This window comes from Brachyistius frenatus, unplaced genomic scaffold (genome assembly GCF_029030835.1).
Source record: "Brachyistius frenatus isolate BFR_SWC_R1_liver_20210118 unplaced genomic scaffold, ASM2903083v1 Contig_193, whole genome shotgun sequence".
NCBI lineage: Eukaryota > Metazoa > Chordata > Actinopteri > Embiotocidae > Brachyistius > Brachyistius frenatus.
The window spans coordinates 296459-368547 of NW_027210792.1; the positions used below are offsets into that span (position 1 = coordinate 296459).

At 43.3% G+C, this 72089-nt stretch overlaps 1 protein-coding gene across 8 annotated transcripts; it reads left to right on the plus strand.

The window, feature by feature from the left end:
* Positions 1-11167: 11167 nt before the first annotated feature.
* On the plus strand, positions 11168-58577 carry esrrb (estrogen-related receptor beta). Of its 8 annotated transcripts, none has more exons than XM_069718596.1 (8): positions 11168-13170; positions 20728-20796; positions 30497-30906; positions 36629-36754; positions 42627-42737; positions 43195-43356; positions 52085-52354; positions 55322-58577. In XM_069718596.1, exons 3-8 carry the CDS (start codon positions 30510-30512, stop codon positions 55564-55566), a joined length of 1311 nt encoding a protein of 436 aa, XP_069574697.1. In that variant the 5' UTR covers positions 11168-13170; positions 20728-20796; positions 30497-30509; the 3' UTR covers positions 55567-58577. The 8 variants fall into 8 exon arrangements, with proteins under 8 accessions (XP_069574697.1, XP_069574698.1, XP_069574695.1 ...); XM_069718591.1 differs by lacking the exon at positions 11168-13170 and adding an exon at positions 15138-15186; XM_069718589.1 differs by lacking the exon at positions 11168-13170 and adding an exon at positions 16601-16911.
* Positions 58578-72089: the final 13512 nt, after the last annotated feature.

The following is a 72089-nucleotide window of genomic DNA, read 5'->3' on the forward strand; positions in this document are numbered from 1 at the left end:
GCTGCCGCGGTTTGAAAATACTTAAGTTTGCAGTTTCTGCTACGAAGGCATAATGGCGGCTTGTTGAGGGTGGAAAATATCTGGCGTTTCAGATTCAATATCGGGACCTTTTTGAGTACACCACTCGGGTACTTACGGTGCACTGCATCTTTCCAAACTTGACAGTGTGAACACACTAATGCACTCAAAGTAGTGAGTGTCAGTACGTAAGTGCGCCATTTGGAACACAAAATCAAGTTGCATTCGTCACAAAGATCGAAATGCAATAAGGAACGATGGACAAATATATAACTGTAATGTTGTCTTGACATCTACAATTTGAAGTATCAAAGTGGTCAAATGTGCCCATTTAGATTCATAATTACTGCAAGGCTTCATTGTCTTTTACAGTTGTTCTGTTATTCTGTGTTTTAAGTCAGCTAACTTTTTTTTTTTCATACCAAAGCAGAAGAACCTTCTTTATCTCTGCAGCTGCTGCTAAATGACAAGACTTGAGTGTCATTTAACAAGTGTTAGTGCCAAGCGTTAAGAGAATTTATCACGGGGTCTAATTTATTATAATGTCCCCTTGGTTGATGCAAATGGTTTTCCACTATTATCTTAGTATATATAGCCTGGTATGAAGGTCCTCCAAAGGCATCCCCCCTATTGTGGCGGTGTGATCTCATTTTCTCAGCAGAGAGGAGAACTGCTAGCCTCCCTCTGATCCACCTGGCAGGAGGGGAGTTTGGACTGAGACAAGCTGGCCAGCCCACTGACCTCTGGGTAGAATCTCTAGCTGTGCTGGGCCGGCAGCCGGTGTGGGCCAACGGCGGGGCACGAATGACTGAAGCAATAGGGCTGTGATTAGCTGACATGGCGGCACGGTTTTGCAAGCTGTCCTATTCTCAGGCGTGGGTGGGCAAAGGGGCAGAGCAGCTAAAATGGGAATGAATGTATTGATCCTTCTGCTGTTATGAGAATGACACACACAAGCTATTTTTACAGGAGGGGGAACACACTGCTGGCGAAGGCAATCTGTCTGTGACGTAGATAAGCTCATAAAGGGTAGTTAGACCCATTGGGTGGGGAAAAAGATGCAGTTGTGATTAGTTTGAATTTTGGGGAAATAGAAACTCCACGAAGTTATCAGGGAGATTTAGAGTTGTTGATAGACACATAGGCTAGCTGTTGTGTTGTGCTAAGCTATACGGGTGCAGGCGGTAGTCTTAGTTTCTGCTTACAGGTATGAGAGTGTGGAGCAAACAGGCATGCTTTCTAAAATGTCCACCATTAGTCTTCAATGTTTGCAATGTGCTCACAATGTTTAATAGAGCAAAACCTGATTTTTTTTTCTTCCTTTTTTCCATGATTCACCATCCAGCACGAGCACAATAGAGACGAATCAATGTAATTACGTAATAATTTTATTTTAGAAGTATACTGGACGTATGACCTATCTGGATGGGCAATGTTACAAGATTGCTGTCACATTGCTGCAAAGCTGTCCTCTGCCATGTCCCCTCCCTCCTCACTGTCCATCAGGGTCCAGGGGAAGTGAGACGGTCCTATTGGAATGCTGCAGCCGGCCAGAGATCAGAGGAGGCTTATTCTCACTCACGCCATTCACTGAACTCCTCCACTCTTTTTGCATAAAGTAATTGCTGTCAGGGAATGTGCACTGCAGAGAGTTGTTCGGGCTCCACAAGCACAGAGGGTGAGATTAAGGAATAAAACAGCTAAGTCAGTGCTACTTAGCACTCCTCTGTCATTGTGCTGCCATGGATGAGGGCTGACAGTGATGAATATTGGCCAAAAGTTGGTATTCCACATGATGATTTTCCCTAATGAGAATTGATGAATACGGGAGGGAGAGACTCAGGATTGGGTGATGAGAGGAGGACCGCTCATTAGAAACCAGTCATGCTAAGTTGAGCGGCTTTAAGGTGGGCAGGGCTGCTGGGCTGAGCTATGCCACTCCAGCAGTTTTTCAATAAACATCAGCTGATATCATTGATCAATACTGCCTCACACAGAAGACTGTCAAATGAGATATATCCATGAGAAGAACAAAATCAATAGGGAACCTCCTCCTTGTGCACAAACAGCATTTATGTTGCGATACTTTCCATATAGCAGTGCATTTATTTTTTGTGTGTCAGCTCCCACATATGTTAACAGAGATCTATAGCAATCTCTGTATCCATATGCATGAAGCTGTGGTAACACCTGGGTGTGGGGCAGTCACGGGCCTTTGCTGTCCCAGCTGTAGCCACATCAGCCACAAGGAGAGCGGGGATGCTGGTGGAGCAGATGGCAGTGTGGGCTTTGAAAAGCCATGGCCCTGAACTAGCCTCAGGCAGCCCCAGAGGCCAGTGCTCAGCCAAAGCTCCACATGTGGCAAGCCAGGAAGGACATTAAGTGGATAATAGTTAATAGTGAACCAGGCCATTTACTATCATGTGCGTACTTTATGGAGCACAACCGCCACTCCTGTGTACAGAAGGGGCCATGGCTAAGACCAAATTTGACTTTTAGATGAAGATAAAAGTGCTAAATGATCAGGCAGAGCTATTTGCACACTGTCACACTCTTGGATAAACATTGCGCAATACATCAGGCTTGTTGTTGGGGTTGATGGGAAAGCGTATTCGTGAAAATGTTATTCTTTCCGTCATATGACTGACCACAGATTATGGCTTTGCTCATTTTAATATTTTCCATCTTAGATGTCATTGTCCCTCTCCTTCACGAGGCCCAGGGCCATTGGATGTGTCACTCCACTATGCTTAAGTATAGATGAAGAGATAGACTATTTAATATCCAGGAGTTCATTTCACTGTGGCTGGCAGGTCACAGCTTGATGACAGCTAAACAAGCCTATACAGGATAAGCCACACAGCACGTGGACTGAGGCCTGCACTGTCCTGTAGTGCACAGAGGATACCAAACACAATGGATTGTTACCACGATACAGCCAGTGGAGAAAACAAACACACATTTGTGATCTTGCTCTGGGATACCTGTCAAAATAAAGATGCATTAAATTGCTAAATGCAATGACATGTAACTTCTTTGGTAAGATGGGTCCATGCATTGTGTTTTGTCTTCTTCAGCTGCAGAGACAGAATTTGTCATTGGCAGATGCAAAGCAGGGATATCTTGGGATGCGTAATAGGATTGTCTACATTCTCAAAAGTGAATTAGGATATCTCTTTTCATCACAAAGTGAAATAATGTATCCAATAGGGGCATTTAAACCCCTTTGACCACTTTGTTCGGTACTCACAATTGGATTTTAACTGGATGTTCCTTCGAACATCGAGCCGTCACCATCTCCAATATTGGATTTTTTTGAATACTTCAATTCATGAAGCCCTCTCTTTATTTCATTCTGGTTGAAATGAGTGGTTTTTAATCAGCAAAATGTCTGAATACTCCGGAGCCATTAAACCTCGCCTGTCTCTACCCAAACACATCCTCCTGACTGGATAGCCTATTAGGGAGATGGAAGATTATGGTCTAAATGAAGCCATTAGTTACACAAACCTAATGATCATCTTATTTGTATGTATAAATCTGATCCATTTCCCTTGCTCAAGCAAATATGTCTTCCCTCAAATGATTTTGGGGAAATTGAGTAAAAACAACAGCAGCATCAACAACAAAAACAACATCAGGACCTGTAATGAAAGGAGCGCAGGCAAAGGCACTCAGGCGATTGCATCCATTACCCCTCTCCACTATATGGACCCCTTCATAGGGATTACCCCTGGTTCCAGAGAGGTTGATTATTAGACGCTTGCAAAGGTTTCGTTTGAATCGCCCCAGTTAAACGAGAAATTGCAGGCTGAGGAGAGAGGCTAATAACAGTTATTAACCCCGTGCGGGCGGCGGTGTAAAAGAGCGCCACAATAACGAGGTGCACCACCAAGGTTTGAGGCGCAGCGCAGCTAGCACACCCCCGAGGAGAAGCTAACTTATTAAAATAATGAATTAGCCGACCAGATTACTGCAGCCTGCGGCAAAGGCAATTATCCCCCTCCAAATCCCTGGACAGGGCTCCCTAGCGCCACCATAAAACAAGTGCTCAGGAAAGCAGGAGCCCTCCGCTCCACACAAATGAATAGCCTGTTAATTAGGATCTCTCCCGCTGCGGGTAGCCTTCCCACTGCCATAACTTCCACGACAGGGAGAGGAGGAGGGGAGAAACTTATGGGGAGATACTAAACGCACACGATTGCAAAAGAAATATGCAAAGAGTAAGTGAGAAAGAGTGAGACAGCAAATAGTTCTCGTGTGAAAAAAAATCCTTAAAATGACATCGCAAGAACTGGATAGACTTACAAGTACAAAGAGGCAGCAGGAATCATTGGTGGCCCAAGTTTAAAGCTCTGTGTGGGCTCTCAAAGAGGGAACATTCAGTCCCAGCTCGGTGTATGCTAAACGTTGGACAGGTCAGGTCCAGTGAGCCGGTGTGGACCGAGGATCAGTGCCTTCCTTCAGTAATCAAACCGCTGTGTTAGGACACACTTTAAATATTAGTAGTAGCGCTAAATTTTATACGCATAAACTATCTTTAAATCCCAAATATTTTGTGTTCGTGTTAATTCTGATATGAACATCCTTCAACTGCTAGGTGTTTCCATAAAGTTAAAGAGTTTAACCCTTCCTCATGAAGTAGGGGTTATCACTCCTGGCGTGAGGAAACAGTCAGACGGGGATGGAAGTGAAGTAGGCCAATGGCCACCCTGAAAAAGAACCCACTGTACTTTATGACATATATACCGCCCCTAATGGTTATAAATACTGAAGTCTCACATGGTTGACATCGTGAACCAAATCTGGCCACCTTCTGCTATCACCTTCCAACTCCACATCAGTGGAAATCACAAAGTTTTGAAGGCTGGACTCACCTTGTCCCGCATAGCGATACTTTCACAGAGCAGAGACAACCGTTCGAGAGGAAACTGTGCCAAAGAGACAACTACTCCACGCTGTCGTTCAGCTTCCCATTTAGATTTAGAGTTTTCAGTTGCAAAGTGTGACAAAGTCATTTTTATATATTTAGCCTCGATCAAACATCTTTTTTCCACTCCTCGTAATGTACAGATGCATTTGGTCCACGATTGAATGCTTTAACCAACACGTTTTCTTCCAGTTCATTAAGTCCTTGTTTGCGATAAATATTCTTCTGACTCCATGTGGATGTGAGTGAATTTATGAGGAATATTAGATCCTTATATAATAATAGCTGCCATCATTTATTAGTTGTTAGATCCTATATGAAACAAAACTGATTTATTAGGAAATTTGATCATCGTCAATGATATTATTGGGTATAATTGCCACTAGTTTTAATTGGAAAAAAAAATATGCTAGTTTTACATCAAAGTCTATTGAGTTGTATTTCCTCGACACCACACTGCTGTACAGCGCTGTATTTGCTGTATTAGACATTTGAAAAATGAAACATGATGTATTTATAGTAAGTAAAGCATACTCTTTATTGTGCGATTTGCTCCCCGGAGAACGTTTATATAGCCACACAGATATGCAGAGCACGGAACAAGACATTAAGCCAGTGTACTGTATGAATATGCCTGCAAGGCTTGACATGAATGCAATTTCATGTAATTTGAATGCCTTTCATGAGGCAAGGACTCTTTTGAACTGTCTTAAAAAGCTCATCCACCATAGTAGCTGCCAGTGGCCCTGGGTACAGAGGAGTCATGTCGACAGGCCCAATTAATGATGGGGCGTCTGAGAGTGAATGAATGAGGAGCTTTGAGAGGATTCCTCCACCTTAAATCCCCCTGTGCTGCTGCTCCCAGACTGCCTGTGAAGAACAATCAAACGGCAGCAACCCCCTCCTATTTATCACTTTAAGACATTAGCCAGACATGGGCCTGAATATTAACAAGCTCCTTTTCCAGGAGAGTTCCACACCAAAGGCTGCGTGTGGCAACATACATTTTTAATCACAGGGGAAAACGAGGCCTCTCAATCGCTCTCATCTATTACTATGTGCTTAACTCTCCGTGCTTTTTCTCCAGGCCTCTCAAAACTGGAAACCAGCTATGATCGTTGTTGCTCTTTCTTTGTGGGTTTTGGTCAAATTTTTCATATCGCTTAACAACATGGTACAAGAACTGCAACGATCATGATTTTATACTCCGTTTCATTCCTGCATTTTGTGAATGAATCTTAGCGACTCTTTATCCCCTATAAATTATTTGAAAAGCAGAATCTAACTCTCTCAGTGACTACCTTGGCTATGCTGACAGAGTTCATTTCCTTGGGTTGACTGTGTGTCTCCATGCCCAGGACAACTGGGCTGCAGAGGCAGTGGAGCGTGAGCCAGGCTTCCACAGCTTAATTGGAGTCATGTTCTCCAGAGCCTGGAGCTGCTCCTCTCCCTGCACTGGCCTCTCCGGTACTGGGCCCGTGGTGGGAGCAGGAAGGGTCGGGCGTCGGTAGCAGGCATGCAGGGAGATGATCTGTTCACCCCATCCTCTCCCTCTAGGTCCTCCTGCTGTGACACATGGCACCCTGGTGACAAGGTCACTCTACTGTTGTGGCACCACAGGGGCAGTTGGCCTTATTATCAGGAGAAAAGACAATCTTAAGAAGAATCAAAAGGAGAATCTGCTCTCCAATCACATATTATTCACACAAGGCGACAAGGTTTTCTGTATCCAGGAGCTTTCCTTCTAAGTTTGTCAAGGGTAAAATTTTTGTTAATAAGCTTTTTAAGACATCTTGATATAAATATCATCATGGATCTTTTTTTTTTTTAAATTATTATTATTTATATATTTGCATACATATAACAGCATGCAATCCAGTACAACAGCCCACAGTGCCCTGTGTAAGACTCCGCTCAAGCATGACTGAAACTTTTATTTTGAAATGCCTCCGTATCTTCTCATGCATTATGCATTTTGTAAGGTGGTCTCAATATTTGGCAGCAATCTACAGAAATATGGAATAAAATGAGGACATTTTGTTACATCCTCCAAATGTCTAACAAATCACAGGATCTCAAAATGTAAACCTTATTTCTACAATGCATTTTAACATTTTAAATCTCCTTCGTGGCCATTATGCAACATAATACAACAACCTCATTTTGATTATGTATATATTATGTTGTTTTATGAGCATAGCATCTCGAATATCTTCAATTTTAAGGTACTAGTGATGCCGGACGCAGCATATACTAGATGACAGTTCTTGATAAGTGACGTAATTTGTCTGAGTCGTTAAGAACTTATGATGAAAATATTTATTCTATGGTCTATTTTTCTTTTGTTTAGGTAACCAATTATCAATCACTGTTTAGTCAGGAAATTACAGAAATCAGTTAAATGAGGTACACCATGCATGGGCTGGCACCGCACTGCCAGCATATATCAATCTCAATCTCTCTCAGTGGAAGTAAGTGAAAACTCAGGAAGGTCATTTTGTACCAATGAAAGTTTTCCTTTGGAAATTTTATCTTCCATTAAGAATCAAATCAAGCACTGGACCAGTGCTTTCCAGAATATTCACCCACTCACACACACACACACACACACACACACACACACACACACACACACACACACACACACACACACACACACACACACACACACACACACACACACACACACACACACACTTCTGATTTATATGTTCTTGATGTGGAAGGAGCAGTGGTGTGCTGTTGAGTGAGAGGAGGTGGTTTATCCGCTCCACGGTGGATATAATATGTTTGTGTGTGTGCGTGCATGCATGTGCATTTTCCAGCGCGTTACGGTATCGCAGAGGGGGGTGAAGCAGAGTGTGCAGCTTCACTGCCGTGGGTCAGCCCTCACACGCATCAGCAGGTGACCAGTGTCAGACAGGAAAGGTCACAGGTCGACAGTCTGCGTTCTCGCCCAGTTCACAGAGCTTAAAAAAATCCTGCAGACAACCAGGTAAAATCTGACTCTGTAAAACAGATTATCCTCCACTCACGCTGTCATGCTACCACTTCTAAGCTTTGGGTTGTGATGAGATATTTACTGGCTGGAGCAGCTAAATGTGCAAGCTCTTATAGCTGGGTGCCTCTTCGGCAGATGTGTTTTTTTTTTTTTTTCGTGTCCTGCTCTCCTCTCTCCCTGTTTACTCTCTTCGCTGTCCTCTTTTCTCTTGAATTTACACTGAAGCCTTTCTTCCTAGCTCGTCTGTCTGTGTGGACCCTGATGACAGTGAAGTCTGGAGGCACTGTTTTTGAACATCTTTCAGCCTGTCTCTGTGGGAGTCCTCTGATTTGAAGGAACTATACCTTATTTGTCTAATGCGTGGTGCACATTTGACATTCACCTGTGTGTGTGTGTGTGTGTGTGTGTGTGTGTGTGTGTGTGTGTGTGTGTGTGTGTGTGTGTGTGTGTGTGTGTGTGTGTGTGTGTGTGTGTGTGTGTGTGTGTGTGTGTGTGTGTGTGTGTGTGTGTGTTTGTCTGGACCTTATTCTTGTGTTCACAGACCCATTACTTAAATAGATAAAATGCATTGTTACTTTTTCATCTCTTCACTGCCTAAGGGTTGTTTTTCCTTGATTGCATTACAGTCACAGTAAGCTTTCCCTCATTAGTGGTAGGCATATTCTAATCTCTTATTATTTTTGCATACACATGCAAATGTTTTTTTTGTTTGTTTGGTGTGATCCCAAGTAACCACATTTTAATTTCTTGGGTAAAATGTCAATTGTTTTTGTTTTTATTTTTTAGGCAGGATAACATCTGCTGGATGAAGATTAGCTGTGCAGTTTTACGTGGGAAACCTTTGTACCAGCACCACCATTGTGGGAAAAGGGCATTGATAGGAAGGCAGATAGAGCTGATCAATATGAAGTGCAGTTTTCTCCGCAGGCCCTCTTTCATATCTCTCTCTTGTTTGTGTTTTGAAGGGGTCGGGGATAGGGTCTGGTAAAGTGGTGGCGTGGGCGGGCTTCTGCCCCTTTATCAATCAGGATTTTAATTACACACGTCTAGGGCGACAGCTAGATTAGAAACCAATCGACGCTATCGGCCACAAAATCTAATTACTGTTTATTGACAGATAAGGGCAGGCCCCCTTCACTTTTCCAAATAAGATAAACCTCCCCCCTCGTACACAATGAAGAGCAGCTCATACTGTCCATGAAAGACTCTATGATAAGTAAACCCCCACTAGAACATTCCTCTTAGACATTACCTGCATGGACCTCTCTGTTATAGATGACACAGGATCACTGCTCAGAAGCCAAATTACACCTCTCCCTTTAAAATGTATAATCTTTGTAATCGTAGAAGCTGTTTGCTAATACAGTACGGTTCTCATGTGGTGAGGATTTTTTTTGTTCTGCTATCACATTCAGGGAAATTTTAGAGCTCATCTCCGTAACCCTTAACCTCATGTTTCATAAACTCTCGTTACTCCCTGTTTTTGTAAGTTACTCATAAATCGATGGGGTCTTAATGATGAGTAATGGACGACCTTTAACCTCGCAGAGTGCACACAGGTGAACCATCCCGTCTCCTGTAGACATACATCTCCCCAGAGGACAGTCCATCCTCGCCTCCCTCAGTGTCCTCCTCTCTCAGAGCTAGAAACTGCCTCTCCACAACCTCACCCCATATCAGCCGCTTTACAGCCTCCGTCACCGCGCGGTGCACTTTGCCTTTAAAGCCGAGAATCTGCCTCAGGTAAATATGGAGTAAATGATTGGATTATTGTTCTTTCATTCGGCTGTGTAGTAATGGCTGGATTATAAACATTGCAGAGTATAGATTTCCTGTCAGATCCTATGAATCAGACATCCTTATCTCATTTCCAGACTGCCGCTCCACCCAGCGCTACCATCTCCCTGCCTGGGAGTCTGTCAGAGCGTCGGGAAGCCACATACATGCAAGCACACGCACACGCACACTCGCATACAGACATAAACATGAACAGACAGACAAGCAGACAAGCGCACACAGTCACTCACACACGCACATATGTGGGTTAGACAGAGAGACTGTTGTCACCCTGCACAGCACAGGCACTCCGAAGTCCATTCGAAGATTTCAAAAACCACTTAGGTCCGCTGTCCATATTTGTTAAGCAAGTAAATCTAAAGGCTACAGCACTGAATTCAAAGAGAGAGGAGAGACAGCAATGTAGAGAGCATGGGAGCGAGGGGGGAAAGGGAGAAAGATGTCTCCGAAATGAAATTTAGGTGAGGGTGGGATGGAGGGAGGCTCTGGACCTCTGATTTGGTTTGAATCGTGCAAAGAAAAATGTTTGGGTTCGAATTATGCAGCATTTCTGACCAGGACTGGAGATTGATGCCTGATTCCTCTGATGCTCGGACATCATATCAGGAGCTGCATCTGATACGTTTCATGTTTTTCTCTCTCGGCCTGCCTCTCTGCCTTTTTACTGAATGTCTTTTCACTGGATTACCAACACTGTAATTGAGTTAAGGAGCTGGCGGACCAGCAACCGCTGCACAAACATGCTTTTGTTAGAATCCATCAAAACTGCCCGGCACCACCGCAGTCAACAAAACAGCACATGCAAAACTGGTCTTACAAAAATGGTACATGTAGATCCCCATATGTACAACTAAATGGTGACATGGAGTCTAAAGATAAACAAAAAGCACAACTGTGGAACAGTGAGCTTTCATTCTTTTAGATTTCCAAGAGCTTAAACTTGAGATGTGCTGTGGATCCTTCCAGCGCTCCACAGCCCAGCAGAACTGTTTCGACAAAGGCTGCAACTAACAGTGATTCTCATTATTGATTAATCTGCCAATTATTTTCACGATTTGTTCGATATTTAAACGGTCAGAAAACAGTTTTGTTTACTTAATCAACAAAAGAAGAAAAACAGAAATCTAATTTACAATGACACAAAATGAGAAGGAAAGCAAATTTGAGACACATTTGTGAAGCTGCAACAACAACAATAACAATTGAAATCAAAATCGTTTTCACTGCCTAATCAAATATTTCAGTAATTGTTTCAACTCTTGAACGACATGAAGCACAATTGTAAGCATGAAAACAGAAATTAGGATCTTTCAATTCCATAAAGTCCCTCTTATTGTCCAGTCCCAATTTATTATCAATAACAGTTGATGGAAATACATCAGCGACGTGGCTCACTCATGGCTCCTACTTTCGAGAGATTAGTGTTTATGTTAGCCAATAATGATTTACATGTGAATTGTGAAATTGTGTGATATTCTCCTTTACTTACAAAGTGTGGATAATCTTTCTGTGGTTTGTTGAGTGGTGTTCACCTCTAGTTAATACACAGGGAACTGAACAGGGCCGCTGTTGTCATTCCTTAGTGGTGAAGCGCTGTGCTATTACATTTATAGATTTTTCTCTTTGATGGGATAATTTGGTCTTTATATCTCTCACAAATGAAGTGATCCTCAGTGCTTCTTGCACAGCTCAATGTGCAGGTGCCATTTTCAAATACAGTTAATTGCATTCGAAAAGAATCAATGATACTTTCACGGTGACAATATCATTCTTTTAATGTCACTTAATTTCCTCAGTGAAATGATTACATCAATAGCCTGGAACCCATTTCTATCTTTCAGCATGAATTAATCTATTAAGGACAATAATTACACGTTTGTAATGGATAGGTTTTTGTGCTGCGGAGTAAATGCTGTCGAGTCTCCATTGTGCGCCTGGTTGTTGGCACTGTCCTGACTGTCATTCATTCAGTTTATGAATTACACCATCAACCTAGGAAAAATAAATAAATAACGGTAGCTCTGATGCAGCTCCTTGGTGGCCTTGTTGTGAGATAGCCCTCCCTCTAGTGGAGATGATAGAGTTGGTTGCTGCTGTCAGCTGGCTACGGTCTGATCCACAGCTGAGGCAGTCAGTCAATGATGGTGAATGTACAATGTGTGTGTGTGTGTGTGTGTGTGTGTGTGTGTGTGTGTGTGTGTGTGTGTGTGTGTGTGTGTGTGTGTGTGTGTGTGTGTGTGTGTGTGTGTGTGTGTTGGGGGGGCTTTCCTGAACAGAGCAGAACAAAAATTATAGGAACAAATTGAAATCATGTTAGTACATGCAGGTGAAAGTTCATGTGTATTGCGAAAGAAAATGTGCCATTTTTGGTTGTTTTTTTATGTTTCCTGGATATGTGCTGTTTTAGCATAACACTGACAGTGAATACCAACATAAGGCCAGAGACCCAATAGCGGTCCTGCAGTGTGAAGTGCTTCACCACCAAGTCAAATTTCAATATTATCACACAAGCATTAGTTTAATTTCACAAGGTGGCCTCAGCAGGATCTCACCGACCGAAAACTGCATACCAAACTGCATTAAAAATATTTACATACATGAAATGTACAAGTGCGAAAAAAAAAAAAAAATAAATCAAGTGGACTTTGTGAAATTTGTGCACGCCTGGGTTACATGATACAGCAACTGTGATCTGTTCAGCAGACGCCATGCTGCTATTATCCTGTTATTTATTCATCACAAGTGGAAACCAAACCGGCTGCCATGATGTTCAACCTTTTCACGTCTGCTGTCACCTGCCGTTTTCTCAGGTGAAAATGTAGCCTGGCCACCACACCCCGGGGCTGATGAGCACAGGCAACATAAACCAAATGAAAGCCTCGCACACAACTTAATAGACGTGAAACAGTTGTACAGGAGCCACTCACTAAAGCCACCTTCCCAAAATGATCCTCAGTGACTTCTTTACCTTGTGGGGTCCCTTTAATAATTGAAGGAGCAGTAAAATAAACACTATCAATAAAATACACTCAAAATGCAGTAGCTATTTTAAAATCCATAAATCCATAAAATAAAAAGTTGGTCTTCAAGTCATGAGACAGACGGTAACATTTCTAATTTGTGGTTTAATTTATTTTTCCTCGTTGCATACTGTTGTATTTGTGTGTGTGTGGAATTGCTCCCCCTGAGTCACAGTTGACCCTGCGCACCGGGTCCTGCTGCCTGCCGGTGGAGGTGTTTGGTTTAGCCACAGGGCGCGCGCCGGAGGAGGAGTTGATAGTGTGTCTGCGGTGTGTGACAGTGAAACGGCGCGCTCAGACACACAGAGCTCCACCAGCAGCAGCACCACCACCACAACCTGGAGACGCCACTTCCACAGTGCGCTGTGCTCAGCCGGGGATGAGACATGACTTGTCCGAGTAAGGTACACTGCACATTCACCCACCGTTGTTTATCCTCCAGTTACACATTTGACACGTGGTTTTCCCAGTTCTTTAACCTCGTTTTTGTCCATTTGAAGAGTTTAAACATTTGTATGCTGTTTTGAATTTAACTTCCGATCACCTGCGTCTGGAGCTGCTGTAAATTACACCGGTGTGCACGCGGTTTAGCTCTAATTGAAGCATGTGCGGTGCACGCGGACGTGCAACTCTGTACCTTTTCCTCTGGGAACGGTGACAGTTATATTATTGATTTGACCATTTCTGTATGCATGAAAAGGTTAAATATAGTGACATTATTAGGCCTAGCTGTCTGTTTATTGCCGTAGAAATTCAGTGGTTAAAAAAAAAAAAAAAAAAAAAATGGACAACTGACAGTCGATTTAATTACAAAATCTTTACAAACGTGTGCTTTTAAGGAAGCTTTTGTTTGAGACTATTATGGTCTTTCTTCCAGACCAAACTTCAGCAGACTTAATGACATTTTGTATAAAATGAACGTGACAATAAGGCTCGAGAGTTAAATTAAAAATAAATAAATAAATAAATAAATATATACATATATACATATATATAATAAAACTGAGGCTTCAGGTTGCTCAGCTGCCTTAGTATTGGTTAAACTCTGGAGTAATAACAGGTGTAACACAGCCTGTCAATATTTGTGTAAACTGCTGTGAAAACAGGAAACACCAACACAAGTAATTTTAATTGTTTCAAAAGACTTTAAATCTAAACAGTCCCCAAGTCTCTCTGGATGACCACTGCTGAAAGCTACTTTACCAAAGTCACCTAAAATGAATCTATTTTCTTCTTTTTGATAAGTTCATTCCTGTTAAATGTCTTCCAGTTGCACCACAGTACGTGTAAACAAACACACAGACACACGTGAAGTGTACAGATTGAATAAATGCAGACACGTGTGATACCATAAAAACTGAAATCTCAATCAGTAAAACAATAGAAAAAAACATTTTCTGCTGCTGCTGCTTGTCAGACTGCTCTGACTTCGCCATGACACGCGTGATTGAGTGTTTTCCTCGTACAGGTCTATTATTTATTTGTATTAAACCCATTCCTGACAAATCAGCTGTCACACATCATGATTTTTTTTTTCATAACAGAGCTGATAAGACACAGCGATAGCAGCAGCAGGGCTTTCATCGCTCACGCTGCCCGACAAAAGTCTGCAAGTCTTGGGAGGAAATAGGAAAATATGCAGATATATGATTTGTTAAAGGATGAGTTTTATCAACACTTAAAGCGCTACACAAGTTAGATAGCAGTCTGTCACGAGAGGACTCAGCTCAGTAGTAATCAGGTGTGCTAACTTCAGTACTACTACTAGTGTGTTGTGTTTGTTGCATTTTACACATAATAATGTGAAGTTTTTGGTTGTAAGTATTTGGAAATATTTGACGTCCTAAACTAGTTAGATTAGACTACTACAACTTAAATAAATGGCATTATTGTCTTATTTTTCTTTTCTTTAAAAAAAATATTTTGCTCATATTGAAGTGTGAGAACTGTGTTAGATGGTGATTTTATTCCTCTTTAATGAATTAAACTGATACGTGTTTGATTTGGCATCAATCTTAATTGGATTTTCATTTATTTAGTCATTTGTTTAGTCACAAAAAGAGACCAGATGCTGTGTGATCTGTGCCACTGTGGAGGCACTATTGCTGCACATCAATAGGCCTGTGATGATCAATAGGGATTGCGTGATGTTTTTGCATTGATTATAGAAACGTGAGCCGATGAATGGAACTGGATTCCTCTCCAGGGGTTACGCTGTTCCTGTTCAGCAGAGAAAACTGAAGAGCAGCAGTGCGACACAACGCATGAATCTGTTGGTCGATCACGACTTCTCCTCACTCGCTCTTGTTTTTTTCCTGAAGAGGCTGCAGACCGTTGTCTGGAAACTTGTGAGTTTTTGTGAGAAGTGGGCAAGCTGCTGTTTCTTCTTGCTTGACTCAGCCAAGTGTCAAGATGCCATGGTAAGCTCTGTTCTTATAATGTGGGGATACAGTAACATGGAGACCCTCACTGACTGTGAAATGGTATCTGCATTCTCTGCATTCTTACTGAGCTTGATCAACAGTGAAACACAGGCGCTTATAAAGCTGGGGTTAGAGAAGACAGAGCTGGATTTTCTGCTGCTTTAGAAGCTGATGGGCTTCCAGAATATGAGTTATGGCTCGAGATCATCTCTCACAGGTGGTGAAAGGTTCACAATGGTCCCTCACATGTAACACCCGCAAATGGAGCTAACGACACAGCTCAATAAATACATTTACTGTCCTCAGTGGTTTGAAAGCTATTGCTTTTTGAAAGTGAAGTGCTGCAGATGCACTCGAGTGCCTGCTGGAACTTCTATAGTGTGGCTTTGGCTGGTGTCAGATTTGACTTTATTATGGGTTATATAACAGCACAGGCAACATTTTGATCTTAAAAATGCACAGAATATATGACAGTAGGTTTTTTTTTATGGTCATGGTGAAGTTCTGAGATGTTTACTGCTTAGTAAAGTTCTGTGTTGATGTGTAAATACATTGCTTTGACTTCCCTGTGTTTGCTCTAGTTACGTGTTAATGTCAGCTTGCAGACGATATCAGAAGCATGCAGATATTGCAAGTTTTCTAAAATCACAAAATACCCATGCTAAAATGTTCAATTTGCTTTTATTATTAAATACAATCAGTTTATTTAGTTTTATAATAGTCGGCACAGAAATAAATGAATCTATTATTTCACAAATGCCAGGTGTCTGTATTGATACCTACAACCTCACACTTCTATTTATTACCTTCATTTCTGTGTGAATTTGACTTTTTATCATCCTGAGTTGTGCATCACTCTCTTTTTTTTTGTGTATTTGTATTTATCCGGGTTGGAAACTTTGTGTGTTGCCTGCTCCCAGCTGTATCTCTGTTGTTCATGCGATAGGTTGTTTTGTCTATGTGTGTGTGTGTGTGTGTGAGCCATGCGTGTTGTGCATAGCGGAGTGTGGAGCGAGCGTTTGGATCCCTCCTCCCCGGTGCTCCGCCGGCCCCTCTGTCGCTTTAAGTCCTGCCCCTCAGAGCCAGCCAACAGCAGCTGTTCCATATTCATCAAGCCCTTGAGTCTTAAAGAGCCCTATCCCGACCACGGAAAGAGTCATTCCTCTCGCTCGCACTCTCATGCTCTCTCCATCTTAGCGCTCGTCCCGCTGCTGCCTGGGCTTCTCTCTCTCTCTCTCTCTCTCTCTCTCTCTCTCTCTCTCTCTCTCTCTCTCTTTCACCCCCCTTTACCTCTCTGACTATCTGTCCCTCCCCCCTTCACTCACTCGCTCCCTCTCTCTCACTCTCTCTCTATACACACACACACACACATTCACTCAGACACACACTCTCTCTCTCTCTCTCTCTCTCTCTCTCTCTCTCTCTCTCTCTCTCTCTCCCACTCATATATACATAAACACACACGTACACCGACACACATGCTCACGCACACACGCGCCCACTCAATCCATCCGAGTCCAACATACCTGTGCAGGCTGGGGGGAGCAGTGCTGGAGGGGGTTTTCCGCGGCGTTGTCTCTGAGGGTGCTGTGCTATCATTTGGGGAAGAAGCGGGTCTCAATTGTTTTCTCTTTCCTCTTCCTCTCATTCCTGGAATGCTAAAACTGGACTGATGGACATTTCAGAACTTTGTCTTCCAGACCCTCTCAGCTATCATAACCAGTAGGTGCACCTCGTTTCTCTTTCCTTCTTTCACTTTTCTTTTTAACCCCTCTGTTATAATGCAGTTTATTTCTTTGCTTCTTTTTTTTTTTCCACTTCACTCTTTTTTTTAATTTTTTTTTTTTTTTATCTCATCTGCTCTTGTAACAGTGACTGCACTTGTTTTTTTGTTTCTTAAAGTCTAGGCACTGAACTTTTTCCTGTTACTACTGTTTTATTTTAAATTTTTTTCCTGGGTTCTCTCTTCATATACGATCTACACCAACTCGCACTCCTAAACATGCACTTTCTCTCGTTCCTTGTTTGGAGGGATTTTAAATAACGCTGGTCTCGACCGTATGGAGCAACAGGGCAGGTGCAGTACGTGTATGAGTGTAGCTTTATTGTGTGAGCACATCATATGTGCTAGTCTTTATAAATATCATTCAGAGCGTGGCTGATTGATTTAACTTGCCCCTCTAAAAAGTGTGTATATTTTCCCTAAAGAATTTGGGGTACCTGTCCAGTTGGGTTAGGAGCTTGTTTGCTGATGGCTTTGTTCGGCCGCCCAGGAAGAATGAGAATAATATTTTAAGGAGATGAGATTAACGTGAATCCGTGGAATCGGGGAGGATAAATTACACGCTGTAATATATATATTTGTTGCCAGGGAAAGAGGAATGAAAGGACCCTGTAACCTCAGTGAGCTGGTCGGTCTGTCCCAGTCAGCGGCACGCCAGGCAAACTGCTGCCTCAACATCTCCTGGCTGCTGGGACAGTCTGAGCTCACTGCTCCTACACCAGGAAACTTTGTAAATCCAGCAAGAACTCACATTTAAAACTAAATAAATCCTCTTTAGTTTTCAGGGAAATATTTATTTGTTGTTGTTGTTTTTGTTTTTTTAAACTTTTATATTGATGATATTATTGTATTTAACAACAACACATCACAGAAACTGTATGAAAAACAGAATAAAATTGTTGGGCTTTTGTAATTTTTTTTTTTTTTACATGTAGATTGGTATAGAAACTATCTTTAAGATAACACTGTTGATTAAATCCAATATATACAGAAGTGGTTATTTGTATAAGACTTATCAGATGTTTAAAGACTTGACAATTTTAATTTTCTTCACTGAAATATGCAGAAAATTGTTCCAAATAATGTACTGCATTCTTATCACGTGTGCCAAATTGTGTTGTCTTGTACCTGATCTTTTCAAATTCTTGATATTATTTGGTTTTACCATAATTAAGCTCCCTAAATGTTTTTGTTAATTCGATTTCTATAGCAACACAGGCATCAAAATTCTGAACAGAAAACAACTCAGGTTAAAGTTAGAGCTGAATTCTGTTAGTGTATTTTGCTTTACTTTTCATGTTTGAGCACAGATATTTTTTTTATACTTTAAGTTTTAATCACTGCAAATTCAAAAAACATATTCATATCTTAGACATATATGCAGTTATGTCTGTTGTTTCCCCTAAAGATGGATTATATATATTTTTTCTATTCTCTCTAATACACCTTAACACAAAATGAGACAGGCAGCAGCAGCAAAGTGGATATTTCTCTGACGCATCAGGTTTATAAGTTCAAGTGTTTTTTTTTTGTTGTTGTTGATGTGCTCTCTTGCAATCCCTAATTTGAAAAGCAGAACTACTGATATTTATTTATATTTTCAAGCAGATCTTTACACCACACCAGCATATATGTCTATAATATCGAAGGTTTATTTTTTTTTCATATTTGGAATTATTTGCCCTGCAAAAGCAGTTTTCTGAAAATATTGAATGATATTTACTGCACAAGGGGAAACATTAAACATGCCATTTTTTGATATTTCCAATTATGATACAGTTTATCTGTTTAAAAATATTGTGGATTTAATCAATTTGAATCTGTCTCCTTTCAGGTAATCTGTCAAAATTCAGAAACAGGTTTTTAATATTATTTTTACACTTGAGGATATTTATAATCGAACGTTCACAAGCCCATCTATCAGATTTGAAAGAAGGACAGACATTTTTACAGGCAAAATGTTTTCATTAACATGTTGTGTTTTATAAAATTTATGTTTGTTGGTTTGCTAGTTTTAGTTACATATCTGCAAACTGCATTATTTTTTACAGATTTAGTGATGTGCACTGATTTTGAATTTGTATGTAATGACAGGAAATACTGCTTAATATTTAATGACTCTCTTTATAAAATGAAGTTACATTTTTGCAGCACATGTTCAAAATATTTCGATGATGTGAATTTGATTATACTTTAAAATAACGGTAAGGAGAGAATTTACCCTTTGAACGCTGATTTGTAAACAGGTGTTTTATGTTTAAATAACGTCAGTTATTTACCATACATGTGTTTAGAAATTGTCCTTACGTATATATTTCTTTTTAACTCTTAAACCAAAAATCTGCCTCACTTCTCATATTGAAATGATTAGCGTGATCCTGATTACATGTCTGTCGAGTAACAGTTTATTTGTGGGATCTCTGCAGCACTTACTTGAGTGTGCTAATTTTGAAGCAGTACTTTCTCTCTTCTGCTAATTGTACTGTGGTATTTGCTGCCCCTGACTGAGGGCTGCATGTGGCCGAGATGCTTGGGTGAGAGGATTAGTGGGACGTATGTGCTCCATGTAATTAACACAACGGTGTGGTAGAATCACTATAGTATACACTCACATTGACCCGAGGGCATCGCCACTGTCTGAGAATTAGATGGCAACAGAGGGTTTTTTTTTTTCTTCAATATAGAGACACACTCCTCTTGTTTTTTTTTTACAGACTTGGCAATAGAAATGCGAGCAGGAGTTTAGTTTAATGACGCAGCTCCACTGAAAGTGTTTTTTTTTTTCTTCAAAACTTCTCACAATGCCATCGCTATGATGCCTTTTACAGTCGCGTTATGTACTTTTGCTTGACTTACTTAAGTCTAACGCACCTCTTTGTTCATGCATTGAGGACTCATTTACTGTTTGAGTGTGACAAGCTTATGGTTGAGCTTGTACTGCAGTGACTGTTCACACCAGTCAGAAATCAGGTACGGCTGAGGACTGCCAGAGAGAGTTCCTCAGTGCTCGCTAGAAAACACACCAGATTTGAGCGGCAGTAAATTGAGATGTGACTTCTTTGTGCTTCTAAATGTTCCATCAACACCCATGATTTCCTTTACCTTGGCAGAGCCACTGCAATAAACTAACTAGGCTATCCAATTTCCCTTCATGAAATAAGAGCTTTTTAATGTATTTTTAGAGAAGCACAAAGAAGTTAGCACACAGTGATGAATTAGATTTAAATTTATTTGACTTCATTCCCAGCTCGCTGCATTAGAGCCTGCAAACACCCATCCCAAGCAGTCCGTCCACTTGATTCTTATTAGGTTTCAGAAAACAAGGCGAGGGAATTGCATTAGTGTATCTTAAGTTAAAAGCTCTTTGCTCTTTGACCAAGTGTTTCATTGTTATTGGGTTAATCAGATTTTTGCTGTCTTCATGGAGATGCTATCACAGGCTAGAGGCAGTGGTGGGTAACCAAAGCAGCCGTGCACAGACACTATCCAGATGGGATCAGCTTACGGTAATTTGGTTTCAGAATACATTACCAGAAGAGGCTCCTGGCCGAGAATGGCCACCCCGCTATGAGCCAGGAGCTGGTGGCCTCTGTAGCTGCAGCGTGCTGCCCAGCCAACCCACCTGTCCCGCTCTAACCCTCCTCATCTCCCAAAGCTTTTAGGGGGTGTTGGGATGTGTGCCTTTTGAAGAAAACCTAATGTGCTTAAAATCAGTTTGTTGCTCAATTCTAAATACTTCTTCCTTGTACCAACAGGGCTTTGTTGTCCAATTCATTAGAGAGATTCCTGAGTCCCCTGGCCACGCTGGAGCCCTCTCATTTCTGGTATCTAGTATCATTACTTTAACTGTAAATATGTCGCTCAGCTCTGGCTGAGCAGGGGGGGAGCATGTTGTCCCTCTCCAGGCCAAATGTTGATGCAGAGTATATTGGCAGTAGCTGGATGTTCACTTTTCTGCAGCTCCAGAGGTATTCAGGTTCATAGTTGTTAGTGCTTGAGCTGCCTTTTAAGGTGCTGCCACACCTTCCTCTGGAGCTATATTCTGCAGATCAATCAAATTATTGTAGAAAAGAATCAGAGAAGCATGCATCATCCAGGATGATTCTGTGTTAAAACTGAGCCTCTTCTGTTTCATATTTCTTCATCTGGACACAAGTGTGTTATATTTAAAAATCTGTGTACATCTTCTCATATTGCTTGCTACCCTTTTCCTTTTCATAGAAACCAATATCACCTTAAATCAGAACAAATTTGATGATAAAATGTATTTATTTTGGAAGATCTTAGTGTCGTAAAAACATGCCATCTCTTCAGAGCCCGTGTGAAGGTTTGGCCTTTAGACTTCTTGGTGATTACCTAACACGCCTTTTTGGTGATTTCACAACATCCACCTGCACAAATCGCAACCGTCACTGCATGCGTCCCTTTTGATTTCTCGTCCATGGTAACCTTGGACACCTCCACCGCAGTGTGAGAATCTGTTTAAAAATAACCAGGTCCATTAGTCTAGAAGGATAATGCTAGCCTATGTGGGCTCTCATGCCCTTGTGGCAGCAGAGTGCTATCACTGACACGGTGCGTCAGCACTTCTTCCTGTTGCTCCAACGTTGAAGGGCTCCTCTTCATTTACACACACATGCATGCAGGAACGTATCCACACACACACACACACACACACACACACACACACACACACACACACACACACACACACACACACACACACACACACACACACACACAGTAGAACACAGAAGTTGAGAAGAATACCTGCGTCAAGAAAAGAGCTGTTAACAGTGGTAGTGAAGTATTACGGAAAACACTAAAAGTAAAGATTGTTGTGTTTGTCAAGTTTGATATTTTTTACGCAGATGCGTCCCTTCGTATTTATTTGACAACTTCCCTAAAACGCAAAAATAATTCTGCGCCCCTTTAAAGCTAATTCCAGATCCAGTAATTCACACTTGGTTAGAAAATGTGATGTAAGGTGTGTAACTATATGGGTGTTTATCAGTGAGAGGTATTGGTATTGAGCGGTCAGTTGTTTGAAGGTTATGTTTCAGAGCAGTAATTGAAATGCAAAATAACATTAGGATCGATGGTTAGCTTTGTTTATTTATGAAATCAATATTGAAACCGTCCGTCACAGTAGCAGCTCTGATTCCCACTGACAGCTTCACCAAGTCTTCTTTGTGTGGCCCGAGTGAAGCTCGCAACCGTTACAGCTTTTAGAACAAGCACTTTTTTTTCTTTTTTTCTTTTTTGTCGTCACTCTTTGGAAAGCTGTGTTCAAGTGTTTCAGGCTAATATGTCAAAAAGGAAAACTGTAACGTAAGCTGTGGGGATATGGCATCGTCAACTGTTGAAAATGTTCAATTAAAAAGGCCAATGCAATGCACTTATTAGTGTTATTTTGAGAGAGGGAGTACTGCTGTCACTTATCCCAGATTTAACCAGGGAAAGTAAGTTTGACCAATAACCATTAACATGGCAGTGTGCAACGAGCCATTCAGCCCAGTTTCTCTGTGCTTATATATTTCAATCCAATATGAATTTTTCGTGTTACAGTAACAGCAAAAAACTTTTGCTACGTGATTTTAAAAGACTCAAACAGTACGATATGTTGGAAAATATAAGCTGTGAAATCCTGTTTTCAAAAATAACACCAGGGTAGTCTTAAAAATATTTAACAAATAATAACTGAATGAATATTTGGCAGTTTGAAAAAGTTGATTTAGTCTTGCAAGTATTTTAATTTCCTATTTATTTACTAGATAACAATGCTTTTCAGTTTAAGCATTGATAAATGTACTTCTTACTTTTTATACTTGTTTATACTCATTTTCCTTTTACAGGGGTGAGTCATCATTTTAATGAATTGTTTTATTCAGTTTAAATCAGAATCAGTGTTTTTCCTTCGCCTGCTTGCAGAGCCTCAAATCGCTTTCCAAACTTTTCACTGACTCAAATATAAAAGCGAAAATTAAACTGCGATGCTATTCATTAGAGCCGAACTTCTCCAGTCTGATAACCGGCTGATTTTTTTTTTTTGTGTGTGTGTGTAAAACAGTGTGTGTGTGTGTGTTTGTTCTCAGTTTGTGTTTACTTGTCGTCAGATTATACGACCGTGTGCTCGTGTGTGTACAGTATTTGGCTGTTGGTCACAAAACATGCCCACATTAAAGTGCCTCCTTATGAGACCACCCCACAGCACTAAGTGCAATCCAACGGTCACATTGAGTATCTGGTTGTTGAACTTGCCACTTTGAGCGTTCTTCCTCCCAGTACGTCGCGCCGAGCGCTGCGTTGCACGTTCAGATTGCCCCCTGAAGGAGATGCATTAATTCAGGAAATATCCCCAAACTTTAATTATTCCTAAATGGTGCGGTGGTGGACACTTGCGTATAAATCAGTTAGGCCCACCCGCCTTTTTATTACCAGCACTATTTATGGAGACTGTGTGGCAGCTGGTAGAGATGAACTTGTAAAAAGCTGGAGGCTATTGCTATGACTGTGTTGACTGCTGTGGCGTGTGACAGTCATAACAATAGTGGTTTGGAGGAACATCAGTTCATTTTGGAGTTGTTTGAAATGTGTGCATCAAACAGCATTTTAATGGTAAAAATCAAGTAACATTTTTAACTCAATGAAAATCCTACACATAATTACCTTACCTTACCTATATGCCATGATTACTCACCGACTTTGAGCCTGTGCAAACATTGACTCATCTGATTGTGTTGAAGTCATCCTGGACACCTGACAAAACTCCTAATTTTGGCCTGTTAATTTTGCCCCTTATATTTGTGTTTGTGTATGCATGTGCTTGCATGTGTATTTGTCTGTTTATATCTGGCTCTTCCTCTGATGAAGAGGGTAATTTATGGTGAAGGCAGGATTGGCTCTTTGTTTTAAGCAGGTAGAGTTTCCCCCTAAACAAGGACGGCCTATCAGAGGAAGATTAATGAAGTAATTTCATGCATGGCTCTATTTCTCCGTCCCCCTGTACGCACAGTGACTGTGTCTAAACCTGTGATTTACATTGGACTGTGTTAAATAGCCTTAGCCCTTTATAATAATATTTCTTTCTGTTTGTGACACACACACACACACACACACACACACACACACACACACACACACACACACACACACACACACACACACACACACACTAAAAAACATGCAAAACAATCAGGAATATCCTTCACCTTCCTCTTAAATCTTTTTTCTCTCTGAGTTTTTTCCAAATATATCTGTTGACTGTAAACAGACATGCATGATTTGTGCTCAAATTTAAATTGTTTTCCCATTATTCCTATTTTATAAGCCCGTTTAATACGAGAGATGATGTCTGCTGGCTTTTCACAGAATCCAAGGCAGTTAAACAAACCCATAACCTTAAAAGACATATTTTTATTCATATAAAATTACAATATTAGTCTGGACAGGTCAGTTATTTGAACTAAAATGTTGAAAGGATTTTACTGATTCACACTGTTGATGACTGGCCAAAACAAATCCCAAGGTAACTCATGAAGTACCGTCAAATACATGCATACGTTGATTTCATCATGATAAACAACATATTGCAAACAATCATTTATGATTCATCGTGTAACCTGAACAACTGAAGAGGAAACACAAGATCATTTCCCCAAAAAGTAAAAAACAAACAATTAATTTTTTTATTTAGTGGAGTTCTGCAGCCAAACAAAATAAAGCTGTGTAAAAAAAAACAGGTCTTTTTAATTACATGTTTCTTCTTTGTTCAAATTTGAAACAGTCATAGTATGATGAAAGATGAACGATGAAAGGCAGAGCACTTTAGTCTGAAAGTCGCTGTAGTAAAAGGAGAATCCACCTGTGTGTCAGTATTGCAGGAGAATGTATTGTGATATTGGCGGCGGTGTATCAGTAACGTATCACACAACACCAGCTTGTGTCTAATGTCATTACCCGCACCAGTTTTCTTGTGACAAGCTTTGGAGGAAACTCTCTTTAAGGGTCATTTTTGCCAGCGGACTATAATTACTTTCTGTACTTATCAAGAACCATTGTAAATTTATGTTGTTAAATTATACCATGACTGTGCCACATAATGGATGTAATGAAAACTAATCTTTTCTAATGAAAAGGCAGAATTAGAAATTTGATCCCAAATGTATGGCGCAGCAGGCTGGAATTATCCCAGAACTTCTTTTTTACATTCAGTATGATGAGCTGTCCGACTCTGCAGAGAGCTTCTCCACTGGGTGTGCATGGAAGATTGTTAACTCCTTGCTCTCCACATTTGGAAGTTTAGACATCGGACAGCTCTCTCACATTCCCCCACTGGCAGTAGCTCTATCATTAGCCAGTTGCTTCCCCTCAACATCCTGAACTCAGCCGCTTATAAGAACTAGATCTGCCCAGTGCGGCCCAGACAGTTTACGTCAGACAAACAGCAGCGCCTGTATCACAAGAGGCCCTCTCTTTCCTGCCAGCAGCATCTCTCGAACAGGAAGGAGTGGGAGGGGGGATCAATAGATGTGATCTGTTTCTTGGCCAGCTCTATCTTGTGGTACCGCTGGAGCGTGGGGCTCATGTTGTCGTAGTGGAGTGAGCTCATGGCTTTATAAAGACTACAGTAACATCGCTGTGAAACAGCTAAATATAATCCTCTGCTCGAGACTGAAAAAACTTAATTGGCCAGGCCGCAGAGCAGCATGGTCCCCCCAAGTGGTAACCCTGCACGCGCCCCGAGCCTACCGACTATTGATCCGGGGCCCTCACTCCCCATTGGAACGATAAACACCGCTCTCTCTGTCTCTTTGCTTTCTTGCCCTCGTGTATCTCTTTGCTTACGCTCGCTTTCTCCCTCTCCCTGTTTTTCGGTCTCTTCGACTCCCCTTTTGTTTGCCTCCATATATCTGCACATCATAAATCTCTGTCAGCTTCTCCTGAGTGTCTGGCATATCTGTTAATAAAGAGGCCCCTCCCCTCTCGTCAGGTCCACCCCCTCCTCTCAGTCCTCTCTCTGCCAGAGCAGGACTAATGAATGAGAAGCTCCAAAATTAGGGGCCTCTCCTTCATAGATTAGAATGGGTCCCCATGGAGGGCCGGGCTTGCCTCCAACCAAACCACAACCCCCAGCCCCATATTTCATATATCTTTCATATTCTGTCTGCAGGACAAACACACACTCAGACATATGAGCTCATAGGTTCATGCAACAGACACACACACTCGTGCACATTGCCCCGAGATTCTTTTGGGCCTTTATTCCCCTGATGGTCATTAACCTGGAGCCAGTTAGACAGAGCGCCATACTCCATATTTCAGCTGAGTGTGTTTTGGAATCTCCATCCCCTTCCTTTCTCCCGGGGGCCATGAAAACCCCTCCCAGAGCCCCAGCCCGTTTTCATTTACATTTTCCCCTGTGAGAACTCGTGCTGAGCTCCCTTGGTGGCGCACCAGCTTCAATATGTATTTCTGTGACTTGTTAGATTTTGACCAGAGTCTCCGCTCTCCCAAAAATGAGTCTCTGGCTGTGTGTCGGAGCGGTAAAAGGTGGCAGTGGCCCCTGGAGGAGAGGTCAGCGTGGCAGCTGCCAGTGGGTCCAGGCTGTGGTGGGGAGGCTGAGCCGGGCTGAGACGAGGTCTGTCAGGAGCTAATTGAGTTCGTCCTACCAGCGCTGACTCTGGGGCCAGTGGCTTATCAGGCCACATCGCCCGGGGCCCTCGAGACAGATCTGCCCCTACTGGGGCATCTGATATCACCATCACCCTGCCTTCAGATGTCAACCCCCACCACAAACCCTTTCCCCTTCACTTACTGAGTCTGATCAGGTAGCAGGGATGTGACACTCTGTGGATGAGGTGAGCAAATGTTATAAAATTGTGTTTTTGGCATCTGGTAGCCTTGAGAGTGAAAAGGACATCAGGAATTCACTCACTGTTAGAGCTGAGGCTGTAGCACAGGTTTGTTCCGTATGCTTGTGATTTATACTGGAGACGGGGGGAGCGCTGTAGTCACACAGAGAACAGTGGACGACGTCGGTGTCCTCTTGAAGTGCAGGTAGCTCTCAGCGGGAGGACTTACAAATTGGCTCAATTAGATCCTGCGTTCTTATAACGGTGTCGTCCAATGTTCAGAATTTTGCTCGCAGGCAAGGGAAGTGTTGAGACGTGAAGAACGAGAGCGCCGCGGTTCTCCTCTCGGAAGTGGAGGAACAGTGTGCGAGACGAGCTGCCAGATCATTAGGCCAGCTAATCCTGGTCACAGCAGCACCGGTGGAATGATATTAGGGATCTGAAATGCTGTTAGGAGGGCCAGGTGGAATCAGATTAAAACCGAACTGCGCAGTGTGCGTTTGTGGGCCCATAACCTACTACTCAGCATGAATTTTGATCGGTACAAAGGGAACAAAAGGAGGAGGAACAGAGAGAGAAAAAGAGAGCGGGGGAGATACTGTGTCTTAGACCAGCGCTGCTCCTTTGGGCAGCGAGGCAGCAGAATTTGAAAAGCTCTTACCTTGAGGAAGGAAGGAAGACAGAACTATAGATTTTACAGCATCAAGTCTCTGATAGTTCAGAAGACCCTTTCCTGTCTGCTCTGTCTGTGTAGCACACAAGATAATTAGCACCTGCCCCACATATTGAATTATTTATTAGGACTATTGCTGCTGTCAAACTATTTAATGTTCATAATTCATTTTACCATACAATTGTATTTATAGATTTAAATTGGACCTGTCCCACCAGAGATTACGAATATTTATAGAAATATTTTAGACCTTTTGATTAATACGCCAGGTTAAAGTGGTTAGTAGTCCCTCAGTATCATTAATCAATATATGCAGGCTTGTTAAAAACATAAGCATAGCAGCGGTATAATGTGTCATAGCAGAATGAGTTAAGGGGATTCTAGCCCGCACATTTATTATAAATGACCACATTGAGCTGGAGGGGAAACAGTTAAGACACTTATGCAATTATGCTAAGTGTCACCCTGAAGGTGGCCTTTGAACCGGGGTTAAGCTTACTCTGAATTTGTGAAATAAAAGCTAAATGGAGCCATCTTGGGCTCCTACGTTTTAATATATAGCCTTTAATAAGCCAAGTGCAGGTGCCCTATCGCACAGGTGCACATATCCATCTGAAACAGAGAACATAAAGCAGATGAACACAGAGCCGTGCATTAATTTATGGAGATGCAATCTGCATTCATTACCAAGAGCGGCAAGTTCTATTTTCGAAATGAAAAAGGATTTACTTTTTCAGTTTGTGCGGGGACATTAAAGTGTAGACATTGATACTTTTTAAAACAGGAAATCTCAACAACCACACGCAACGCGCTCACTGGTAACACAACTATTGTTTGCATTGTTGAAATTTCTAATAAAAGTAATAAAAAAACTGAAAATTGGACAGCATTTTCTCGAGCAGAGTTTTTATATCGTGAAGGCTGTAGATTACAAGAAGAATTCCAGGAGTGCTCAGGCAAAGGGTTTATTCCACAAGGTCAACGGTTTTAACAGGGGGCATTTTTTATTATTTATTTTAGCAGTTAACCTTTTTGTGAATTTCCAGAAGTGGTAGGCACCTGGAGCTCCGATGAATATACATGACAGCAGGGAGGGAAACCCGGGAATGAGATTTAATTTGACACGCTGACCCTCATCTCCACGGGCCCAGGAAGCCAGGGTGAGAAAATAAGGTTGACCCACTGACCCCTGAGCCTGAACCCCTCCGTCACCCATCCTCACAATTAAATCAACCTCAGAGAGCAAGAAGCAGTCCGGCCAACCAATAGGGCACACTGCAGTGGAGGCCTCTCGTTTCCTGTTTCCTCTGAAGTGCTCTGACACCGACAGCAATCTTCCAATCAGAGCCCAGTGGGAAACATCCCCCTCTCCCTGTGCTGATGGTAAACTGACATGTCAAATATGTAAACATTACCATTAGTTGGCAATATGCTAATGGCACTTAATGTGCTAAAGCACAACTTGGGCTGTCTGGCTGCCACTCACTAGGAACCCCTGTATCTGAATTTGCATAAACCATGCAAGGCTCAATTTTGTTAATGCAGGCAAGTGCAGTTGACCTTTCACCTCTTCCATGGTACCTAATGCAAAGGGGTGTGTGTGTGTATGTTAGTGTATGACCTCGGCTTGACCCAAAGAGGTTGCTATGTCTACATGGCATCCCCAATACACCGAGTTATTCTTCTCCAGTTCACCTCTCCAATTCACTCCATCTGTTCACGGAAAAATGAGTTGAGCATCCAGGCTAAGTTTTTTTCTCCCCCCCCCCCCCATTGTTCTCTTCTCTCAATTTCAAGTTAAAGGTTATAGAGCAGGACTGAAATAGATTTATATGGGCAGGGAAGGCTTCAGAGTGCATTTTGTGGCCACAGCCAAAAGGCTGCACTTTAGTCTGCACGCGTTACAGCATCGGATTGCATGTACTCCAAAATACAGTTATTAGTCAGACAGTGAAAAAGTCAATATCTTGCCATCATGTTTCCTTTTGGTTGACTGCTGACTCAAGGAGACAAGCCAAGGTCCACCGTGCTCTCTAAACTATGGAGATGCCCCCGTCTTGATGTGCTCTGTGTGTGTGTGTGTGTGTGTGTGTGTGTGTGTGTGTGTGTGTGTGTGTGTGTGTGTGTGTGTGTGTGTGTGTGTGTGTGTGTGTGTGTGTGTGTGTGTGTGTGTGTGTGTGTGTGTGTGGGCGCACTTGCGTGTTAAGTTATTTGACTGCTCTCTCTCCCTCTTTCTATCCCTTTGTCTCTCATTCTCTTTCCCTGTCTTTCTGTCTTTGTGCTTGTATTGTGTGAGGTTGTGCGCCATTCTGTATGGATGTGTGTGTGTGTGTTGTAGATGTGTGTATTTGTACCCTGAAGCACTTTTGCAGCTGCCGTAGTGTGTGGCTAATGAAGCACTTGTATCCTCCCCTCTGGTTTACTGGTTAATAGCGAATGGAAGGACACAGTGGTATAGAGAAGTGCAAAGACTGGAAAAAATAAATAAAAGACATGACTAGTGTAGATAAAAAGCACATTTAAATGAAACTATACAACCACATTAAACCTATCAGAGGTTCCACCTCACATCTTTCTTTTTTTTTTACCTCCTTTCTAATATTTAAAAATGACGTGTTTATATTCAGAAACGCACATTTTTAATTGTAATGCATGTGAAAGATGTCAGATGTTCTCTGCATTTGTATATAAGCAGCATGTCGAAGCTTGTCGTTCATCGATTAATTCACTCCAGATTGATTAACTCTTGAAAATTTAACATAATGTCTTTACGAGCATTTACATTGTAATTGTCCTGAATTGACACAACACTTCATTTTGTACTTAATGTCAATCAAATATTGTGCTGTTCAGGCACTTCCGTCACTCCACTGGTTGATGAGATTCATTACTACCCTCTGAAGACCTCTGCTAATCATCTTCGTCTTCTCCTCCTCCCCTTCCCATCCCCCCTCCACCCTCCCCCACCCCTCCGCCTCACCCCACACTTCCCCCCAGGCTGCTGAATAGAATGGCCGCTGATGACCGGCATCTACCCTCCAGCTGTGGGTCCTACATCAAGACGGAGCCGTCCAGTCCCTCCTCGGTCATCGACACGGTCAGCCACCACAGCCCCAGCGGCAACTCAGACGCCAGCGGTGGCTATGTCAGCACCATGAACAGCCACTCCAACGGCCTGGACTCTCCTCCCATGTTCACCCCCAGCGGGCTTGGGGCTGCCGCCTGCCGCAAGCGCTATGACGACTGCTCCAGCACCATCATGGAGGATTCGTCCATAAAGTGCGAATACATGTTGAACTCCCTCCCCAAGAGGCTGTGCCTGGTCTGTGGAGATATAGCCTCGGGGTATCACTATGGGGTAGCCTCTTGTGAGGCCTGCAAAGCCTTTTTTAAAAGGACAATACAAGGTATTTTTTCTCCTCTCATCCCCCCCTCCCCAGCTAACACTCAGTGCAAGTTATTTCATCCCATGTTGCCGCATCACCAGACACAAAGACACCCTTCATACAAGACACCTTTGACCTCACAACAACACTTAAACATACTCAGTCCAAGCAGTTCACTATGTAAAAAAAAATCATTGGAGTGTGGAAGATGTTTTCTCTACCTCCTGAGACCAGCAGCCTCCATAAAAAAAAAAAATCTTTGTTTTTAATTTACTGAAAATAAATAACTACTATTTGATCAAATAAAAGCAAGCAAACCTATTTAATAATAATCAAACAAATGTAATAAAATATATATATATATATATTTATATATATATGTATAGTTTATATTGACTCAAGTAAAACAGAAACCAGAAGAATTTTTGACAATGGACAGACACCTAGTGAGATGATGATGACATCATCTGTCACGGGTGGTGGAGTACGGTGGACATGACATCATCACTCAGAGGTCAGATTTGGTGGAGTGTAGGGGATGTTTGCCCAGATGCCTTGGGGGGCTCAAAGAACATGCTTTATTATTCTTGTCCTGTTGTGTGTGTGTGTGTGTGTGTGTGTGTGTGTGTGTGTGTGTGTGTGTGTGTGTGTGTGTGTGTGTGTGTGTGTGTGTGTGTACGTGCATGTGCACGTGCACGCTCGGGGACTAGGGTGCGATTGGCGATCTGCAAGGCACGATGTATCACAGCTTCTCATTAGGGAGGCAATGAAAGGCCCCCGACTGTGAAACCATGCGCTCTGCTCCAGATTAATCAGGAGGACGAAGATATTGTTGAGCCTGGAAAAAAATCTGCACAACAGGCACAGCTGCCCGGGACTAAGCTCTACCGGCTTAGTAGTGGAATACATGCAGTGGAAAAACTAGATAAAATAGGGTAACTGAGCCAAAGGGTTTGGGTATGGTTAAAGGAGATGATTGAGAATGGAAGAAAATAGGAATTTGCTCTTTGAGCGACATCTTTTATCCATTGCTTTCAGTAAGTTTTCATCATCAAATGATTGCCGGCGGTATATGTAGAGCTGGCTGTCTGTCTTGATGCTAGGTGTTGATTTTGGACCTTACAGCCCTATCAGCTTTAGACAGTCTATGTACCTTTTGCAGGCAAACAAAAGCATTAGGCCAAATCCTCCTGTTTACCCATGCTGCCATCAGCAATCCTGTCTATTGACAAAAGATGAACATTTTCTCTCAAGTAACATAACTGGGCTTTTGTCCCTTTACTAAAAGTACACTGAACGGCAACACAATGGAACAGAAAAGAGGCATCGGGAAAGAAAGAGACATCTTAAGCGGCGCAATGGCCCAAACAATTAAGAGCAAGGTACACGGAAAAAAAATTGAAAGCTCCTCTTTTTCCCCCCTCACTTTGCATTGTCGATTTGAAATCCCTCTCTTTCTCTTCTTGGAGGGCTGCCTGTAATGGAGCTAATCTGCCGTCGTTTGTCCGAGCCACAGGAGTTTTGTCAATAACAATCAGCGTTTGGAAAGTGTAATTAAGGCCGAGGCTTTTCATTAGGAAGAAGGGAGGGGGCCGTCTCCAGGGACGGGCATGCCAATTAGAAACTCAGGCACGCGTCGCCGGGTAATTTCAGGGAAAGGAGGGGAAAAAAAACCAGGACTTCTTTAGATTGGAGAGGGACCCTGCTGCTCTTTCAGAGGAGAGGAAGAGAGGCTTAATGGCATAATAATCAGACAGGGGTCCCAGGCAGAGAAGGCAGGAGGACAGAGGGACTTTTTTGGGGGGAGGTGAAAGCTTTCCAAAATGATAAAAGAAACACATGCAGGATTGCTGGAGGAAAATTGAAGCGGTAAATAGCGGGATGTAGAGCCCTTGAAAGAATGAGAGGGTGCCGTTGATGAGAACTGATTAATTAAAGGAATAACGAGGCAGTCAAGGGTGGAGTGTGAGACGGCCCTCTCTAATGAGAAGAAAACAAAGGAGCTGTCTTTCCCAGCCCTTTATCACATTGTTCTATAACACTTAGGGCAAACATGTGAAGTTAATGTTAACCATGTACATGACATTTTCTTTATCACCTTGTTCTCACCTTGTGTAACTATATTTTCTTGTGATACAGCAACTTATTCTCCATCGCAAATTTGTTGGTAAATATATGAAAATATAGTCTTTTGACAGTATATTTTTGAATGAGTGTAGAATTGGATGGAGTTATTCCTCGAGTAATCTCTGTTATCTTTGAATCCACTTCACTTCCCCTCTGGCCTGCACTTCCTCAGCTGATGCCCCTACCTTTTCAACAAAAGCGGATGGCAAATCCATCTTCTGTCACCTATTCATCCAGTGAAAAGCTCCCTTGAACTCAAACGCAGAGATAGTTGCATTAGTCCAGGCCAGACCCAAATTAATGTCAACCTGGATCTCCATCTATCCCAGAAATACCCCTGTTCTCATTGCTCCCTAATCATCCCCCTATCCCTGCACCTCACGTGCCCCACCAATCAAAAACATAAATGTCTTATTGAACCGTGTTTTCTTCCCATTTTGAACCCAAGTGTAAAATTGCTTGAAAACCAACTGAACTCAGTGGCCCTCTTTTATATGAAGTAATAGACCTTGACAGTAAGCCTGTAAAAGTCAGTTTAGATTTTGATGAGAAATACCTGCCATTTTACTGTAATTTACTTACAAGACCTGACTTTCCCCTCTGTGCCCTGGCATGGGTCCTGAAAAGCCATAAAATAGATTGAGACAGATACTTATCAAGAGAAGAAGGAGGGAAATCTTTTTCTTCTCCCGTCACTCTGTAATGTTATTGGTAACCATACCATAACCTCACTAGAGATGGATAAACCCGAGCATGGCCCTCGGGTTAAAGGGGTTCCCGTCAGTGTGCTTCATTTCTGAAAGTGAAACTTGCCATACTGTTACTCCTCCAGCCAGTATATCTGGACATCATTTCTAAATGGCAGAGTTATTGTATGATATTTAATACACCCACTACTTTAAACTAAAATGTTTGAATCTACTGTTTCCAGAAATACCTTTTTAAATTTGTACTTTTTTTTTCTGAAACTTTTGAACACTTTAAATCTCCATCAAACCAAAGAAATCCGTTCAACCCATTTATTAATCTGCTGTCTTTTGCTCACTTTAACCCTCCAGATTCTTAAGAACAGTCACATTTAGTTAATATCATCATAACTCAATTCAGTGCAGTCGGGTGATTTAAATTCAGTTGAAATACTTTATTTCTGAGAGGCTTAAGACAAATACAAATAAGAAAGAGACAATCTATAAAAACACACCAACTCTACAACACAAAAATAAAGGCTCTCTCAAACAGTACACTAATCATGTTTAAATAAATTCATTTAAATCACATATAAAGAGCTGAATAACAATAATGATCTTTATTTGTTAATGGGAAATTAACCATAAAATATCTGATATATTTTTTATATATAATTGAGTTTGACATAATGTTGACTAAATATAATTGAAGCAAATCTTTAACTGCATCAATCATTATAATAACTTCCATTTAGCTGCGATATAATAATAATGTATGTCTGGATTGTGCCTCAGCATGAACATTTCATGAGGATTTTTCTTTCATATCCATTTTAATAAAAGCAATAGGCCAAGAGAGGTCAGAGTGTTTTGTGGTTTTAGATCAGCCAAGAGGCATTAGACATGTTTTGAACTGGGACTTTAGCAGGACTGTATGTACAATGATACTGAAACACTCCCCGCTCTAAATATAAACCGAACATAGAGATGAAAAATTAGTTAATCCGCCCGTCACTCTGAATTGAGCTCCCTCTGACAGAACATCAGACGACTGGGGTTTGACAGGACAGGTGGACACGGTAGCCCAGCAGTGTGGGAGCGTATGTTTGTTTTTGTTTCTGGAGTGTGTGATAACGAAGGTCTAACTTAGTTAGCCACCAGGTGTGGCTTGTGCACGTGTACCAGGCAGCCCTGAGAAAGGGAAGGGAGATAAAAAAAAAAAAAAAAAACCTGAGAGCGAAGAGGCCCCACACTGTGGTCAGCTGTGCTGGGTTAGACCACGCAGACAAGCAGCATGCATGTGTGGTGGTAATTTGCTGCATGTTTTATTATATAATGATGTGAATATAGTCAGAATTAAAGATTTTTCAGATTTATTATTTAGTTCTTCACATCAGAGTTGGTGATTGGTTAGTGTATAATAGAAACACAAACAAAAAAGACCCTGAAGGATAAACTCCCGTGCAGGTTGGCACTGATTGCCTCCACCCAGCTTATGGGAAATGATAGGATTATTATGGTCTGGTTCTGCTATGACAACAGAGAAAACAGACAGAGGAAAGACAATCAGAGCTCATCAACCGCTTCCCTCACACCTTTATTTACCCCAATCCCAAAGAGATGAGGAGAATTAGCATAATGATTTCTAACCCAGATATAAGGAGGAATTTCTAATTATTTATAACATCTTGGGACCCTTCACTTGATCTGTCCAATAATGTTAACATAATTGCATAAGTTGTCAAAGGGTGTTGGCGGGCTAGTGGAGGAACGCCAGTGGAATATTACACAGCTTTCTGTACAGAAGTGTGGAGTGAGGGTCAGAGCTGTGGAGCAGATACAGGATGTCGGAGTGCAATCATAATGTGTTTGTCTGTCTGTTAACACACACGCAAAAGAAAAAAAAAAGCTTTATCTGTCAGGGGATAATAAATGACAGGAGACAGCACATTTACTAAAATATTGTTTGTTCATGTGTTTTAGTGGATGACGGAAACTCTATTTCGTGAATTATTATGATTAAACTTTGATTTTGACTTTACTGAAAAAGACATAAACAAGAGGTTAAAAGAAAAGTTTAGAAACATATCAATGTCAAAAGCTTTAAAGCTAATAGCTCACTCAAGAGGAGGATAATTCAAATTCCTAAGCTTGAAGTAACCATTACACTGAAACCCTTTATTGAAAACCCCTGAATACAGTAAAATGTAGGGAATCAGGCGGAAGCGGAGGAATTGCCTCACACACCCTGCCCTTTCTATTGGTAATGCTAGAGTAGAGCAGAACCGGCTCTTTTATTGTGTAGCAATGAAACTCTTTTTCATTGCTCCGTCCTGGAATCAGATGCTGCAGTTGAATAATGCATAAGGCCTCTTGCCTGTGCACTATGTAAATAGTCAACAATGGCAACAGTGGTAACAACAGGTTTGGGTCTGCAGGAGTATTATGTAAAGTGGTCAGGGGCAGCGTGTCTGGCTCTCTAGCCTTCTATTGAAGCAGTGGCAAGCCCCACTGAGCGCAGGGGGGACGCGGCCTGCGCCCGGGGCCTGGAGGGGACACGCACAGAATTAATGAGGCCAATTTAATGTTGGACCAGAGTGGCATCTACTGAACGGTCCTGAAGGACTGTTGTAGCTTTACCTCCCTCGCCAACCCCCTACCCCTGCCCTTTAACTCTTACCCCTTACCTCTTACCCCTTACCCCTACCTCTCCTCCTGTTGTAGGCCCCAATTCCCATCTGCACAAGACACAGTCGAATTCATATTATTAACATATGCCTGATAGGCAAAATACAATTTATTATAGATCATCTGAGAGGACACACCTAGTACACACTTTTGTGCCTGGGGAAATGCTTGAACTTCATTAAAAAAAAAAACAGTATTTTAATATGTTGTTGGTGCTTACCTGTTTTTCTTCTTCTCCTCAGGTAACATAGAATACAGCTGTCCTGCCACAAACGAATGTGAGATCACAAAACGGAGACGCAAATCATGTCAGGCTTGTCGCTTCATGAAATGCCTCAAAGTGGGGATGCTCAAAGAAGGTAAGAAGAGTAAGAGCATTTTCATTATTCTTACACCCACATTTACATACAGAGCACTCTTTATGACATGACGGTGCAAAAAACACACACATATACAGAAAAACAAAACCTCCATTGATCGGATCAATGGAGCTGGAATTCTTCAACATCACACACGTGCTCTCATTATAGTTGTTCTGCTGCGTGCCAGATTGCTTCAGCTATAAGTCCCAGAGTGTTTTTCTTGAGCCAGCCCACAGTGAGTGATGCATACAACTAGCAGGCCAACACAACAGTTCCCAACCCCCTTGTCCACCCCCTACCTACACAGCAGTAAATAATGTGCAGTTGAGCTGGGGACAGAAATATGCTGAATAGGTTGATCCCGCCGTCTGAGTAATAGAAATGTAACAGTATTCCACTTGGAAAGGCTCAGGCCGGGTCCCTGAGCACACACCCGCCACAGTCTCAGCTCTCCCCGGCATATTGATCCACTAAATGTTTTCCGAACATCTCAGCTCTCTTCCTGTGGATGGTTTTTTTAAAGTCACGCCAGCAGGGAATTCAGTGACAATTAAACATGCTTCCGATGGATTTGTCTGGCTGGGTTTCTCTCTCCCCCTCCCGCCCCTCGATCACCCCTGACTGAGCCCCCTGGGACCCCGAGCCTTGGCTGCTCTTCTAGGGGAGGCACCTATCCGCTCTCTCCTACCCCGTTGCATTAGTGGATGCATTCTCACCTGCCTCGCTCCTTCATTCTCTGTCTCTTTCTCACGTGTTGGTTGTTTCAAAAAGGCCAGACAAATAAATAATGAAGGACATCTGGCTTGAGTGTGAAGTGGGGGTGTTATTTTGCTTTCCTCCAGTGCTGATGAGAGCGGGTCAGGTTGGCCTCATGTTGTGCACAGTGTGATCATCCGTCACGGTTCTGCAGTGGAATAAATACTCAGCCAGATAGAGATTGATAAATTAAATTCTGTAAAAACTTCCACTTTTAAATTCTCTGTCAAACTCCTCTGTGAAATATCAAAATCCCCCATTTATTCCCCCCATTATTCTCATTATTCTCCCATTGGAGAGCGGGATTTATAGATGCATACATATCCAGTCACCACCTGAAGCCAGAGTCATCGCCTGTATGGATCCGCATACAGTAACAGAATCCCCTGGACTGCATGCAGCCAGATAAAGCCTCAGTGCCAGAAAGACAGAGTAATCGCATTACTATCTGATGAAAAATTTATGCCAATATATCATCTTGGAGAATAAGAGACTACAAAAATATGTAGCCATGGCTATAAATGAATGACCAGTGTCAGGTCAGAGTTAAAAGAGTGTAAAACTCAAATATGCAGACTTCGGCTAAGCCTGAGGTTCTAATGCACTCTTCTGTGTGTTCAGCACATTCATAGAATAAGAATGACTCTCTTTTACATAGAGGCTGTCATCACCACACTTCAGCTATTGTCAGAGTTTGATTAAAGTCTCATGCTGGTGTTATCATAGATCCCTCTCAAATTACAGATTTTTGTCACAATCCAAATTATTACACCCATTTGCCATGATTTAAAGAAAGATGTGAAGTACATTTTTGCTGGAGCTCTGTCTCGGGGGGCCCGGCACTTTAAAGTGTCACCAGGACTAAATGGAAAGAGAGACACACGGTCTGTGTCCACTGTAAGCTCTATGAAGCCGTCGGCTCAACGCCATACTGGGGCTCAGGATGTGGAGATGGCCACCGCTCATGTGACTGAGGTTGCCACTTACTTTCATTACTGCAGAAAGGTCACATTGTGTCTCAATGGAAAATCACCTAATTATAACTTACAGCTCCAACAATGTACAGTGCTGCCCCCCCAAAGAAACACAACTTTAAATCCGTCACTGTCTCTGAAAGAACAACAATACCAGGCATCTTACGAGGAAAGTCGGGTTTAATATTTCTGTCTTTGTCTCATTTGATATCGGTATCTACTGGTGAATCCACAGTTTGCACTTTATATCTGAAAGTGTTGTCGGAGGTGAATGGTCTTCAAAGATCAGCAGTCCGATTACAGGAGACCTGCCTAAACCCCGTGTTGAGTCGCTGTACTTTCCCTCGACTGTATAAAGGAGGAAGTGATCAATAGAAGAATCAAATGTCAGGGGCAACAGGTTTTTCCTCTGATCAATGGAAACGGATCAGAGCTTAGAGCAGGAGAGAAGACAAGATAGTATTGAGAGATTACATTGACATCATTCAGTGGCAGTTGCTCTCCGCACTGACTTCCTCACTCTCTCGCTCGCTCACACACAGATACCTCCACATTTACACACTCAACCAAGTGCAGATAATGCATTATTTCTGTACAGTGAATTATAGTTTTATCTGCAGCGTTGATCAAAGACAATAGCTTTTTGTCCCATTGTCCTCACTTTGTAAAAACGCTGGGTGTCAAGGTAGAAAATATCATGTCTTATTGTGAGGGAACAGCGTGACAATTTGTGCACACTTGCTGAACAAAGGAGTGGAGTGTGTCTGTACTGATATACAAGACTCCTGTCGTTGATCAGAAGGCCAGCATGCAAATGCCCCCACAATAGCCCAGTCCCAGTCACATACACAACATACAGAACATACTAACTTTAATGTGTGATGGAGGCTTTCCGTACCAGTAAGATTAATACGGTGTGCTTCAAGACGCAGTAATGTCAACAATGTCAGTAACGGGAAGCTTTTTCTGTGGCAAGTCTCACTTAAAATGTTTGTCCAATTGGGTAATTTAGAATCTGAAGTGTGCTTTAAGGGTCATTTAGTCTTTTCAATTAGCAGTACGAGCGAGGAAGCCAGCTCACCAGGGATATTGTAGCTAACCTGTAAATGGAGTATGTGACGAGGGTGTCACTATGGCAGCCTCTGGGGTCAGCAGATGAGGAGGGGGCCAATGCGTGACAATTTTTCCGCTACCCTCGCTCATCGCCACTCGTGATTAAAAATGCTGCAACACACTTACAAGCATGCAAAGCTGGCAACGGAGGCCCTTTGAAATAGTGCTGACGGCAGTTTAGCGGGGCGGCTTCCTTGAAAGGCAAGGTTCACCATGCCTTGCCATGTGGCCTTCTGATTTTCCCAGCTAAAATAGGGTCCGCCTAAGCCCCCCTTGGCATTGCCAACCATCCCAGACATCCTGACACTTTCCCCAGGGAGAGACACCCAGAACAGGTGAGGGACTCAAAATAAGGGCCCCTACCATGGCCGGCCACACAAAGTGAGTGAAGACAGGCCCTTTTGTAGGAGTGTGCTTGGGAGGGGATTATTATTGTTTTTGGAGAGAAAGAAGAGCCCTAGGTCAGCTGGCCTCAGCCCCCACCTCGAGGCCTGCGCTAATCCGTGCACAAATGCCAGCCGCCTTGGCCAAAAGCCCCCTCCCCGAGCACCCTTCTTTGAAGAGATGATACCCGAGCTCACCCGCTGCTACCCTCGCTGCACTGTGTTGTGGGCCATAAAACAGTGAGATGACTTTGGATGAGGTGCTACTTGACTCTCTTTGCACATTTATAACACACCTACTGTTTACTCTGGAGGGAGCACAACAGACCGGCCAGAGTCAGACCACTTAGAGCGTCGGATGCCACCAGAGGGACACGTGAACCTCACAAAGGCCCCTATAAAGTCCTGGCTTGGTGGCCGACAGCATGAGTGAATGAATCTGTCTCGCTGCTCTTAATCACTCTCTCTTCCTCTCTGCCTGTGTCTGGCCCTGTTGGACAGTAAAATGAGACCGGTTAGTGCCAAGCTTTAATTCCTGTCAGCATCTGTTAATTATGGCCAGGACTGTTCTAATTAAAAGAGGCACCCATCTACCTTCATCGCTGGCTGACACAGCCACATGACTCAACCGGCAGAGAGAAACATGAAGAGCAGCGAGCGAAGCCACCTGCCAGCGGCCGATCTCATCGGGAGAGCCGGAAGAAACTGTAGAAAGCGATGACATCACATTTGACAATGAGAGGAATTTTCCATGCCTACTATGATAACACCGCCATCTCAGCTGAAGTGGAAAGTTTTTAAGTGCTTAAACCCAAGCAGCAAAAGGAGGGACACCACCACAATCTATTTCTTGATATGATGCACGTAAAAATGAAATTACCATTACGTATCCGTGTGTGAAGTACAGGTAGTTGGAATCAGATTATTCCCTGGTTCTTCCTGGGAAGGATGAGGCTCTGTTGGGAATTGGGGGTAATTAGGTTAGTAGGTTGTCAGTGTCAGGAAATTGAAAGACAATCCTAATCAGATTTGTGTTTCTAGGGAATCCAAAAATTTAGAAGAAAAGTAGAAGAAATCTCTATTCTACAGTTGCATGATGAAACGGCATGCATTCATTGAAGGCGAGTTGGCCTCGTAAGATGAGAGATGAAAATCGAAAAGTTATTTTGCATCAATCCGCTGTTGAATTCCTCTTAGTTAAATGAAGGACACCGTTTCTATCTTTCATCATCTGATTTTCCTTTCCCCCCCGTTTACCGAGCGACCTCCAATCACCGTGCATGGGACACATCCAAACTCATCCTCTCCAAGAGCACTCGCTGATGGGCAAATTGTATTAGGCTCATTTGCAGTGGCCACACAAAGCCCAGGTTTGACACCGTCCTCCCTGTTATAAAGTGATGAAATCATCAAGGAAGTGCTCTGGCTGCAGGTGTTGTTCACTCAGAGGACGCGGGAGGCTGACAAATTAACTCCTCCTCCACCACCAGCGTTTCATTGAGCCTTTTCTCATCTAACCTTTAGTATTAAATTTGTTTTGGGGGTTACATTATGCATACAAGGTAAATTGAAGGGATTCTCCCTCTTGACAGGATTAAGATATCAGGTATTTTTAGACTGTACGGCAGCAGTGACACGCTACTCCAAATATGGGGATGCAGGATATAAATGTTTGCATACAATTACATTAAATAACCAAATACCTGCCCAGTGGTATCAAACGAATTGAACAGCATAGATGAAATATGTTAACAATGTCGAAAATTAATAGAATAGAAAAGACATCCAAATGGAAACATTCTTATCAAATAATGAGATAATAAATAACTTATGTTATGATGAGGCCAGCTTGACATTTACAGTATCAGTGTGGAACCTGGCCCCCTAGGTGTGGCTGGGGGTGATAAGGCCTCCGTGCTACTCCAGTGAAAGAGGGGTGAAATAAGGGTCTTTTTATGGGAAAGCAATACCTGGTTATCTATCTCTGGTCTGACAGTGGATGCTTTGTACATTGTATGTATGGCTTTGCTTGTTGGCTGGTTTAAGTTTCTGTTTCTGGATATTGAAAAACACACACCTGAGTTCACATACACACACGAGCAAAGAGGCAAGTAGCTGGCAGCTAATTAGTATGCAGTCTGCCTCACCCCAAAAGCTAAATAATTAGAGGGCCAGTCTGTGAGATCATTGACCCTGCGTTAAATATTCATATGTTTAGACCTGCTCTGGGCTCAGCTGTGTCACAGTAGACCAGCCAGGCATGGACCACATATGGGAAGGCAGCCGCGCCTCTGACACATCTACACACACTCTGGAATGCACGCTCACACACACTGGGACGCGCTGACGGCACTATGCAACCTTTTAATATTGCTTAGATACAAGCTGGAGGCCGGCTCACACCGCTGCGTCTACACATCTACAGTAATACATAATATGTTAGGGATCATCATTTTCTAGTGATGGAGGATTTCTTTTGTCTTTTGTACTCTATCACATTATATCTAAAAAAAAACCAAAAAACAACAACAACAAAAAAAATCGCTTTGTTGACCTACTTAATTTTCATATATTTGATATCCCTTAAAATCTAGTCTGGAAAAAATAAAACGCTCTCGTCATCTCATGTCCCTCCTGTCTTTTCTACCCCAGGGGTTCGTCTGGATCGCGTGCGAGGGGGCAGACAGAAGTACAAGCGGAGGTTGGACGCAGAAAACAATCCGTACCTGGGCTTGACGCTCCCCCCTCCCACCAAAAAGCCTCGTGAGTACTGCTCCGTCACTAGCCCATTGTCTCCCTCCTCCGTCGCCCAGAAAGCAGGTAAAGCTGAGGCACAATTCTAGGCCAGACTCTTGTTCCCCCGTCTCTGCCCCGTTTGGACAGTTGAGAGTTCATTGGTTGGAAATGTAGGCCATGTATTGTTCCGGTCAGAGCTGAATTATGATAAGTCTCAGATGACCGATATTAAACAACCACAGAATGCTTGAGGACACAATTTTTTTTTCAACCTGCGTTTCACTCATACAAAGTCAAGCTCCATCTATTTGTTTCCTTCATGAAAAAATAAATAGCGAAAGAGGGATCGCCATTCCACTGCGTTTATCATGTTATCATGTTTATCAGCGCTGTGCATCTTTGTGCCTCCCTGAGCTTTGCAGTGATATGACATTTGACCTCTGCTTTTCTTTGACATCTCCCCTCCTTCCTCCTCTATCCGCAGTCACAAAGATAGTGTCTCACCTGTTGGTGGCGGAGCCAGAGAAGATCTATGCCATGCCTGACCCCACCATGCCGGAGAGCGACATCAAGGCTCTGACCACGCTGTGCGACCTGGCTGACCGTGAGCTGGTGGTCATCATCGGCTGGGCTAAACACATCCCAGGTATAAAACACTTTTTTTTGTTTTTGTTTTGCTCCCTTTTCTTCCAGTTTATCTCATTTTTGTTTTCCTCTTTCGTCTCTCTGTCTGCCGTCTCACACACGCTCTGTTAAAATAAACATGCACACACACACAGATAATTAATGACAGGAGCTCACAGGGTGTGTGGATTTGGGGAGGGGGGTGGGAGGGTGGGGGTGCAAAATGGACATCGCTGTACAAGAAACCAATCAATAGAGTGCATCTAAAATCCCTGCATTGAATGGAGAGGGGGACACGGACCCGGTGCCAATGTATGTTGTAATCACCAGGGAGATTTAGAGCAAAGTTGGGGACCTGCCCAATCAAACATGACATCATATCACACACGGACACACACATGCACACATGAATGCACACAAGTGCAAACACACACACACACACACACACACACACACACACACACACACACACACACACACACACACACACACACACACACACACACACACACACACATTGAATTATTGATGGGCATAATCATGTTTCTTCCTTGCCCCATAGACGTTGTGATAGACGAGGTGTTAGGTTATAAGAGGCTGTTGAATTAAGGATACACCACCTCACGTCAGCAGAGATTTTGCTTCCTTCAAGAGTTTTCCTCTGATTTTGACAGAGAACATGTTGTTTAGCTGCTCTTTTTTTGCAACCGAGGCAGATTCTCCTTGATCTTGCGCTTGACCCCTATAACTCTATAACATTACTGTGCTGTAGGCACGGAGGGGTAACAAACGAAATGAATGTGTCCCTCAGCGGCAACTCCATAACCTCCTCTTCTCATCAGCATAACTTGGACAGGCAACACAGCTGTCAGCACGCCGGAAATGCGCAACATCACTACACACACACACACACACACACACACACACACACACACACACACACACACACACACACACACACACACACACACACTGTCTGCCTCTGTCACACTCACAGATACACACACTTACAAGTGTGTGCATACTTCAGTATGCCAGTTAATTCAGAGGATAGATTTCAATCCCAATTCATAGATTAAAAAGGTTTATTTATTTTCTGTAAAGTGAAGTGGACTCCAGCTGACCTCGGACAGGTGCATTTTGTACCGAAAAGGTATTAGAGTACTTCTCAGAAGGAGGGGTATTAATCAGGTACAGATCTGTGAGTAAGGAGATTAGAGATGGATATGCTCCCAGCCCCTGGCCTCAGCCCCGGGCCCTTACGCATCTAAACTGTTTGGATCACTCCCCACGGGCCATGCATGGTCAGCACACAGAGAGTTTAACCAAGGAGCTTACTCGGGACTGGATCACAGCTGACCCGATAACACACTCTCATCGTTGTGTCCCAAAAATTACACCAGCGCCACGGACATGCTCAGAAACGACAACCGTGCTGGCTGCTGAGTCTGGACTGTGCAAGCATGGAAGCATCATTCACTAAGACACGCACACACATGCTGGTAGAGTAAAGAGAGTTTTCAAACCGCACTTATGTGTATTGTTCTGATTTAGATTTGTCCTTTTTGTTCATAACATTTGAAATAATTTAATATACTCTAAGGTTATACTTTATATCCTGAACTGAATCATCCTTTTAATATGTGTACACACCGACTTGGATTTTGTGAGTCACGGTGTTGAAGCACTGTTAATCGGATTATACTAACATGTATTGTACAGTGGCTAGATTCATAATGTTAATAGGATTTGCCCCACAGATTACGGCAGAGGACTTGTCACTCCAAATACGTCGATAATGATCATTTAACCCAAAACCTGAAGCAGTAAGCCCGAATGTCTGTTCCTATGGTGAGCAAGTACCTGGAACTGACATGCTGCACTCAACAATCTGCAGTACCTGCACAGTCGCAGACTTTAAGTAGATTATTCTGATCTGTTTCCATATAAACACGCACTCACACTTACACTTTTGCTTCATATTTGCTTACTTTTTAATTTGTCATCATAAAAGCACTCATATTCTTTTAAGATTAAATGACAGTAGAACAGAAAAAAAAATAGGACTTCCACTTCAGCTGAGTGCTTGGTTTGTCCCTGTCCCTTTGGTGGTGTCTGTATTAGGACAGTGGGTGTCCTCTGGCCATGAAATGGCTGCATAATTGAGTTGTACATGGCTGAACCTGATCAGAGACGGTTCACTGGTTGAGCGAGACTCCATGCACTAACACTCCCTGCACCAGCGGTACCCCAGGGCAGCCTACCATGCTCAGCTCCTACTATATTTCTTCCCCTCCCCATCCTCTACAGGACGAGAAAGGAGTGGGGAAAAAAAGCTGCTGATTGTATTCTGATAGATTTTTGTGGCCTTGGGCAGTGGAATTTAAAAGATTAACAGTTCATTATGAAGTGGGCCACATTGATTAGACCGTTGACAGATGGGCCAATAACTAAAGTCCAAATGTAACAATTTAAATGTCACGGAAATTGGCACTTACCTTCTCTCAATTGATTTTTAATTTCTCCTGTTCTCAGCTAACATATGAAAGCGTGTTTCAAAAGTGGCATAATGTGGAGAAGAGTGGCTCTATTGAGTTTTAATGGGAGGGCGATTGGAGGATAACAAAGCTGTAGATTATATCTTTGCCTCACGGGGTCCGATGTCAACTCTGTTATCTCTGGCCTGAACGGTTTACATACATGAAGCATATTTTTAGGTGTCACAGAGTTTCCTTTGCAATTTATGGCGAAATAAAAACACATGTAATCAATCCGATCACAGATGAAAACCCTTTTTCCGGGTTTGCCATTGGCGAGGTGCCGCCTTGCCCTCATTCTGAATCTGCCTTTGATTAATTGATAATCGCTGCGGAGCTTTTGGACACTAGTGTCACTGCTCCAAATAGCACCATGAAGCAGAGTGTAACACGGCTGTTGCCTGAGGGGTGCAGGGTCATTAGGAACATTGTTAGGGGGTTGCTGACAGATGGCTTGTTGCTCCTAAGGTGCTAACAACCTTTGACACACATAGCAGTCCACTGTCCACCCCTTCTGGCCCCCTTCCATCATGTAAAGCTGCCTTTTACACTGTCCAAGAGGTTTAGGGAGGAACTAAGTGCACCGACAGCTTCAGTACACTAAAACCTGTTTACCACCTCGGCATTGCTGCCTTCTCCCGGAGCAGCAGAATACTGCAGTGACCCCTTTAGCCCCAATGCCATCCCACATCCCTTCCCACCCGCAGTGGGAATGTCATGCGTTCATATGTAAAAACTGCCATGCATGCTGTTTATACAAGAGGTGCATGTTGTTTAGTGTTTGCCAGCTCTCATCCCAGCTTCCCAGGCCCGAATGTTTTCAGCTGGGAATTCTCTTAAGGTTAAAGGACCAAGCAAACACCGACACTGATGCTGCTGCTGCTGCTGCTGCTGCTGCTGCTGCTGTGCTCCGACACAGTAAAACATATTTCTGCTCAGGCATGTTATCCCGAGAATTATACGTTTTCAGAAAGCATTTACTGTATGTTTATTTCGGAAGTCCATTTTTATTTATGATATTAACCAGGTAATTTCTCACGGTGGTGATTTCTCATATCATATGTTACTGTATTTTTGTTTTGTTTTATATTGACGCCAGAAGAGGCTAATGAATCAAGCTTGTTGTGCATTGTTGTGTTCATCACTGGTGTTTTGGGAATATTCATCATCTGTGCTTTATTGGATTCCAGCTCATCAGCTCTGCATTTGACAGACAACTGCCTGGCGTGTTCGTTGTTAGCATGGAAGCAGCGATGTCGAAAAGGAGATCGCGCCTCTTGTATGTTGTCGTGTTTGTGTCAGCTCAGCCCTCCACTATAATCACCCACCCTCCTCCAGCCCCCTCCGGGCTCCTGTTTTCTCTTTGCCATTAAATTGTGAAATCTACTTACTGTGTTGCCAGCCTGATCCCACTCAAGCTGCGTAATCTCCTTGTAATAGAGTGTGAATACTGCCCGGCAATAAATCAGCACCTCATCAGTGCACTTTATTAAATATAGACACCAACAGACAGCTCTTAGTATATTCAATTTACCCTCTGACGTAGGCTTCAACACAGGAGATAAAGATAGATTGAGCAATCAGGTGGATGCTGAGGCCTGAACCCAGGCAGCAGAGTGGGAGGCAGGCGGAAAAGCTGCAGGGAGATTGAGATGGGGGAATATCGGAGGCAGACAGGCAGTCAGAAATCTGGGGGGCCAGGAAGGGGACATCTGCCTGGCAGGTTGGGGGAGGGCCTTGTTTACTTAATGAGACACATAAGCAGGTACATCCAGTGTTACAATTATAAGTAGGCACTTTTGTCATCAAGTTGCATGTATTTAAAATGTGTAGATATTCTGAAACTAAAGGCTCTGTCTTGAGTTTGGGTCGTACTTCATTTAAAAGGTTTCGTATCAAACGCTGACGTGCCTTTTAAGTGATCGTCGGCCGAGCGCCATCCCTCATTAGGCAATGTTTCTTGATGGCGGTGAAGATAGATTATGTGTAATTATGGCAATGATTAAAGCCTGATTCGTCCTGGTCTTTGGAGCTAAACTGAGATAGGTAAAGTCAGTATTGGCTGGTGGCACCCTGGGGAGGGCTAAAGACTTCTCAGCTAGGGTCAGGAGGTCATAGGGTGCAGATTAAAACAAGGGGATTACTGTATTTAACGCGCTTCAACCTTATAACATTCACAGGCTGCTGGTCAAATCACCCATTCCCCCACTACTTACAATGGGATAATGGGCTGGTTGTCACGGCTCCCCTGAAAGTGAGCGCTGGACCGATTCATATTCAGTCATCAGCCTCTTTTTCATCGAGTCAATTTAGTTTGCATTGACATGATTTTGTTCAATATAAAAACAGTCCGTGTCATCAAATCAGCGTCCAGGGAGAGCAAACTGAGCTGTTTGTGTTGTACATGTGGCTGGATTTCAGGTCACATTGTGTATGTCAAGCGCAGCAATTTATTACCAAGCTGCTATTGATTGGATCCTCCCGACGCTGTCATGTAAATTCAGGAAGAATCACGGTCGGCAGCTGCACGTTAAACACACACATCCACACAGACAAGCCTGCGCATGAAACTGCTCACAATTTCTCTATTGGTCGGACAGATTAGAAGAATCTATACAAATCGCAGGTGCATACATTTTTCCCTTGTCCTCTCCTCTTTTTAACTGCCGTCAGAAATCATTTTAAAAAGAAGGCTTTGATACAGAAAAAAAGCTTATGGCAGCATGATCATTCAGCCCAGTTTGAGGTTAGAAAAAAAAAAAGAAAGACGTGGTGAACCTCTGGGGTCCTGTTAGGGGCAGTTTTACTCCAACTGGAGCCCGGAGAGCACTTGACTTGGCTGAGGTGAGATTGCCGCTGGGCAGAAGTCTTCAGGGCCTGCTTGTCCTTCTGATAGCCGGCCATGATAGATCAGCGCCTGTCCAGCCAGAATTACTCTCTTTCCTCTTTCTATCTCCCTCTTCCTTTTCCTTCATGCTTTGGTCCCCTCTCTCTTCCTTATCTCACTCCTCTCTGGCTTATATCTTCTCCTCTTTTATCCCCCATTTCTCTCTCTCCTCTCTCTCTCTCTCTCTCTCTTGCCATCTTTTTTTTTCCTTTCCACTCCCTCCCTCTGTCTGCTCTGTTGTCTGATTGAGGGTGAGTTACGAGGGGCTGCAGCTGGAGGGGGCCACCGTGCCTCGTAATTACATCTCTTTTTATTACCCGCGCTAATGGCCCTCGGGGAGAAGGAAACAATAATAAATTAATAGAATATGAACTCCAGCTCAACAGAAATCTCTAGCATTTCATTTTGGACCGTCCTTTGCTCTGGCAGATGAAACAGTGCTCTGATTAATCTCTGCGAGGGGGTTTGAAGCAGCCGTCTGTGGGTTTGGGCTGCCCCCTCCTGCCCACAGCCGAGGGCTTATGGGGAGATAAAGAGAGAGATGATGGTTTTGGCTTCAGTTGTTGGTCTTCAGTGGTCTTGTTTTTACCCTTTGAGCTATTAATGATGATGTGCTGAAGCAGCGGGTGGTCAGGTGGACTATTTTGTAATGCCGTTTCTTTGTCACCTGTATTTATTTTGGCTCCTTTGTCTTGCATGAACTGAAGCTCAGCGATGCTCGTGCAGGATAAAAATGTGTCACACCGGGGAATTTGAAAGTAAAAATCATCTCTTTGAAACGTAAATGTGTGATCCCTGTTTGAGCAGGGTGCTTAAGTCAAAGTGAACAAAGAACAACTCAAGAGCTGCATTGTTGTTGTATCTGCATTCCCACTGCAAAGACTTTCAGACAGAAATCCGCCGGTGCACTCAGCAGTGGAGTGGAAAAGGCCCTTCAAGCGCACAGACAGGCCTCTCTGATTTGGTCAATATTGTGTCATGTTTGGTCAAACCCCGCCAAGGCAGTGGGCTGGAAATGAAGATGTAAATATTGATATTTCATTAGAGGAAATCACCCACTCCGACGGCACTTAACCGGGCCACCTTCAGAGTGCGGCGGCCGGAGCGCCGTGTGACCTGCGGAGTCGGGAAGTCACTTCATTACTCGATTAAATTGAGTGGAAAAAGGCGAGGCAACGACACGAGATCCCATTTGGAGCGATAATTTAGGCCCTGAAGAGAGGGGATGGAGCAGGGGAAAAACACTACCTCTCCATCTCACAACACTGGATTAAATTCAAGGACTTTTAGCGTCAAAGGTAATTGTAGGCTGCTGGGCTACATGTGTGCATATGGCTGAGAGGTGTCTGTTGTATCAGAAGAACTCTAAAGCCACTTCAACCAGCCCCGAACAAGGCCTTCACACGGGCTGTCATATCGGGAGCAGCGTTTTAGTTCCGCTTCAGTCCTCCTTGGCATTAAAAGGCTACACAAAGCCTCGCCTGTGATTGTGATGCCAACCTGATGCGGCAATCAAGACCGCGTCCACGCTTGCATGACAATTCCTCTCCGGCCAGTCCACATCCTGTCCAACATAATGGCCACGTATGCAGACAAGGAAATAACACAACAAAGGATTTTAAAATGCCGTCTGGATATGTGTAATGGCACAGGCCTTTATAAAATATGGCTTATTGCCGTCACTGATAATAGTCAGGTGTTTTGAGTGCTTTCGGCAGTTTGCTTTGTTGGGTCTAATTTGGGCTCTTCAGACCTCTGACCGGTCCAGCCCGGCGCTACCACCTTTCAGTTCGCACTCTATTCTACTGACTATTGATTCCCCTTCAAAATGTGAAGGCCCTCACATTCTGATCACAATCTGTTAATTAATGTATCCTCCAGCTCTTCCCCTGCAGTGGTCATCACCACGATAAGGGAAATTGAACACTCAAGGTACTCCTCTCTCTGCCCGTCTCTCTCTCTCCGTCCTGCTTCTCTTTCCACTTTCTCTCACGCTTCCTCATCATTGTCTTTTATTCTTCTCGAGCTGCGTGTGTGTGCACGTTCGTTGGTGTCCTGGCAGGAGGAGATAAACATCAGGCTGGTGGCTGCACCCCAGTAAGATCATTTGTATTTAAGAGGAAACGTAGGGTGTAGGTGCAGTGAGCACCCTGGTCAATACTGTAATCTATCGCCTCTTAATCACACAATGGCAGGCAGTGTTGCAACAGCAAACTTGTAAAAGCAATCATATTAATCAGGGGCGGAGCTGAAGAGCCTAATATGCTGTCAGAATGAGGCGCCTGCAGGAACGGCAAGTAGGGGGGAGGGGAGGTGGGAGGGGGAGGGGAGCGAGCGTGGGGAGTGTTGGGGGGTTCGTGCAGTTTATTGACAGCTAAAGGGGAGTTTCGAAGGGGAAAAGGGATGAGATGGCTATCTGGCTGTCTGCTCCTCACTCTCTCCCCCTCTGCTCTCTTTTTGCCTTTTTAATTTGTTTGAATTTCTTACAGCTCATCTTTGGGGGATCTCGCAGTTTGTTTTACTTAATATTCTATTCTGAACTCATGTAGAGGTGTTGGGAGTGGAGATGACAGCGGTTCGATGCGCCCCGGCCAATTTCAGCTCATCCAGCTGCTGTTTAAGAATGAGGCCCGGGGTTTAAGCAGGTCTTCAGGCCGGGCTTGAACCGTGTGACCCCGGCGCTGTGTGTACTCGTATGTGTATGGATTTATGTGCATACATATAGATGTCATGGTCCACATGTGTGTCTGTTTGTTTTCCTGGCTGACACATGTTTGTGCCTCCGTCCATGTGTATGTGTGTGTAGGTCCCCTCGTCACCTCCTTCCCTTACACAGCACATGTCATGTCCTCAACCCCTCCAATGAGAATGTGCCTCGGCGCTAATCCCCCTCACACCAATAGAGGGGTGACAGGATACAGGGGGTAACCACATGGCTTTGTGTATCCCGGACCTTTGCACCGATTTACTGTCCTCACTTCCAGTAAAGCCCACTCAAGTGCTCTGACACCGGCTTCAAAGCGGACCTTCCACTGTGCATTTAAAATTAAACACCACTCACTAACATGTGCCTCGGCGTGTGGTCCCGGCTGCCGAGGCTCCACAAGTCATGCTCGTTTTACTGATCAACTCAAAGATCGTTTGGTTTTGCTTTTCTTTCTACTTTAAAATAGTTTCTTATTTTTAATGCTCTTTACTAAAGAATACGTTTGCTGAATCATGGAGGAGGTCTTGTTTAGGTGTGAACAGAAATGCATAAATACACGCTCTCCATCATGTAATTATCCTGTCCTCATACGCCGTCCCTCTCTCCCCGTCCCGACCAGGCTTTTCTACTCTGTCTCTGGGCGACCAGATGAGTCTACTGCAGAGCGCCTGGATGGAGATCCTCATCCTCAGCATTGTGTTCCGCTCGTTGCCGTACGAAGACGAGCTGGTGTACGCCGAGGACTACATCATGGACGAGGAGCACTCCCGGCTGACGGGCCTGCTCGACCTCTACGTCTCCATCCTGCAGCTGGTCCGCAAATACAAGAAGCTCAAAGTGGAGAAGGAGGAGTTTGTGACCCTCAAAGCCATCGCTCTCGCCAACTCAGGTGGGCTGTCAGCAGCACGATACGCATGATAAATGACATGAAAACACATTATTTTACATGTGAAGTAAAATTTTACGTCAATTGTGATGAAGGCTGCAGTAATTAAGCATTAATAACGTAGACAAGTGAAATTATTTAATGATTGGATTTATAAGACCCATCTTTATATTTCACAATAATTATAATACGCTGTGGTAATAATAGTGGAAATATCACTATTACTTTTGTTAAGTCTTCTAATCAACCCTATATGTAAATAGATATTTTAACAAAACTGAATTCTAAATTTCACTCCATCATTTTTTATTTCCACACTTATTATTTCAGTCTGCAATTTAATTTTTTTCATGTTTTAAAAACTCATTTATTTTACCTCCATTTGTCTAATCAACTTTGTACAAATGTTATATGAGGTGAAATACGCCACAGAACAACTTATTGAAATTCCTTTACTTTTTTTAAATAGCGTAGTTTCTGGATTTTTCACGATGTAGTTCAATGCACATTTGAAATGAAACCAAAATTTGATGTGGACATATTTGAAAAATACTCTGAAGTTAAAGCTTTAGTGTTAAAAAGTCCAGATTTAAAAATGTTACTAACACATTCTTTGTGTGTTTTACTCGCACAACATTTTTCCCTTTTTGCTGACTGCAGCTCAGGACTACCAGACAGTGTGCTCTCCACAAACTGGGTTTTGTCGAACACAGTTTCAGAAATGACATTTCGTAGTTTTTCAGGAGCTTCTCAGTGTAACCTTTAGTTTGGAGCGTGAGATGGAGAGATGGAGAGATGGAGAGATGATAAGGCCAGTGTAAGAGGGATGGAGGAGTGAGCTTTTTTAATTGAACACCTTCCATGTTGTGGTATTTCTCCCTCCTCTCCCTCCTCTTTCTCCATCTCCATCTCCATAACAGTAGCTGCAGGGCACAGCCGCCACGGGAGATAAATTTAGCATTTCATTAGGAGCACAGGGGCTGTCAATAAAATGTGTTAAGTCGAATGGAATGAGTATCAGGGAGTGATAGGCCTCGTTTGTTCCGACGCGAAGACGGCACGCTGCTATTGACAGGAGCCTTTTGAGGAGGCAGGACCCGTCCCGCTCTGATCAATGCGCACCTGGGTCACCGGGCCGCTTTTCCCTTGTTTTGTCCGGGGCTGAAAAATGAAAATGCTGATGGTGAGACTTTGCTCTCAGACAACAGAGCTTTGGTAGGGAGGTGAGGGACGGTGGGGGAGCGAGGAGAGATGGGGGCCGAGCGGGGGGAAGGAGGAGAAGGAGGAGGAGGAGGAGGAGGGTGTCCGGAACGTTAGAACAAGGTCTCTGGGAGATCACTCTCCCGGGAGCCCCCCTGTCTGACAGCTGTGAAAATTCATAGCGATTGATTTTGTAATTAGCAGTTTATCAATCGGATCGACGGGGGCTCACTGATGGATTGCGAGGAAATTGTTTCTTCAAAGTTTTTTTTTGTTGTTGTTTTTTTTACTCTGCCCCTCCTCCAATGACTGCATGCTGCGTGCTCGCTGTCTCCTGCCCTCGTTCCTTCCCATCTGTTGAGATGTCTCCATCGCTCTTTTTATTTTCTCCTCTTTCACCCTTTGCAGCAAAACATTCCATTACAGCACAATCGGGTTTATTGCTCAAATGTGCGTCTGCGTTCGTGAGTGTGAAAAATTGGCAAAACATTTGTAAAAATGCAGCTTGTTAGGCTGCGAATGTGAATGCAGCCTCTGTGAAAGGAACAAGAGATAATTATGTCACACCACATCCTCGTCTGAGATTTTTTTTTTGTCTTTTGTTCTTCCACCCCACCCCCTCCCACTCCCCCTCTCCCTCCCCCCATATTCACTTTACAAAACGACCTACTTCATTTTACCACTGTGGATTTGAAAACCGTCAGGGTGAGAAATGTCTCAAGGTCTTGGGAATACAGTTGTTCCAGTCAATGAATTTGGGGCGAAGCCTGAAATCTGTTTTGCCTTTTATTGTCCCGTGTGGTAAAATATGCACCGCCAAGGTGAGACGAGTCAGGCAGCCAATGACATGCTGCCTCCGGAGTGCCAGATGCCAGTTAACCAGTGAGAGAGTGCAAACCCGGGACCATCCCTGAGAGAGACCGCGAGGTAGAAACAGAGGCAGAAAAAGGCGAGAATGAGATGGGAGTGTGGTTACATGATGTACAGTAGGATCCGTGAAAAACGGTAGCAGTGTAGCGAAACATTATAGGACGGAAGAACACCTCAGACTGCAGACTTCTCTGAAACCGGACAGGAAGTTGGAGGGATCTGGACAGAGTGAACAAAATGTAAACCCACAGAGAAATTGAAATATCCCCGTTTTTATTTCCTGCTTAGGCCAAATGTTCTTTTTGTCATTGTTGCATAGTTTATTTTCCCATCCACATTAATGGTCAGAGGCCCCTGCGAGAGCATAGGAAGGAAATTAATTGAAAGGAAGTGTTTTATTCATCTCACGCTTGTTTATGGTGTCCAATTCTCTAATGGAGCCCCCTTTTTTCTTTGTTTTTCTTTGTTTGAGAACAATCTGTCCTTTGGAACAGCGAGGTGTTTAATGTGTACTCACTCAGCAGAGATTGGGTGCGATTCATGCCATTGTTACTGGAGGATAACATTGATTTTCATTCCCACTGGTCAAGGGCCATATGAATACTCCTCCCAGCCCACCAAAGAATAAATATATAAATAAATTGAAGCAGATGTTGTTGTTTTTGTTTTTTTCAATTTTATGATCTATTCTTTATCTTGTCGGGGCGTGAGTTATACTGATAATGTGTCCCTTACCTTACTGCCACTGACACAGCAGTAAAGATCAATCGTGAGATTTCGTTTTTTGTTCTCCTGTTATATTACCAGTGTCTCAAACTGCAGTTCGTACAAGTTCCTTTTCTTTTTAAATGTGAAAATCCATCAATCTTCACGCTGCTTCATGTGCTCTCGTCCCCTCAGACTCCATGCACATAGAGGACATGGAGGCGGTCCAGAAGCTCCAGGACGCTCTGCACGAGGCCCTGCAGGACTACGAGAGCAGCCAGCATCAGGAGGACCCGCGACGGGCTGGCAAACTGCTCATGACCCTGCCCCTGCTGAGGCAGACAGCTACTAAGGCTGTGCAGCACTTTTACAGCATCAAGGTGCAGGGAAAGGTGCCCATGCACAAACTCTTCCTGGAGATGCTGGAGGCCAAGGTCTGATCGGAGGATGGCTGGTTGGCCACGGCAACAGTGCAGGGCTGCATTAACCGTACAGAAAGTGACTTGAACCAAGGCGGCGGGTTCTCAGGAGAGGGAGACGCCCACTGAGTGTGCAGGACAGAGACTCACCTCTCTCTCTCACTCCTCCTCTTCCTGAAACCCCGGGACACTAAATAGAAAAGAACAAATGCAAAACTTGGTTATTAGTATAAATATAAAAATGATGCAGATTAATTTAAAATATATAAGAAATACTATGTACAGTAATAATTTTTTTGGTTTTTGTTAAATGTCAGTGGTCATACTGTATATGAAGAAGGACCCCTCTGCCCCTCAGCATCTTCAGAATAAGTAGTTGCCAGATCTTGATAACAAGATAAAGATTTTTTTTTTTTTTTTTTTTTTTCAGAAAACTAAAAGTTCCTAAAACATTTTGTTCTGAAGACAGCAGAGGCGTCAACATCCATCTCACGTTTTGTGTTTTTGCCTGGACTTGACCAGGACATGTAAATATTTATTATTTGGAAGACTGAGTGTACAGTTCAAAGTCTGGTGAACTTGGTGGCCATTTTCTCTTGTTCTCCTCCTGGAAAAAAAAAAAAAAAAAAAAAAAAAAAGAACTAAAGTTGTTACCTAAATGTGAACTCTTATCAGTTTCAATGTCCTTGGATATACCTCTCCAGAGCAGTAAGCCGTGTGATATGTGTGGATCTGTCTCAGAGTGGAAGACTCGCTGGTCCCATGTTTAACCAAACTAGCATAGGCAGGAACAATAGTCAATCGTCTTATTCTGTAGTAACTCAGCAATAAAGGGAGCTGTTGGGGAGCCGGGCTTAACCTCCTATCTTTAATGTGCTTTTCAATGCTGCTGTTGCTAAAAGACCATGCCTGTGTTCATCTCAGCCCCACTCACGGGACGCGCCGCTGTACCACTGTTTCACACTGGTGTTTCTCCTCTTCTGAAGAGGCTTGTGTTGGTGCTCTTCATGCAGCTCAGTGAACTCCAGATTTGGTCATTGTTTAAGCCCGTGGAAATTGCCTCTTGACATGCAAATAGATGACCTGATTCGGGCCTGGTGAAAGATAATCAGCGGGTTTGGTGTGGCAGTATCAAAGGAATTATGCCGAGCGGCACAAGTCCAGGAGATTCTATGTTCAAACAATCAGAGGCCCATATGTCAACCACTCTATTTTGGGCCCCTTTAAGCCTGTGGTAGAGTCATCCCACACACAGGGAGCAAGGTGCCTAGCATCTGCTCTCACCATTTTAGACACCTCCCATCTTTTAATAGCTGTGTCTGCATTTATAGGGCTTCAACCAAACGGAGGTAAATGGCAGGTGCAGAGCTGGAGTGGTGGCACTTCACACTGGGTTTATTTTTAACCCAGCGGGAGGTTGTTGTCTGCGCAGCCTCTCACCGAGGAGTACACGTGGAACACTTCTTCTTGACCTCATGTTTGACACAGTTGCCAGTGCAGAGTAACACCCTTTCCCACCAGGCCAGGAGGCGGGCAGGCATCTGCGAAGAGAACTCTGGATGCCCGAGCGTGCACATGTGAATAGCTATGCAAGAAACAAAGTGTCAGCATGCTCCAAAGGGTAACAGCAACCCAACAGTGTGTCAGTACAAGGTGTGATCTCTGGTGGGAGAAAGATCTCACCCTCCCTTCTCCCTGCGTTTAGCTACAGGTCCATTACCCCCCGGTGTGAGTAATACTGCAGTCCAGTCCGACCGAGCCGTGCCACCGGTCTCCATGTGAGAGAGAATGCGTCGGAGGGGAATGCTTATACTGCTGAAGGATTTTATGTGATGCGATAAATTGTGGCACTGTCACAACAATATGATACTGTGATCAAAGGAATCCCTGACATTGCAGTAGGGTAGAGTTGCCACCATGCTTGTGATACCAGCAGCGAGCGGCCGGCATGTCTTTTTATACAGCAGCCTGATTGGCCTCGTATTGAAGGATGACTACCCACTCCTGCTCTTATTCATCTCCACCATCCGCAACCTGAACTAGCTGCTGTCTAGTTAACGAGCTCCACTGTAGAGGGAGACATTATAACTTGAGTTGTTTTACTGTTGTGCAATACAACAAGGACCAATTCTGACTGAAACCGTGCTAAAAGCATGATTTTACTTAGATTTGGGAGAGTTTGTGTGCTTGACATATTCTAAACCCCTCTAATCAGAAACATGTACCCTGTATATCAGAACTATATTTGATTTGCTCTACTGGTGAAAGACTTTTGTGCTTGTTTCAATAAAAGTGCAGTATAAATGAAAACTTTTGCAGAAGATCTTTACAAATAGAATTTTGTAGTGGCCCAAGATGATCAGCCATAAGAATCATAATACTTTTGATTGTTTTTCTTTTTACCTTGCAATATGACACTGTGTTAAGTAAAAGACAACATGTCTTACATTGCGAGCTGTGTCTAACGTGTGTAAATATATCACTATCAATACAGTAGGTTGCCGAAATACCATTGAAAATAAAGTATGCAGCGCCCTGCTGACTACTACCTCATTATCATATTGTCAATATTCCTCTGATTCAACACTTTCTGCTCTATATCATCCTCACGTCTGAGCCATCCATGTTTTTATCAAAAACTCTCTCCCTCAGTGCTCCTGCCAAAATATTTGTAATTGTAGTTGCGGATCTTCTCCCCTTCATCCTTCATAGATCTGTTTGTAAAGGTAAAGCATGCTTCACGTTGACCATATGACTTGGCCATCAGCGGGTGTGACCTCTGTTTTGGTTACTAAGCGGGTATGTGTTTATATGAACATCAGTGTGTCAGAATTGGTCCCTTGATGATAAATCGCAGACAGGGGCAGCTAACTGATTTCCTGCTTCTGTGCTATGAGTATTTATGGTGTGAAATATATCATTTGGCGATGGTGTACATTGATATCTCTGATCGTTAAATCATCAATATCTGTGTAACTTTTATGTTTTGATTTTCAAAAAGGTAAAGAATCAATGAATTAAATACTCACTGAACTTTGTGATTTTTTTTTGTGTTCCGACTTAAAAAAAAATCTGTTCCAAGTAAAAATTTGAAGTTGAAACCAGTACAAGTCGAGGATGTTTACATTAACAGCTTTTTATGACGTAAGTTTACAGCCACACTCGCGGTGAGGCAGGTAAAACCTTTGTATGCTAATAATGCAGCCTGGGATCACACCAAAGCTCCTAATAGACTTTTAAGTCCTCTAAAGTGTGCCGCGTCAGTGTCACGTTTTGCCTCACCGTGGCATGAAAAGTAAGATTACTTAATTACCGAAAACCACGTCGTTTTATTTTGGAAAACACTGCTTGGTTAAGATCATAGTCTGAGTTCAATTTTACTTAAGTAACGTACGTACGTGAAGTTAGCTAAATACTTTACATCGTGCAAGGTAAAAGTCCTGTGTTTATCACTCTTTGTACCTCCTCCCACCTCGGTCATAGGTGCGTGCACTTTTCACGCCTATGCGAGGCTAAACGTGACACTGACACGGTATCCTCTAGTGGACAGACGGGTGTATTACACACTTCACACCACATCGGGCTGAATAACACACACATTTGCGCCTTACTGTGTTTACAGTACTAGCAGTACAGTGTGTCTACTTAGCTTTTAACCCAGCGGAGCAACTCTTACACTAACCCTGCCCTCTGCTCGGTTTAAATGCCCATTCTGATATGGCCGCTAACACGTGGACACACTGACAGGGAGATCAGCGACGGGACAGAACAAAAAGAAGACCGGAGCTCCCAGAAGACCAGAGATTGGTGGCAGTAAGTGAAGCAAGCCAGTGAGAGATTCAGGCGGGCCACCCAACCATCCAGCAATCAGCCGCAGCCACTGCAGGGCCAGCGACTGTTGAAAATGGATCCGTCACAGGAAACATGCAGACAGACACGCTAAAACTGATGGAGGTGGGGGGGGGGGGGGGGGCGAGGGGCTGTAGCTCCATTATTTCAGGAAGCTGATATTCCAGGGAGTTAAAGTATTCCCTTCTCTATATAATTATAAGAGCCAATTTCCCTTTTTGAAATAATGTCTTGCTAGCCAATTAATTGTAATAATCCTCTATGTGGAAACAATGGCATCACAAGACAAGAAACAAGACGAACTGAGGTGGAAAGGAAAGAAAAAGGAGACGCGGAGGCCCACACAAACAAAATGTAGAGCACCGAACGCCTGGTCGTGGATTTTTTTTAAAGCAATGTGCTCCTCGTTTCTCATGCAAATCATCCAGTTGGACCAGATATTGCCATCAATAAGTTTCTCACAGATACAGTAGCAAGGCAATCATTTACCTCCATTGACAGGTCAAAACACCTTTCATTAGAGTTACGAGGCATCTCATCAAGATGCGGCCCCGCTCGCAGCTGTATGACTGCTGTGTATTGCTTAAGTGTGTTTCATTATTCCCAAAGCAACGTTGATGATGGTGAGGGAAAGGATTACACGTCAGGGTGAGTGATTGGGTTTGAACAGAGCTGCTGCATACACTTTGTATCAACCCAGGGCTCAAATTACACTTAGGTTGAAAACGGAGCACGTAAATGCCCAGGAGAGCTTGTGGCACAGAAATGAAGAGTGGGCCACCATCTTTCGCTCTCTCCCTCTCATGCACACACACATACACACACTTTTCATCTCTTTCCTTTGTCAAATTTTCTCTTGACCCCCCTCCCCCCCCTCTACTTCTCCATCCGCCGCCGCGTGCTCTCCTCCTTGTTTTTGAGGCACAACCATTCTTTATAGGCATTCTTATTGTTCCTCTGATTCTGTTATGTGTATTTATTGCTCCATTTGTGAAATTGGAGGCACCGGTCGACAAGCCTATTACTATTCAATAACAGGAGCTGGGCATTTTCACAACCGTGGGCTATCAATGTCCCAGACAGAAACGTTACGTCACATCAATTTCAAAAGGCAGACAGTTTGCGTTATTGTTGTTGTGGATTATATTGGAGCAGAAAATTTACCCATCTTGGCAGAGGAAACTGTGAATGCCAGCAGTCGACAACACGTCTGATCTTCAACGAAAGGACAATGTAATTGGCCGGAGAGTAGATCTATTTCCTAATAGATCCTGGTTACTGCTGTGCTGTACCTGTCCCACTAGCGGTATCTGAGCCGTGCATCCCCACACCTCTGACCCTGCCCAAGACTCTCTTTGGCTGATCAATAGGCTGTCAAAGTGCCTAGCAGGCACACCGAGCAGGCCATCTGAGATTTCGCCCTCTCATTGTCCATCTTCACTGTTTTAAGTGCATTTATCAGGTTACACTTGTGCTCTCCTCACCACTTAATGCATGGTTGAGCTGCTGCCCTAAAAAACCCTAATGGCCATGAGCAGACCTTTGTCCCAGTTTGTCAAATCACTCTGGTTGCATATTTCCTCTGACCATTATGCAATCATTCAGTGAAAGGAGACACTTCCAGCAAAAGTGCAGTTTAAAAAGCCGTTTTGATCTGATATCAGGCTGCTGTGGGTGTCAGACAAAAATCAGGAACATAAAGGGAAATATTACATTGAGCCTTGTGTTTCTCAGGTGACATCCGTCTGTTTCTGGGCCGAGCTGCAGTTCAGGTCTTTCTGAAGGAGCTGGCAGCCCACTAAATCCCCCGAGATCGAGTCCCAAAGGACGCAGAGAGAAGAAACCACACAAGACGAGCGAAGATGAGACCACACTGACCCTCCAGCGTCGCACAGAAAATAACTGAAATCTGTGCACTTGTGCTCTCCAGCACTTGAACATTGCAGAGAGCAGGTAGGTAATAAACTGTACACACACACACACACACACACACACACACACAGATAACTGCGTGTGAAGGGTTTTGTTCCTTCATTTGAGATTTATTTACCCAACTGTATCTTTATCTGTGCTGCTCACTGATATGAAGCTGTGAGGGGAGCAGAAATATTTCCAACTATCTGCTGAATGTATCTCCCTCCACCCAAGGAAAACACTGTTGTGGGATGTGGGGGGGGGGCTCTTCTCCCCTACTGTTTTATTGCCTCTGCCATGTATTCACACGTTCTTATGGGCTTTTCCAATTTAACCACTGGTTTGGAAATAATGAAGGGAGATAAGGAACACTGATAAGCATGGATACGTCCATCAAATGGAGAAAAACTCACACAGGGCGCTGTGTGCTCACTTCACAGGCGTTTAACACAATTACAGTGTTATTACTGTGTGTCGGCTTGTGTTTGGAATCATATTTAGACATTTGCTTCATCTGAGTGTACAGGTTCGATTGTTCTATGTATTTAGGACTACGATCAGATATGGGAATTGCTTGTATTTATATTTTTTGGAAATTCATTTTAGTCTTTTAATCAATTTTCCTTTCAACAATACTTGGTATTTTTATGAATCGCACATTTTATGTTTCTGAATTCTGTGACTCACTCTTTAAAATTTGGGAGCTGCAAAAGCAGAAATAGTTTTTTTTTTTTTTTTAATTTCTGCTTGCACATTGCTGCTCTACACAATGCTTGTGCATACTGTGGATTCTGGGATTCATGGTACCGAGGATTTCCTGGGGTCCAAGGAGCAGGGAGGAAATGGTCAGGCTCAACTCCAGAGGGAAGCCGCGGATGGCCCTGACCTTTTCGGCATGTCAAGCAAAGGTTAGAAATCTCTACTGGCCTTAAAGCAAATGCACTTGTTTGCCATAATGGAGGAGGCCCCTGCCTTTTTTTGAGCTGGAGACCAGGTCTGGTCCCGAGAGGGTTCCCTCTGATGGAATTCTCTCTCTCTCTTACCACACACACACACACACACACACACACACACACACACACACACACACACACACACACACACACACACACACACACACACACACACACACACACACGCACACACACACGCGCGTGCATTGAGTCTACTGTCTCTACTACTGCCTTCTTTGCCGTATAATTAAGTTCAAGTGAGTGTCAAGCCGACTTGTATCGAACAAACCAAACCCAACGTGTTTTATCAGGATAAATTACATTTCATGTTGCAAAATGTGCTGCATCATATTTTACATCACGACCACCCTTATTATCATTTTCATGTCATCTCAGGAGGAGATGAACTGGGAGTCAAACAGTCAACACCGTGACGAGAGTGCACGTGAAGGCAGAACTAGATACATGCTCAACCTCAGCGAGGAAACCACCCATCCCTTATCTTCTTATGAGATATACTATAGAAATCTCATAAATATTGGTAAGACACTCTGTCTGGGGCCCATAGACATGTTGTACATCATATAACACATATGACCGCTCGTAATTCACACATTTATATTCATAAACCTGATTTTGTATTTAAAATATGACTCATAAAGCGTGATATATGGAAATTGACAGATCATATGTGATTCCTGAATTAAATATCAAATAGATCACATGTTTTATGTTCTTTTCTCCTCTCTCTCCTTGCCTGAGAAAGGAGCCTTGACCATGCAGGTAATTTACAGTGTTATGGGATGAGTGCAAAACATGCTGTAAATAAATAAGACTCGACCCATTTCATTTTAGGACGGCGGGGGAGGTTAGCCGCCAACCACCGCCCACCCCTCCCACCCCCATACTCCACCCTGCTGCCCCGCTGTAACAGTGATGTCCCTTCGCTGGGTGCATCTGTATATCACCCGGAGAAGAGGGGACTGCAAATGGGGCAGCGAGCGACAGTATGCAGTCCATTTGCTAATTTCAATATGGTGTCTGTCTGCGTGGGTATGGCCTTGGGCACCGCAGCAACCCCCCCACCCCCCACCCCTCTTAGTTCACCGCCGCTCCCCCGGTCTCTCCCCTGTGTCCCTTTGACCTTGCACTCAATCACAAACAGACCTCATACACACATATTGACATTATAAGAAACTACACAAATCACATGCTTTCCAAACCTTCGATATATGTCTGTTTTTAAGCCACTTAGAACTGTCAGACACATGTGATCTTACGTAATCATACAAATGTCTCGACATATTTTTTTTCTTTAATTCATTTTAGTTTAGTACCACTTGTGCAAGTGAAAAATGCAGCCGCTAAAAGTGCCTCTTACTGTCAGACGGCACCGAACACAAAGACAAAGCCTCCGTCAGAAGCTGACGAGCATCAGTGCTGTGCTACAGGACTCTTCATATTATCTCTGTGTTTGGAAAGCTCATATATCTGCAGGCATTTTGGGGAATTTTTCAGTGTAATTAACACCAAGTACACCACTGTATGTGTGTGTGCGTGCGTTCTATAGCTTGTCTCTTGGACATACTGCAGGCTATATGGCCGCATTTGAATTGCTGTGATTTGCTCAATAACTCTCCATGGTGATATGGCTGTGATCATTACCCAGCTGTAATATCAAATGAGCAAATTAAGCACGCTTTTATTCTAATATCATTCTCCCATGTCACCTGCCCACCTTCAGCCTGTTTCCTTTCAATGCTTCTCACAAGCGTTGAGAAGCTGTAAAAAAGAAAAAAGAAGTTCAATAATTTGAAATATCAAAGGGGAAACTTTATGTTGTCCCCATATGCATCTCTTTGATCAAGTAACACTGTCATTGTTTTGTCCTCACTGCCCAGCACATCTGACTGACTGCTATTTAAAGGTTTACTGGCCCATGAATCGTGATTAAAACATCTCCGGTGAAATGTTTTACGGTTGTCGCAGTTTGTGTCTATCCACAGCCTCCTAACATATCAGTGTCTGTGCCTCTTCTCTCACCCTCCCTGTCATTTTATCTGTGTGTGTGTGTGTGTGTGTGTGTGTGTGTGTGTGTGTGTGTGTGTGTGTGTGTGTGTGTGTGTGTGTGTGTGTGTGTGTGTGTGTGTGTGTGTGTGTGAGAGAGAGAGAGAGAGACAGAGTGTGTGTGTGTGCGTGTGTGTGTGTGTGTGTGTGTGTGTGTGTGTGTGTGTGTGTGTGTGTGTGTGTGTGTGTGTGTGTGTGTGTGTGTGTGTGTGTGTGTGTGTGAGGGATAGGTGTTAGAGCAGAAGCAGAGGGAATATTACACAATCCTCTGTGCATTATTGTAATTAGATTTCCCAGGATAGCTCAATTAAGTCATACTGCTCCAGGGACCCCGGTGGTTTGTGGTTTGACACTCACTCACAAGGGGTCCAGTGTGTTAAGTAAGGCAGAGAAACACAACTAAAACGGACACTGTAAGAATTCAAGACAAAAAAAAAAAAAAAAATCAGATTTGTCCCAACATTTGTCCGTGAAAAGACACTAGTTTGTTTTCTAGGTTGTTGTTGTTGTTGTTTTTTTTGCTAACACAGAGGGCAGGTAAAGGTAGAGCAGCTCAGTTTCCTGGATGCTGCTGAAGAATGAAGGACAGCGCACAGTTACCGGCCTTGTAATGTAATGTAATGTATATTCTAATGAGAAGAGCTCCATCTATGGACCACCTGTTGAACTGCATTTATAATCCAATCCTTTTTTGAGAAGATGCTCCAATGTGCTGAAGAAAAGGCGTGTGGGTGGTAAATAATTTCAAAGCTCCATTTTTAGTAGCCGCAGGATAAATCTGGTGGACACTCAGTATTACTGTAGAGGTCAGCTTTAAAGGGCTGTCCTGGATCTCTGTGATTATTTATTTGTATGAATGGCAACAAACATGAATATGTTTGGAGGAATTGCATGTCATGTGTGGTGACAAAGGGAGATTCAGCACTTTTGATGATATGTGGTTACATTACTGGTCTCAAGGCTGGCGCCGGGTTTAAATGCTCCAGTAACATTTCCTTTTATTTATATCCGCAGACCTTGGCTGAAATAAATGAGTTGAGACAAGTGTGAGGGGCCGATGTTACGAACAATTTCTTCCTGACATCGGGAAACGAGTATGCGCAAGACATTCAACTCTTTCACTGCCAGTGGCTGACAGGCCGTCCCGGCTCGGCAGCAGGAGGCCTCTTAAAAAGATTCAATGTCGGCATCAACGTGAAAGTCGTTGTGTCATTATCTTAAATCTTAACTATCCAGCAGGATGAAAGTGTGAGAGACAACCATATCTGTCAGGGGTCGGCAGGAGATGTTTTATTCTCTGTGTACAGTGAGTGCCCCTCTCACACACCGAGATTAGCAGTCCCAACCGAGGAAGTCACTCTACAAGGGTCATTCTGCAGCCTGCCTTCAATTTACTGCCACTTTTAATATTCTGTCATAGTTAAAATTTTTTATTGCCTTCTTTTATGACCATATCCTTATGTCCCGTGCTTATGAACTTTTCTATGCAAATCACTCACTTGAATCAAAAATGGAGCCGTGAGCTCTTTGTTTTCAGGCTTCCAGAAAATCAGCAGCTTCTTGTCACGTTTCTCTTCTGCTGCATTTTGCTACTGAAAATCCCTCATCTGCGAACACGTGTGTGGTCTGCTGGACGGACGGGGACAGCTGTGCAGGCAAAACCACTGAAGAATTCGAAATGACGTCAACTCACCACTGTGTTTTTGTACCAAATAATGTTCAGAAGTTTTTCCAAGTAAGAAAAAGTGGGTGAGTCTACTGTGAGAAAGAAAAGCCCATCCTGAGTTGGACGTAATAACTCTGTCTAATTTTTTTTTTCTCTGTAACACAGCTCATGGACTCACAGGGGACTAGTTTCTCTGAGCTCAACATTTGTACTTGCTTCACCTCGGTGTATTTTCACACTCTTCTTGCTCCCTGACGACTGCCCCGTTCTTGTTTTCTCTTCCTTTGAGGCTTGACAGGCCAGCGGGCATCTTTCTCTCTCTCTCTCTCAGAGAAACAGAGAAAAAGAGCTGGAGGAGAGGATGAGCCGGAGATTTACGACTGCATTGATCTGCCACTTTGAGGAAGAAGTTTATGAATACATTTAGATTTTGTCCTCTGACGCTGCCGTCCTGTGCTTTATAGGTTACAAATACAAAGACGCAGAGCCGGGCCTTTTAATATGCCATAGTTTGGATCATCCAGGCAGCCCAGTGGAGAAGGAGACTGCTGAGGGACTGACCAGTGGCCAGTAAAACTGGACTATTGTCCTGGTGCCATGGTGACTGATCAATATTACATTAGTATGATCGAACTATGTGGATACAAGTATCTTGGTGGCTGCCTCTGTCTGTCTCTCGTTCACACATCCCCTCCCCCCCCACCCTACCCCCCCTCCACACACACACATGGACTTGTAATGACAGTTTTTTGATTGGGAAAGGTGCATCGAGGAGAGGGCAGACCTGACCAGGGTGATGTGTGGATGTGCAGGGGGCCTCTAAGTGCTCATGAATAGCCCTAATGAGGGTGGCAAATGGAGACATAAAGAGAGAATGGGTACACTTTTCACTTTAGTCTGACATACCGTTGCTGCCCCACAAAGCCCTTGAGGGGGCATTTGTAGAGGGTGAGACCATGCTTCAAATCCTCCTCCTCTTCGGGCTAATTGTTGAGGATATTGACCTTGGGAAGGAGGAGAGAACGAGTGAGGGAGGGGAAATTGGGTGAAGGGTTGAGGTGGCTCACAGTTCATGTCGGTTGCTTGACCGACAGAGATTCTGTTCAATCCTCAAAGTACCCTCCCAGCCCCCTCCCTTCTCTCCCCTCTTTATATGCTATTTGCAACCAGTTTGGATGTAAAAAGCATCAAAAGTATAATGCAAATCCAAACGCATCACTGAACGTGGCACCATAAAAGAATCAATCACTCCAATTTCTGGCCTCTTTTTCACACCATGTCATCGATTTGGAGCACACACAGCACTATTGGATCCATGAGGGAGAATGCAGGGGTCTCACACACAAACATCGCCAGCCCCTGCCTTCTGCCCTGACCCTGATCTGTGTTAGACAAGTTCACCATCCCGTTCTTCCTCAAGTCCCAGTCAATGAGTGTCGATACGCTAGATTGGCCGGGCGACAGGGGCTAGAAAGGGAGTCGATGAGGGGCTGAAAAGCAGCGAGAGGCTGCTTTGTTTTCATAATGACGGCTTAAACGAACACCCAGCGGCCCTTCCGTTAACCCGTAGCGTCACCTCAAACAACAGGCTTTCATCAATAAAGGGATGGACCCTCTGGTAGCAGCAGGCACACACATCTCACTTCTCTGAGTTTCAGGAAAACCACCTCATGGAAATATTTATGACCCATTGAATTATTACCTTAAAGCGATTTGAAGTGTCAAGACTAAAGTTCATACTGTCCTCATCCAGGTCAAAGGTTACGGGGTTGCAGGTTTTTATTTCTCAACTTTAAGTATTGTGAAGAAATTAGAAATCGACGCAGTTTGGAGCACTAAAAGCTTCCTTTTTATTTTTCAAGCTGATTAATCGCCATCTTAATGGCAGATTATAATGTTACATTAATACTTTGACAATTTTATACTCTCAGTTCTGCATTATAATATCCAAAGTTCATTAGAAGTAAATCATATCCCATTACTGATGGCACTGTGGTTATTGAAATTGTAATTTTGATTTATATCTCACCAAGATATATGGTATCGCACAAAATCAGGGATGCAGATGCAAATGTGTTATCAGTTTTACCCCTGAGAGGGCACATACAATACAACATGTGTATATGCATTCATATCTACTTACTGTACACACACACTGGTGTGTTAGATTACACATGAGAAAACACAGGTCAAACAGAAGCCAGAATATGTGTTTTGCTCTCCAAAGTCATTGCTTCAGTGTCGGTGTGCTCTCTGCAGGCAGGCACAGCTGCATGTGAGCATGGTCAGCAGAACTGACAGAAACAGTTCACTTTTCATACGTCTCCTTATTTTTAACAAATTGTTTACTCAATGCAACATCACTGCTACAACACGGTTTGATCGTGTACCACTCTGCTGTAAAATCACCTCTCTGCACGGCCCTTTTTTTCCCAACTGTTAATTATCATTTTACTTGTTTAACTGACTCATATACTGCTGTTCACTGTGTTAATTTTACAATACGTAGACGTGGTTTACAGACATAACAAAACACTCAGATAATGTAAATCACTACAGTATAAAAGCAAACCGCTGTGATATATTTATTAGATTAATATGTGAGGTGGAAGAGAATAAAAGAATCATGTTTTCAATGGATCATTGCCCCTGTTACCATTTTGCATAAAGGCCGTTCCCCCATTGCTTTGACCACTCTCTGTACTGTATGACTGCAAACAATAGCCTTTCATAAGAAAGCCCTCCTCCTCTCCTATGACAGGCTTTTATGGCGTGACAGTTGCACTATACCTCCGCAATTACTTTTCAATTAGCACGGTGAACGTTTCCAACACTGCGGCGCAATTATTTTATAGCTCAGTGTCTTAGCCCATTAATGGTGCTACCAACAGCACGGGAAGTGATAAACCATCTGGCCAGGCTCCCAAAGAGATAGAGCACACTTAATGGAGTGAAAAAGTAAAAGCAATTAATGTCACATTAATATAATGATAATAATGCCTTCCCTTACAGCTCTGGCAGGCAGAGCAGGGGACTGGGACAGGGCTTTCATGAGTGGCGGTAAGCTGAGGAAAGGAACTCTGCTGGGACTCTGCACAGCCCCAAACAGCCAAGGAGGATGGGAAACAACCTCACTGCTGTAATATGAGTGGAAACAATGCTCCGGCAAGGGAGGGAAAAAAATCAGGATGAGAACAAATCGGATGGGAATTCAGTCAAATAGTTACTTTTTGTACATTAAAAAAGGAATTCAAAAGTTAATGGAGGTCTTAAATGGTTTTAACACTACGGAGGAATCTTATTGTATGTCTGTTTGAATATTCCTGCTGTCCATTAGACTGTTTATGTCTGTCAAAAATGACATTGCCTTTCACTCCACTCAACAAATTCTGACATGTAGGGTGACTAAATTTTGTGTATGTTGGCGTGTGTGCAAATGAGTGTTTGTTCATAAGTAAGTAAGTGAGTGTGCATGAGTGTGGCTACCTGTGCACATGCTCAAAAACATTATTGTGTGGTTGATGTTATTGGAGTGTGTGTGTGTGTGTGTGTGTGTGTGGCAGTGCCTGTCTCACGAGTAGCTCCCCTGTCCTATCTCCTGACCCCTCTGTGTTCCCGCCGCCCTGCTCTGTTTGTGTTAATTCCTCTACATCTCCAGGGTGGCTTACATTAGAATATCTTAACCACTGGGCTGCATTAGCATAGTGTGATGGATGCCGCTGAATCTCCATGCCAGATAATGTCCACATTTTGCATTTTAAACTAAGCTACGCTATGGACGTGCTATCCATTTTCGCAGGGGGAAATTAGGTCCTGGTGGGAGAGCGCCTGGCACTCTGTCATCCCCAGCAAAGCTCCCTGCCCAGGTTTTATGACACCTCCGGGGCACCATACAGAGACAGGTTGAGGGTCATTGTCTAGCACTGGTCAGCTGTGATGTCACATAAACACTTCGTAAACTTGGGTGTCAGTTTACTGCACTTGTTTTTTAAAAGCTGGCCAAAGTTGGCGATGGAGTGCTTTTCCACCTGCAATATTCATGTGTTGCCGTACGTCCACCTGTCTGCCAGTCTTTCCGCGGTGCGCGCTGCATTTTCTTTTCATGCAGTTACTTTCAAGTGAACCGTGATAAATCATGCATAATTTCCATTTTAATCCTCGTAGTCCAGCAGACGACTTGTGTGCATATGTGCAGTCAGACTGCCTTGGCTGGGAGGGAGTGTTGATTTCCGTTACAAGGCTGTCTCGGCCCCCGGCAGTTGATCAATAGGAATAAATCAGTGGGCTCCTTTATGTGACATGAGATAGTTGTACGTTTATAAGCCTCTTTATGAGATAAGATCTCAACACTTGAGCTTGCATCATACACGCTGACACACACATGCAGAGCCGGGTTCCTGGATGCTTATTAGGCGACAGAGTAACAGCATGTTACTCTGTCGCCTAATAAGCTGTACACGTTGCCTGAAGTGGGATATTCCTCAATAAATATCCACATGTAATTATTTTTTTTATCTTTATTGACAGTGATAACCGTACTCAGACGGGGTTTTATCAGGCGCCAACCTTTAAATGTGATTGCCTAGTTAAGAAATAAATAGAAAATGACAAGGCTATTGTGAATGAGGCACAATATTGTGTTACAATCAAAGAAGTGGAAGGTTTGCTCTAGTATATAAACACCAACCGTATCAGTGGAATGAGTAGCTCATTGATTAGTCGTCTCCTTGCTTTTTCTTCACACAAGCATGAAAGGCATTGCTGTGCAGCGTAATAATTCTGTAATGTTCTGCTAATTACGTTTGACTAATTATGATTCTTTTATGTGGCAATATAAGCTGGGAGTTTCCCCTCTTATTACAATATAGGTCCCGGCTCTGCTTCATTGATCATGATTGCATACCAAGGCCTCCGTTTTCTGTTTATTTTCTAATTAAATATTAGCTTTAACCACGTTGAGGCGAGTGAGAGGAGGGGTAATTAAACTATTACACCACTACCCTACCACCCATTGACCGCTGCAGAATGTGATCAAGTGAGACTCAAGCTTAATTTAGATGCTTGGACATTAGTGTTGTTTTTTTGGGGGGGGTTTTGTCTCCCACGTCAAGAAAACCAGGCAGGATGCTTTCAACACCAAGCACATTGACTGAGCTCAAATTACATCCGCCTTTAAGTAGCGGATTGATTGGGGAAGGGTAGGCTGTCTTTACGAGCTAAGTGTTTGGGAATAGAGCTGCAGCACATACCTCCTCTTCTGTCCTTTCATACGCCCCATAAAGAGAGCGCCCCTGGAATGGAGATTGGAGTATGTGAAAAACAGGAGAGATAATTTAACAACACATGTGCAGATGAGAAGGAGGGGAACAGGATGTCTCAGCACAGAGTAAGAGAGAGGAGTGTGCAGGCAAAGGTGTGTGTGTGTGTGTGTGTGTGTGTGTGTGTGTGTGTGTGTGTGTGTGTGTGTGTGTGTGTGTGTGTGTGTGTGTGTGTGTGTGTGTGTGTGTGTGTGTGTGTGTGTGTGTGTGTGTGTGTGTTGGGGAGGGGTGGGGTTGGAGGTGGAAAGCAAAGTGCCACTGTGCTCTCTTTCTCTTTCTCCACAGATGATGGATAGCAACAGTGGGGAGAACAAAACCAAGCATTCCTCATGCTGTCACCGCAATGAAACAGGGACATAACAGGATTTGGTCACAATGCGAGCGGAGCACTTCAGAGAGATGCCAGGCCATCATGCCACTTCTACTGGAAGTCAAAGACTCCATCCATCACGCGTAACGTCCCCTTAGCATTTGACTGGGGCTGGCGCTGCTGTCTTCCATGGGACTTCCCAGTCTAACTCACCAGTCTGTTTGATGAATTTATTTCGCTGCCCATTGTTTTTGCTGTTGTTCTCATTCCGTTGAGGAGGGAGTTTTGAGAGGAGTTGCAGAACATTTGATGTAATGTATGCATTCAGAGGGAAAACAAATATTTGGTGGTCTCCCCGAGGCGGTTTAAAGGAACAGTTTAGAGGTAAATGAGAAGATCAACATATCACTCTTGTATGTAGATGAAGCCAGCAGACATTTAGCTTATCTTAGACTAAAATCTAATGC

Bases quoted from the DNA above. Each gene is read 5' to 3' on its own strand.
- esrrb (XM_069718589.1), top strand. From the start codon at position 16,862: ATGGACATTTCAGAACTTTGTCTTCCAGACCCTCTCAGCTATCATAAC. The intron at 30,907-36,628 runs GTATTTTTTCTC...TCTTCTCCTCAG, and splicing joins TTTTAAAAGGACAATACAAG to GTAACATAGAATACAGCTGT. The intron at 43,357-52,084 runs GTATAAAACACT...CGTCCCGACCAG, and splicing joins CTGGGCTAAACACATCCCAG to GCTTTTCTACTCTGTCTCTG.